This window comes from Anser cygnoides, chromosome 10 (genome assembly GCF_040182565.1).
Source record: "Anser cygnoides isolate HZ-2024a breed goose chromosome 10, Taihu_goose_T2T_genome, whole genome shotgun sequence".
Lineage (NCBI taxonomy): Eukaryota > Metazoa > Chordata > Aves > Anseriformes > Anatidae > Anser > Anser cygnoides.
In genome coordinates this window covers 18,816,708-18,884,074 of record NC_089882.1, presented here as the reverse complement: position 1 = coordinate 18,884,074, position 67,367 = coordinate 18,816,708, and the positions used below count along the sequence as shown (strand labels likewise).

Sequence of the window (67,367 nt, the reverse complement as noted above, 5' to 3'; positions counted from 1 at the left end):
CAGTTTGTCCCGGAGCAGGTTGGAAAGGCTGGGATTGCTGCCTTGGGGTCCAGGCTAAGCTCGCGGGAGCATCTCCTGGCCCAAACCTCCCTGTTCCCATCAGGTCCTCACCTTCTGGGATGCCCGCTTGATTGTGTGCTGTATATCCTCCAGTAAAAATCCCAAAATTCCGTCGTGTAGTGATCCAAGCCGATAAAGGCCATTCGCAAGAGACTATAGAATGGAAAAAAGCAGGATCTCGTTAGGGGTCATAGTTGAAGGGACCGTCCCTGGTGGGATGCTGACGGGAACCCTGGGGGAACTCACCAGGCAAAACGTGTGGGCACAGAGTCCATTCCTTTTGTGTATGGGGCCGCAGATGTTCGGGTCAGCATCTGCCCGGCCACACAGCATGCATGCTGGAGGGGAGAGAGCAAATGGCACAGCCATTGAGCACCTTTGCGGGGCCAGGTGTCCCTGAGGGACTGTCCCCAAGGGCCTGTTCTGTCCCTGCCATGCTGGCTGATGGGCAGGGCCAGAGGCTGTGGAGGGGAAGGAGGCACAGCAGGCACAAGGGTCCCAGCAGGCACCCACAGCCCGACCTGGGCCCCCCCTGCCAAGGAGCAGAGGGGCCCTGCCCCGGGGTGGTTGGGGAGCCCCTGCCTGCCCCTGCCTCCCCTCTCGGCCACAGGCAGCCCTCCCAGCCCCTCCCCGCCCTCCTGTGGGACGGGATACTTTTCTCTCACCTTGCTCCCTCGAGTCGGGAGCCTTCCGCTTCATTTCAGACATGGTGCACTTGGACAGCGAGCACTTGGAGAGTCACTGCCCCAGCGGTGCCGGGGTTTCTCCTCCACACGCTCCTCTGCCGACCCTGAGGGAGAAGCAGGACGAGGGTGAGTCTGCAGCACGGGCCCGAGGTGTGCAACCCCTCCTCCCTCGGCAGCCCCCGGCAGCCCCCTCCTCCCTGCCCTCTCCCCAACTCACCAAATCGCACTGAGGCACGGCCCGAGCCCAGCAGCCTTTTATATGCTCCTCGCCCCCGCGGGTCGCCATGGCCAGCCATTGTGACATCACCACCGCACGCCCCCCGTTTGGGCAGGGACGCCCAAAGCTACCTGGCACCCACTGTGACAGAGCCCCCGCCTCACAGGGGTGGCTGGAGGTGCCACGCTGGGGCCTGGGCCCTCGGCACCCAAGCAAGAGGGTGGCCGCTCTTGCAGCCGGCACAGGCTCAAATGCCGGGTCCCGCGACACGCGGCGGAGAGGAAGGATTGCTTCCCTCGGCCTGCTGGCAACGCTCCCCGTGCCACAGGCAGGAGCGGAGATGTCCCTCGGACAGGGCTGCAGCCCTGGAGTGGCGGCGCCTGCACCGCACCTTTGGGCCAGCATTGCCGCCCTCCGGGAGAGCCGCAGGACACCTGGCGTTTGGGTCACAGCTTGCTCCCTCCTCACGTCCTTCTCCTACAGAGTTTCTCGAGAGCAGGGTGAGACCAGAGCTCGTTGTCTCCCCCAGACATCAGCAAGAGACATTACAAAGCCAGCGGTCTTAATCGTCTTTACTGCAGTTGACAGTCCAGTCTGAGCCCTGACTCCTTTCGCCAGCTCTCACCATCAGGGTTCAAAGCCTCCTAATTAGAATCACAGAATCGTAGAATCATTAAGGGTGGAAACGTCCTTCAAGATCATCTGGTCCAACTATCCCCTACTACCAATGTCACCCACTAAGCCATGTCCCTAAGCACCATGTGCAACCTTTCCTTGAACACCCCCAGGTGACTCCACTACTTCCCTGGGCAACCCGTTCCAATTCCTGACTATTCTTTCTGAGAAGAAATTGTAGTGGGCTTACTTGGCAAGTTCTGGTAGCAGGGGCCCATAGGGGTGGCCTCTGTGAGAAGAATCCAGAAGCTGCCCCATTTTAGATAAGGGCCCTGCTGCTGTCCAGAGCCAAGCCAATAAGCGACGTTGTTTGCGTCTCTGTGAGAGCATATTTAAGAAAGGGAAAAAACTGCTGCGGAACAGCAGCTGGGAGAGAGAGAGGAGTGAGAAACAGCCTTGCAGACCCCAAGGTCAGTGAAGGAGTGGGAGGAGGTGCTCCAGGCACCACAGCAGAAGTTCCCCTGCGGCCTGTGGTGAGGACCATGGTGAAGCAGGTTGTCCCCCTGCAGCCCACGGAGTACCACGGTGGAGCAGGGTTCCACGCTGCAGCCCGTGGAAGAGGCCACGGTGGAGCAGGTGGACCTGCACTGAAGCAGGCTGCAGCCTGTGGAGGACCCCCGCCAGAGCAGATTGCGGGCCGGAGCCGCAGCCCGTGGAGAGGAGCCCACGCAGGAGCAGGTGACCTGGCAGGAGCTGCCGCCCGTGGGGGACCCAGGTTGGAGCAGTGTGCTCCTGATGGATGGACCCCGTGGTACGGACCCGTATCTGGAGCAGTTCTTGAAGAGCTGCTGCCTGTGGGAAGCCCACGCAGGATCACTTTGGGAACGACTGCATCCCACGTTGGAGCAGGGGAAGAGAGTGACCGAGAAGGAACGGCAGGGACAAAGTGCTACAGACTGACCACAACCGCCATTCCCCCATTCCCCTGCTCCGCTTGGTTAAAGAGGTAGAGGAGGGTGGATGGGGGGAAGGTGTTTTGGGTTTCTTTCTTTTATTCCTCACTTCTCTAGCTTGTTAGTAATAGGCAATAATTCTTAATGTCTCCCTTCTCTGAGTCTGTTTAGCCTGTCACAATAATTGTTGAGCGATGTCCCCGTTCTTATCTCAACCCTTGAGCCCTTTGTATCGTTTTTTCTCCCCCTTTCCTATTCAGGAGGGGGAGTGAGAGAGAGGCTGCGGTGGAACTTGGCTGCCCACCCGAGAAAACCACCGCTAATTTCCAAACTAAACCTCTGGCGCAACTTGAGGCCATACTTTCTAGTCCTATCACTAGTTGTCTGTGAGAAGAGGCCGACCCCTAGCTCCCCACGACTTCCTTTAAGGTAGATGTGGAGAGCAGTAAAGTCTCCCCTGTGTTTTCCGTGTTAAGATCCCACTTTCGGATCCAAAGCTGACAAAAGAGCAAACATTAGCGGGGGTGGGTACAGTAAGCCCCCAAGCCACCACGACAACACAACCCTTCCCGTCACCCAACCCCCCTCTAACCCCTCATATTTATAGTACTTAAAATGGGGAGGGAGGGGGCTTTCCTCACAAATAAGGCTTTGCACCTTAAAAATGCAGCTCTGCACCTTACAGTGCACCTGGGGGCCCTAAAAATAAGGCATTGCGCCCTGAAAATGACAGCCTGGGCCGTAAAAGTGAGGGTGTAAGCAATAAGAAGCCAGCTTTGTCTCCAGAGAGCAGTCTCAGGGCCCTGAACAAACGGGCTTGGTCCCTACAAAGGAGCCCCTGGGCCTGCAAACTGCGGGTTTCGGTGACTGTGTTGGGTCTGTCTAGGACGGAGTCACCTTTCCCTGCAGCAGCCCACACAGTGCTGTGCTCTGCGTTCGTAGCTGGAACAGCACTGGTATCACTCCAGCGTTGTGTCTGCTCCCACGCCGTCTTCGGGTCTGCCTCTGGGTATTTGGAGCCTGATGTTGTAATGGGGGGCAGCTTCTTCTCTGGGCTGTCCCCTGCTGGCTGGAGCATCGTCTCCGTTTAGACCCTGGGGATCCACTGGGGGACCCCGATGCCGCCCCCCTGGCAGATCTGGTGCTGCTGCTGCTCCCAGCACCGTTTTGTGGTGCGTGGCTGCTCCTGCGGCGTCTTCGGGGCTGGCTCTGGGCATCTGGGGCTGGACGTTCCAGCGGTGAGCAGCTTCTTGCCCGGGGTCGCCCCCGCTGGCTGGCGGGGAGTCTGCCTTCGGGCACCAAGGAGTGACTGGAGGTTCCTGGTGCCCTCCGACTGGCCAAGCTGGGGGTGCTGCTCCCAGCGCTGGGTTCTGCAGCACGGCTGCTCCTGCGGCGTCTTCTGGGACTGTGCCAGGTGTCTTGGGCCTGATGTAAACGTGGGCGAATTGTCCTCTGCTCTGTCCCCTGCTGCCTGGTGGGGCTGCTGCTCTCAGTCGCCTGGGAACTGTGGGGTGGCCCCGGTGCTGCCTGGCTGCTGGTGCTGCAGCTGCTGCTTTCGGGTGCTGGGGAGCCACAGGAGGGCCCCAGAACCTCCGGACTGGAGGTGCCAGGGCTGGCGAGCCCCAGATTGGCACTGGACGCTGTAATGCAGGAATCGCTGGACGTTCCTGGTGCTGCTTCACTGTCAGAGCTGCCGCTGCTGTCGCTGCTGCTCTGAGCACGGGGGGTTGTAGCACGTCTGCTCCCACACCATCTTCTAGTCTGCCTCTGGGTATTTGGGGCCAAACATTGTAATGGGGAGCGGCTTCTTCTCTGGGCCATCCCCTGCTGGCTGGAGCATCCGAGGCGATCGGCTCCGGGGCAGACGCGTTCTGCAGCGGATCGGGGGATCGAGACAGGCAGGGCTTTTTTTTCGGCATCGAGGCCACCCGAAGCAGCCGAGGGAGCCGCCAGGACCCGGCAGCCCTCACGAGGGAGGCTGACGAGGTGTAGGCAGAGCCAGCAGCGCCGCCTCCCCGGCCGTTCAAAAGCGGCCCGTGGGGAGCGCGAGCGACAGCAGAGTTGAATGTGGGAGATGCAAGCTTGTATCGTACTGATTCTGACCTGAAAACTCATGGGCCTGCGCTAATGAATGCGCAGTTAGAAACAGAGGGGTGTTTTAATGGAGTGAAACTTTGGAATCTCACAGGGAATGTTCATACTACAATTCGTCAAAGACACTTTAATTTCGCGGCTCCTAACTCTACGTGCCATAGTCTACAGGGTGACGGTTGGCTAATAACTGGGACATGTGCAGCCCAAACGACATGTCTGGCTGTGTAGATCGTAACCCCTTTTGCCAATTAAGCCAAACATGGTTACTAAAATGTTGTTGTTTTTCTAATCACAGAATCACAGAATGTGATGGATTGGAAGGGACCTTGGAAGATCATCTAGTCCAATTCCCCTGCTGGAGCAGGAACACCTAAATCACATCACACAGGAACGCGTCCCGGGGGGTTTTGAATGTCTCCAGAGAAGGAGACTCCACGACGCCCTGGGCAGCCTGTTCCAGTGCTCTGTCACCTCACTGTAAAAAAGTTTTGTCTCATTTAAGCGGAACCTCCTATGTCCCAGCTTGCACCCATTGCCCCTTGTCCTATCATTGGGTGTCACAGAGAAGAGCCTGGCTCCATCCTCCTGACACTCCCCCTTTACATATTTATAAACATTAATAAGGTCACCCCTCGGCCTCCTCTTCTGCAAGCTAAAGAGACCCAGCTCCCTCAGCCTTTGCTTGTAAGGGAGATGACCCACTCCCTTAATCATCCTTGGGGCTCTGCATGGGACTCTCTCAAGCAGTTCCCTGTCCTTCTTGAACCAAGGGGCCCAGAACTGGATGCAGTATTCTAGATGTGGTCTCACCTGGGCAGAGTAGAGGGGGAGGAGAACCTCTCTCAACCTACTAAGCACATCTCTTCCAGTACTCCCCAGGATACCATTGGCCTTCTTGGCCATGAGGGCACAGTACTGCCTCATGGTCATCCGGCTGTCCACCAGGACCCCCAGGTCCCTCTCCCTTTCACTGCTCTCCAGCTTATACTGGTGACTGGGGTTGTTCTTGCCCAGATGCAGGACTCTACACTTGCCCTCGTTATATTTCATTAAATTTCTCCCTGTCCAATTCTCCAACTGTCAAGGTCCTGATGGATGGCAGCATGGCCTTCTGGCATGTCAGCCACTCCTCCCAGTTTAGTGTCATCGGCAAACTTGCTGACAGCACACTCCATTCCCTCATCCAAGTCATCGATGAATATATTGAACAACACTGATCCCAGCACCGACCCTTGAGGGACTCCACTAGATACAGGTCTCCAACTCGACTCCATCCCATTAACCACAACCCTCTGGCTTCTTCCCTTCAGCCAGTTTACTGTCCACCTCACTACCCGATTGTCCAGACCACACTTCCTTGTGTAGCTGTGAGGATGCTGTGGAAGACAGTGTCAAAGGCTTTACTGAAATCAAGATAAACCACGTCCACTGCCTTTCCATCATCTATCCACTCGGTTCTATCCTCATAAAAGGCTATCAGGCTGGTCAAGCATGACTTCCCCTTGGTGAAGCCGTATTTACTGCCCCTAATGACCCTTTTATCCTTGATATGACTAGAGACAACGCCAAAAATAAGTTGTTCCATCACCTTACCAAGGATGGAGGTGAGGCTGACTAGTCTATAGTTATCTAGGTCCTCCTTCTTGCTCTTTTTGAAGACCAGAGTGACATTTGCTTTCCTTCAGTGCTCAAGCACCTCTCCCGATGCCCACGACTTACCAAAGATGATGGAGAGTGGGCTAGCAATGACTTCTGCCAGCTCCCTCAGCACCTGCAGGTGCATCCCCTCAGGACCCATGGACTTGTGGATGTCCATCTTGCTTAATTGGTCCTTAACCCAGCCCTCATCAACCAAGGCAAACTCCTCCTTTATTCTGACTTCATCTGGGGCCTCAGGGGTACAGAGCTCCTCAGGAGAGTCACTGGCATTATAGACAGAGACGAAGGCATTCAGTAACTCTGCCTTCTCTTTATCTTCTGTTGCCAGAGCACCCACCTCATTCATTAGTGGGCCTACCTTGCCTCTAGTGTTAGTTTTATCTGCAATGTATTTGAAGAAGCTCTTTCTGTTGTCCTTGACCCTTCTCGCAAGGTTTAATTCTAAGGAGGCCTTAGCTTTCCTAGTTGCCTCCCTAAATCCTCTGACAACAGCCTTATATTCCTCGTAAGTGGCCAGCCCCTCCTTCCATGATCTGTAGACTGTCCTCTTCCACCTGAGTTTGCCCAGCACTTCCCTGTTTAACCATGAAGGTCTCCTGGCTCTCTTTCCTGACTTCTTACCTGTTGGGTTGCTCTGTTCTTGAGCTCGGAAGAAGCAGTCCTTGAATGCTAACCAGCTGTCTTGGGCTCCTTTTCCTTCAAGTACCTTGTCCCATGGAATTTCCCCTAGCAAATGCTTGAAAAGGCCAAAGTCGGCCCTACTGAAGTCCAGGGTTGCGATTCTGCTCGGTACTCTGTTCCTGCCACATGAGATCCCAAACTCCACCGTCTCATGGTCGCTGCAACCAAGGCTGCCCTCAACCTTCACCGTTTCAACCAGACCCTCCTTGTTAGCGAGGACAAGATCCAGCAGCGCTCCTCTCCTAGTTGGCACGTCCACCATTTGCATCAGGAAGTTATCATCAATACAATGAAGGAACCTCCTGGACTGCGGATGGCTGGCTGAGTAGGCCTTCCAGCAAATGTCAGGGTAGTTGAAATCCCCCACAATAACCAGGGCCTGTGATCCTGGTTCCATGGTATTCATTCTACAAACATTGCAAAGATTCTGGGCAGGGCTTGTGGCCTACCATTTCAACGCCGAGGAGGTTCTGGCTTTGCAGCTCTAATGTTTTCAGGAGCTTGTCATTGCAGCTAGGAGGTACGTGTGCCATATCATGTCTCACTGCCTGTGCATTTTGATCTAGAGATTTAGCATTGAACTTCCAACACAACCATTTTCCTGTACATAATAAGTGCAGAATGTCTAACCTGTTCATCGCAAAACCAGCGAAATTTCCTAAGTCGGTACATGTGCTATACCTAAACTCAGGTGTTGCTGAACTATACAGAGCTATTGCTGGCATTTCTGCTGTGCTTGAAATTACCCAGAATGCTACTGTGGGTGCTTTAAAGAGTATACAGTAGACTGATTAATTTGGTCTCACAATTGGCTATCCGATATTGTCTGTCCTTGGACTACATTTTAGCCTCACAAGGAGGTGTTTGCGCATCAATGAATATTACCTGTTGCTTTTTTGCTAACAAATCCAAACAGATCAAACAAGATGTGAATATTTTTCAGTGACAGATCTGTACCTCCCACCAAATAGCCCAAGAACAATGTGTTCTCGAAGGCCTGTCAGCTGACATGGCTGTGGTTTTGGCTACCAGGCCTCCAAACACAGGTGCGACATATCCAAATGATGTTGGTCCTCATTCTGACTGTCAGATTTGTGCTTTTCTGCGTTTTGTTTTGTATCAAATAGCTATTTGTTATCACTCTTATCTGAACTGGTACTGTATACCCATGTCTCAACCAACAAACACTCTCAGGAGTGACACCACTGGACCTAACGGGGACATGCGTCTCCTCCACCTCGCACATTAGGAGGCAAGAGAGATGCACCAGATATGGTGTAGTCTCATAGTGATACACAAGTGGTCACAGGCCAAGGGATGGAGTGATGGGAGCAGCCATAAAGGCAGTCTGGTTATAAAGGGGAAAATACTAACACAAATGGCCCGCTAAAACACTGGCAGAAGATGTCTGAGAACTGCTAGCCTGAGAATCTGGCCCGGGACAAGGCCTGTGAATGAAAAGTGTCCTTGAAAAGCACATCTGGCATCTTTGACGTGCAGTTGGGTACCTAAGAAACAGAGGTGTCCTGAGATACCACTGGTATGCTCAAAACCAAGGAACTGTACCGACAACGTATAGTCCAGAAAAGTGAAAAATAGTCTGGAAAAAGGGGAAAAAGTCCTGAGAAAGTATGGAATTGTCAACTGTTGTTGGCTGTTCTATCTGAATGAAAAGACAGTCTGGGAAAACTATAAGTTGCTCTGAGAGAACGGAAAAAAGTATCATTGTCTATTGGCTGTCCTGGGTGAAAAACAGAAATTACTTAGATCTATTGGCTGCTCCAGATGGTTGTGCACACTGACAAGGGCTAGGAAAAATGGGAAATATGAGTGCCAGGGGACAGGGAGATATCCCTGGGGGAGTACATACCAACACTCCTTCCAGAAGGATAATAAGAAATTGGAAAAATAATTGGCCTTTTGGAAAGGCCCCTGTTGCGTCTCCTGCACCCAAGCTACTCTGACTACTACCTGTTACTGTTACTAAGAGCACAGTCCAAACGCTTCTTAAACTCTGACAGGCTTTGTGTCACGACTACGTCCTTGGGGAGCCTGTTCCAGTGCGCGACAACCCTCTCGGTGAAGAACCTCTTCCTGATATCCAGCATAAACCTCCCCTGCCACAGCTTGACACCGCTCCCTCAGGTCCTGTCGCTGGTCGCTAAAGGGAAGAGATCGGCGCCTGCCCCTCCACTCCCCCTCGTGAGGAAGCTGTAGGCCGCGATGAGGTCTCCCCTCAGCCTTTTCTTTTCCAGGCTGAACAGGTCAAGTGACCTCAGCCGCTCCTCGTACGTCTTCCCCTCTAGGCCCTTCACCATCTTCGTTGTCCTTCTCTGGCCACTCTCCAACAGTTTCACATCCTTTTTGTACTGTGGTGCCCAGAACCGTACACAGTACTCGAGGGGAGGCCGCACCAACACAGAGTAGCGTTGCAGCGCTGTGATCACCCACGTGTGCCACTGGGACGGAGCATGTCCAGAGTGCATTCAGCAGCCTGCTGTTCACTATCCCTTGTGAAAAAGGAGAGAAAAGTAAGCTTCAGGAGTCAGGAGGTAAACTCACACCATTCATTTCAAGTACAAGCAAAAAATTGATAACTACAGGAAAACAACCTTCCAGGTTGCAGATCAGCACGGGGGAAGACAGCTTCAGGAAGCCATTTACCTTCTCACTGTCTTCACTGACGGCCCTAGACACCAGCATTATGGAGCGCATCTCCGCAACAGGGGGCTCCTTCCAGTTTGAGCTGCTCTCCAATGCAAGTGGGAGGCTGTACAGTCGTCCCCTCGCGTGAAACTACGTACTCAGGAACGCTGCTCTGCTACTTCCAGATAAAGTTACTTCAAAAGCTGGATGTGAGGACCCAATTTCATTTCCAAGGGAAATAAAAATAAAAATAATAATACCACCACTGCACTTCCTGATGTCCTGCTTGTACCTGGAACGTTCTCTGTAGCTACTACATCTCTTCACTGTGCTGGAGAAGATGCGGGGACAGAGAGGCTCGCAGACACAGCTCATCTAGGCTAACTCACAGCCTCCTTAAGGCTGTATGCCTCGCAGTAGCTTTCCTTGTGCAAAACAATCCCTGGTGCCCCACAAAGCAGCTTGCCTTACTTGTGGGTGCCACGGAGCCCTCAAATACCAGCCTTGCGGTCTCACAAGCAGGATTGTGCCGGGTTGGCCGGTGCAAGAGCAAACGGACTGCCCAGCAGTATCATCGTTTCCGAGGAAAGCATTAATCCGAGAACCCGAGAGGCCGTCTGCCCTGGAAGAGGAACTCCCAGAGTCCGATGGGACAAAGACAGGCAACACCACGTCCTCCAGCACCACACGGCTGGAGAAAGGGCACCGCGACATGAGTTTCTGGCGGAGTCCTTCGTTCTGCAGGAAAGGCCCTCCCAAAATCTCGCCTCGGCTCAGGGATTCACTCGCTTTCTGCCCCACCACGCCTCTCTCAGCACGGCCACTGCCACTGGAGGCAGTCGATCTCAAGCGAGGCGAGGGGCGCTCACCCCGCTCCACAGCGGTCCTGCTTGTGCGAGGCGTGTACAGCCCGTACCTGCGACCTTGGACTTCTCCGGCTCAGTGCTCAGCCTGTAGTTCTTCCTTGAGAGAGCAGGCCCAGCACCTCGCGACGTCATTCTTCACAGGCACCGGTGCCAGAGCGGGCATAAGACAGGCAGACGCCTCGACCCAAACCTGCTGGGGAGGATGCTGCCGTTAAACTTGTCCCTTTCTTGCAGGCTCACGAGCGTGGCCTGAGCAACCCGGATAAGCCGAAGCCGAGTCCTTGCGCTAACGGCAAGGCCATACAAGAGCCCAAAGCCGGCTGCCAGCCCTGCTCTCACCTGTCCCACCTCTTGCCAGCCCCGACCTCCTCTCCAGCGCTGCAGTGCTGTGATCACCCACGTGTGCCACTGGGAAAGAGCGTGTCCAGAGTGCTCGTCCCCGCTGCCATGGGCTCCCCTGCAAAGCAAGCAGCCTGGGGGAAGATGGGCGAGGGGAGCGGGGAGAGGCTGGCTCAGAACTGTATTGGGCTTGGGGGCTGGGGATTAGGGCCAGCACTTGGGGCTAGCGCATGCCTGGTTCTGCAGCGTGTTCTGGGCTGGCTGTAGGGATTTGGGGCTGGACGTTGTAATCATGATCGGGTTGTCCTCTGCTCTGGTCCAGGGTGGCTGGAGCCGCTGCTGCTCTTGGGCACTATGGAGCTGTGGGGCATCCCCATTCCTGTCAGTCTGAGGGTGCTGGAGCTGCTGCTCTCGGGTACCAGGGAGCCAAGGAGGGCCCCAGTCCTGCCTGGCTGGCGGTGCTGGGGCTGGTGCTGCCCGACGGTGGGGAGCCTCAGGAGGACCCCGGTGCCGCCTGGCTGCTTGCGCTGTTGGTGCTGCATTCGGCAGCTAGGTAACAAATCGTCTTGTTGGTATTGCTTACATCACCCTCGGGGACTAGATGCCCACATCGGTGGCGAGCAGAACCTGTGCTTGAAACATCTTGGTATCTACCTTATTTTGTCATACCACTCCCCATTATTCCAAATTGTCAACAGCAGCCTTGCGAAGCCCATGCATGTGATAAGGCCCCGTGGTGCGTTATGATGCCCAAGTTCAACGTGGGTGGGGACGGCAAGGAATTGTAACTGCGTGCAATTGTGGTTGTGCAACAATCACACCTAAGCATGGTTTTCACTTGGATGTGGGAGATGCAAGCTTGTATCGTACTGATTCTGACCTGAAAACTCATGGGCCTGCGCTAATGAATGCGCAGTTAGAAACAGAGGGGTGTTTTAATGGAGAGAAACAGAGGGGTGTTTTAATGGAGTGCAACTTTGGAATCTCACAGGGAAAGTTCATACTACAATTCGTCAAAGACACTTTAATTTCGTGGCTCCTAACTCTACGTGCCATAGTCTACAGGGTGACGGTTGGCTAATAACTGGGACATGTGCAGCCCAAACGACATGTCTGGCTGTGTAGATCGTAACCCCTTCTGGACAATGTGATTAAGCCAAACGTGCTTACTGGAATTGCGTTGCTTTCCTAATCAATCTAATGGGGGGGAGGGAAGGAAGCAGGGAGACACGGCTTAGTCGTGCGAGTGAGGCTGAAGCCGACGCGCGTGTGATCTCTCAGCACAGATGGGATTGGCAGCAAGCTTTATTGTGATGGCGGCTGGGGACTGGAGCCAGGACGTGGGGCTGGAGCACGGCTGCTCCCGTGGCGTTGTTCAGGCCGGCCGTAGGGATTTGGGGCCCGATGTTGTAACTGGGAGCGGCTTCGCATCCGGACTGGCCCGGCGTGGCTGGAGCGGCTGCTGCGTTCAGGCACCGGGGAATCGCTGGAGGACCCCAATGCCGTTTCGCTTTCAAAGCTGCTGCTGCTGCTGCCCTGAGCACTGGGGGTTGTAGCACGTCTGCTCCCACGCCGTCTTTGGGTCTGCCTCTGGGTATTTGGGGCCTGATGTTGTAACGGGGAGCGGCTTCTTGTCCGGGCCGTCCCCTGCTGGCTGGAGCGTCGTCTCCGCCTAGGCCCTGGGGATCCACTGGGGGACCCCGATGCCGCCCCCCTGGCAGATCTGGTGCTGCTGCTGCTCCCAGCACCGTTTTCTGGTGCGTGGCTGCTCCTGCGGCGTCTTCGGGGCCGGCTCTGGGGATCTGGGGCTGGACGTTCCAGCGGTGAGCGGCTTCTTGTCCGGGGTCGCCCCCGCTGGCCGGTGGGGTGTCTGCCTTCAGGCACCAAGGAGTGACTGGAGGTTCCTGGTGCCCTCTGGCTGGCCAAGCTGGGGGTGCTGCTCCCAGCGCTGGGTTCTGCAGCACGGCTGCTCCTGCGGCGTCTTCTGGGACTGTGCCAGGTGTCTTGGGCCTGATGTACAGGCTGGCAGATTGTCCCCTGTTCTGTCCCTGGCCTTCTCCTCTCAGTCTCCTGGGAACTGTGGGATGGCCCCGGTGCTGCCTGGCTGCTGGTGCTGCTGAGGCTGCTCCTTTCGGGTGCTGGGGAGCCACGGGAGGGCCCCAGAACCTCTGGACTGGAGGTGCTGGGGCCGGCGAGCCCCAGATTGCTACTGGAGGCTGTAAGGGGAGACAGGAAGGTGAGTGGGATGGACTTCCAGACCCACGGCAGTAGAGGCTCTGACCCGTCCAGGGTCAGAGAGACTCTGGCAAGGCTGCCCTGAGCTCCTGCAGCCAGGCCTGGCCTGGCCACAGCCCAGCAGCATGAGGCCTTTGCCACTTACCAGTGCCCACGCCAGCGCAGCTGTCGCACTCCCAGGTGCCTGTGCTGTTGGTCAAGTTGGAGCAGCGCCGGTGGGTGCCTTCGGCAGCACAGGAGCGGCACAGGAGCAGCTGCCAGGGCCTGGGGAAGCAAAGAGTTGTGGGTGTGAGGACAAAGTGTCTGAGCCAGGGAGTGGCTGGCACATCCCTTGTGCTCTGTCCTGGCTCCCCCAGCATGTGCTGAGGCTGAGGACGTGGGCAGAGCCCCAGATGGCTGCTGAGGCAACTCACCCCTGTCCCTCCGCCTGCTCCCTGCCTTGTGGGTAAAGGCATTCACTGACATCACAGCGCTGGTGCCTCTCTTGCAGCGATGCAAAGGCGTTGCCGTCCTCCCAGGTTGGTCCTCTGCAAGAGAAGGGAGGGAAATTGTCCAGTCCCTGGCCATGCGCAGCGCTTGTGCCCTCGTGTCTAGAGAGCAGGGCAGAGGGACACCAACCTGACTGGGACTTGGATCCCCATGATGGACATTTCGGAACGGAACTCCACCTGGTTTCTGCAGATGGGGCACTGGAAGTAGAGAATGCCTGCACTCACAGCTTGTCCCTGCAGAAGAAACACATGCGGTGAGAGGTGAGCGGGCCCTGGTGCTGCTGAGCACCTGCCGTGCGCGCAGGGTGAGGGGAGGGCTCCTACCTGGATGCAGCCCCGGTGGAACCAGGCGTGACTGCAGGCTGGGCACACCATGGTGTGGTAGGACTTGCTGTCCCCCACAGGGTCCATGCAGATGATGCAGATGGTGTCCTGCTCCGGAGCTGCCTGCACTGCCTGCTGAGGGCGGTGCTCCCAGCAGAAGGACCTGGCGGGGAGAGGGAAGGGAAGGGCAAGGTGAGAAGTGCTGGGCCTGCCGCGGTTGTGGCGAGGAGGGCAGAGGAACGTGAAGGAGCCCCAGGCCCATCCAGGCTCTGGCGCTGCCTCCGGCTCTGCCAGGCTGCTGGGAAGCACCAGCGTGGGGTCCTCTCTTGCTTGGCTGCTGCTGGCAGCCCTTACCTGTACTGCCCAAAGAACTGGGTGACGCATTCTCCCTCCGAGGCGCAGGGGAGATGGAAGCTGCGTTCACAGCCTGTCTCCGTGCAGGTGATGGTGGCCCCTCGCTCGCCACAAACGAAGCATTGCTGAAAAGAACACAGCAGCCCCATTAGCACCAGGCTCGATGCCGCCACCGCTGGCCCCACACCCCTGGGCAGGGCAGGGCACAGGGTGCGGGCGCTGCTGGGTCACGCTCTGCAGACCCCCCTGGCGGACAAGGCTCGTCTGCCAGAGCAGCAGTTTGTCCCGGAGCAGGTTGGAAAGGCTGGGATTGCTGCCTTGGGGTCCAGGCTAAGCTCGCGGGAGCATCTCCTGGCCCAAACCTCCCTGTTCCCATCAGGTCCTCACCTTCTGGGATGCCCGCTTGATTGTGTGCTGTATATCCTCCAGTAAAAATCCCAAAATTCCGTCGTGTAGTGATCCAAGCCGATAAAGGCCATTCGCAAGAGACTATAGAATGGAAAAAAGCAGGATCTCGTTAGGGGTCATAGTTGAAGGGACCGTCCCTGGTGGGATGCTGACGGGAACCCTGGGGGAACTCACCAGGCAAAACGTGTGGGCACAGAGTCCATTCCTTTTGTGTATGGGGCCGCAGATGTTCGGGTCAGCATCTGCCCGGCCACACAGCATGCATGCTGGAGGGGAGAGAGCAAATGGCACAGCCATTGAGCACCTTTGCGGGGCCAGGTGTCCCTGAGGGACTGTCCCCAAGGGCCTGTTCTGTCCCTGCCATGCTGGCTGATGGGCAGGGCCAGAGGCTGTGGAGGGGAAGGAGGCACAGCAGGCACAAGGGTCCCAGCAGGCACCCACAGCCCGACCTGGGCCCCCCCTGCCAAGGAGCAGAGGGGCCCTGCCCCGGGGTGGTTGGGGAGCCCCTGCCTGCCCCTGCCTCCCCTCTCGGCCACAGGCAGCCCTCCCAGCCCCTCCCCGCCCTCCTGTGGGACGGGATACTTTTCTCTCACCTTGCTCCCTCGAGTCGGGAGCCTTCCGCTTCATTTCAGACATGGTGCACTTGGACAGCGAGCACTTGGAGAGTCACTGCCCCAGCGGTGCCGGGGTTTCTCCTCCACACGCTCCTCTGCCGACCCTGAGGGAGAAGCAGGACGAGGGTGAGTCTGCAGCACGGGCCCGAGGTGTGCAACCCCTCCTCCCTCGGCAGCCCCCGGCAGCCCCCTCCTCCCTGCCCTCTCCCCAACTCACCAAATCGCACTGAGGCACGGCCCGAGCCCAGCAGCCTTTTATATGCTCCTCGCCCCCGCGGGTCGCCATGGCCAGCCATTGTGACATCACCACCGCACGCCCCCCGTTTGGGCAGGGACGCCCAAAGCTACCTGGCACCCGCTGTGACAGAGCCCCCGCCTCACAGGGGTGGCTGGAGGTGCCACGCTGGGGCCTGGGCCCTCGGCACCCAAGCAAGAGGGTGGCCGCTCTTGCAGCCGGCACAGGCTCAAATGCCGGGTCCCGCGACACGCGGCGGAGAGGAAGGATTGCTTCCCTCGGCCTGCTGGCAACGCTCCCCGTGCCACAGGCAGGAGCGGAGATGTCCCTCGGACAGGGCTGCAGCCCTGGAGTGGCGGCGCCTGCACCGCACCTTTGGGCCAGCATTGCCGCCCTCCGGGAGAGCCGCAGGACACCTGGCGTTTGGGTCACAGCTTGCTCCCTCCTCACGTCCTTCTCCTACAGAGTTTCTCGAGAGCAGGGTGAGACCAGAGCTCGTTGTCTCCCCCAGACATCAGCAAGAGACGTTACAAAGCCAGCGGTCTTAATCGTCTTTACTGCAGTTGACAGTCCAGTCTGAGCCCTGACTCCTTTCGCCAGCTCTCACCATCAGGGTTCAAAGCCTCCTAATTAGAATCACAGAATCGTAGAATCATTAAGGGTGGAAACGTCCTTCAAGATCATCTGGTCCAACTACCCCTACTACCAATGTCACCCACTAAGCCATGTCCCTAAGCACCATGTGCAACCTTTCCTTGAACACCCCCAGGTGACTCCACTACTTCCCTGGGCAACCCGTTCCAATTCCTGACTATTCTTTCTGAGAAGAAATTGTAGTGGGCTTACTTGGCAAGTTCTGGTAGCAGGGGCCCATAGGGGTGGCCTCTGTGAGAAGAATCCAGAAGCTGCCCCATTTTAGATAAGGGCCCTGCTGCTGTCCAGAGCCAAGCCAATAAGCGACGTTGTTTGTGTCTCTGTGAGAGCATATTTAAGAAAGGGAAAAAACTGCTGCGGAACAGCAGCTGGGAGAGAGAGAGGAGTGAGAAACAGCCTTGCAGACCCCAAGGTCAGTGAAGGAGTGGGAGGAGGTGCTCCAGGCACCACAGCAGAAGTTCCCCTGCGGCCTGTGGTGAGGACCATGGTGAAGCAGGTTGTCCCCCTGCAGCCCACGGAGTACCACGGTGGAGCAGGGTTCCACGCTGCAGCCCGTGGAAGAGGCCACGGTGGAGCAGGTGGACCTGCACTGAAGCAGGCTGCAGCCTGTGGAGGACCCCCGCCAGAGCAGATTGCGGGCCGGAGCCGCAGCCCGTGGAGAGGAGCCCACGCAGGAGCAGGTGACCTGGCAGGAGCTGCCGCCCGTGGGGGGCCCAGGTTGGAGCAGTGTGCTCCTGATGGATGGACCCCGTGGTACGGACCCGTATCTGGAGCAGTTCTTGAAGAGCTGCTGCCTGTGGGAAGCCCACGCAGGATCACTTTGGGAACGACTGCATCCCACGTTGGAGCAGGGGAAGAGAGTGACCGAGAAGGAACGGCAGGGACAAAGTGCTACAGACTGACCACAACCGCCATTCCCCCATTCCCCTGCTCCGCTTGGTTAAAGAGGTAGAGGAGGGTGGATGGGGGGAAGGTGTTTTGGGTTTCTTTCTTTTGTTCCTCACTTCTCTAGCTTGTTAGTAATAGGCAATAATTCTTAATGTCTCCCTTCTCTGAGTCTGTTTAGCCTGTCACAATAATTGTTGAGCGATGTCCCCATTCTTATCTCAACCCTTGAGCCCTTTGTATCGTTTTTTCTCCCCCTTTCCTATTCAGGAGGGGGAGTGAGAGAGAGGCTGCGGTGGAACTTGGCTGCCCACCCGAGAAAACCACCGCTAATTTCCAAACTAAACCTCTGGCGCAACTTGAGGCCATACTTTCTAGTCCTATCACTAGTTGTCTGTGAGAAGAGGCCGACCCCTAGCTCCCCATGACTTCCTTTAAGGTAGATGTGGAGAGCAGTAAAGTCTCCCCTGTGTTTTCCGTGTTAAGATCCCACTTTCGGATCCAAAGCTGACAAAAGAGCAAACATTAGCGGGGGTGGGTACAGTAAGCCCCCAAGCCACCACGACAACACAACCCTTCCCGTCACCCAACCCCTCTCTAACCCCTCATATTTATAGTACTTAAAATGGGGAGGGAGGGGGCTTTCCTCACAAATAAGGCTTTGCACCTTAAAAATGCAGCTCTGCACCTTACAGTGCACCTGGGGGCCCTAAAAATAAGGCATTGCGCCCTGAAAATGACAGCCTGGGCCGTAAAAGTGAGGGTGTAAGCAATAAGAAGCCAGCTTTGTCTCCAGAGAGCAGTCTCAGGGCCCTGAACAAACGGGCTTGGTCCCTACAAAGGAGCCCCTGGGCCTGCAAACTGAGGGTTTAGGCGATCAGAAGACGACTTGGGATGCCAAGCGGATGTTCTGGAGCCTGAAAAGAAGGCTTTGGAGCCTAGAGAGGAAACACGGGGGCTTACTAATGCGGCTTTGAAGACTTAAAATGGGGAGGGAGGGGGAGCGTGGGGAGGCCTGGTCGTCAAGGTGAGGCTTTAGACCTGGACCCTGGGCCTTTGGAGTCTCTGGCTCACGGACTGGACCCTACAGTGATGCTTCGGTCCCTCCAGATGGGTGTTTGGACCCTTAAAGGAGGCTTTGGGCCCTCAAATTGAGGCCTTGTCTCCTAGCGTGAGGATTTGGGACCCGAAGAAGCGGGGTGTTTCCTCACAAATAAGGCTTTGTACCCTAGAAGGCAGCTCTGCACCTCACAGTGCTACTAAGGGGCCCTAAAGATAAGGCATTGCGCCCTGAAAATGACAGCCTGGGCCATAAAAGCGAGGGTGTAAGTAATGAGAAGCCAGCTTTGTCTCCAGAGAGCAGTCTCAGGGCCCTGAACAAACGGGCTTGGTCCCTACAAAGGAGCCCCTGGGCCTGCAAACTGCGGGTTTCGGTGACTGTGTTGGGTCTGTCTAGGACGGAGTCACCTTTCCCTGCAGCAGCCCACACAGTGCTGTGCTCTGCGGTCGTAGCTGGAACAGCACTGGTATCACTCCAGCGTTGTGTCTGCTCCCACGCCGTCTTCGGGTCTGCCTCTGGGTATTTGGAGCCTGATGTTGTAATGGGGGGCAGCTTCTTCTCTGGGCTGTCCCCTGCTGGCTGGAGCATCGTCTCCGTTTAGACCCTGGGGATCCACTGGGGGACCCCGATGCCGCCCCCCTGGCAGATCTGGTGCTGCTGCTGCTCCCAGCACCGTTTTGTGGTGCGTGGCTGCTCCTGCGGCGTCTTCGGGGCTGGCTCTGGGCATCTGGGGCTGGACGTTCCAGCGGTGAGCAGCTTCTTGCCCGGGGTCGCCCCCGCTGGCTGGCGGGGAGTCTGCCTTCGGGCACCAAGGAGTGACTGGAGGTTCCTGGTGCCCTCCGACTGGCCAAGCTGGGGGTGCTGCTCCCAGCGCTGGGTTCTGCAGCACGGCTGCTCCTGCGGCGTCTTCTGGGACTGTGCCAGGTGTCTTGGGCCTGATGTAAACGTGGGCGAATTGTCCTCTGCTCTGTCCCCTGCTGCCTGGTGGGGCTGCTGCTCTCAGTCGCCTGGGAACTGTGGGGTGGCCCCGGTGCTGCCTGGCTGCTGGTGCTGCAGCTGCTGCTTTCGGGTGCTGGGGAGCCACAGGAGGGCCCCAGAACCTCCGGACTGGAGGTGCCAGGGCTGGCGAGCCCCAGATTGGCACTGGACGCTGTAATGCAGGAATCGCTGGACGTTCCTGGTGCTGCTTCACTGTCAGAGCTGCCGCTGCTGTCGCTGCTGCTCTGAGCACGGGGGGTTGTAGCACGTCTGCTCCCACACCATCTTCTAGTCTGCCTCTGGGTATTTGGGGCCAAACATTGTAATGGGGAGCGGCTTCTTCTCTGGGCCATCCCCTGCTGGCTGGAGCATCCGAGGCGATCGGCTCCGGGGCAGACGCGTTCTGCAGCGGATCGGGGGATCGAGACAGGCAGGGCTTTTTTTTCGGCATCGAGGCCACCCGAAGCAGCCGAGGGAGCCGCCAGGACCCGGCAGCCCTCACGAGGGAGGCTGACGAGGTGTAGGCAGAGCCAGCAGCGCCGCCTCCCCGGCCGTTCAAAAGCGGCCCGTGGGGAGCGCGAGCGACAGCAGAGTTGAATGTGGGAGATGCAAGCTTGTATCGTACTGATTCTGACCTGAAAACTCATGGGCCTGCGCTAATGAATGCGCAGTTAGAAACAGAGGGGTGTTTTAATGGAGTGAAACTTTGGAATCTCACAGGGAATGTTCATACTACAATTCGTCAAAGACACTTTAATTTCGCGGCTCCTAACTCTACGTGCCATAGTCTACAGGGTGACGGTTGGCTAATAACTGGGACATGTGCAGCCCAAACGACATGTCTGGCTGTGTAGATCGTAACCCCTTTTGCCAATTAAGCCAAACATGGTTACTAAAATGTTGTTGTTTTTCTAATCACAGAATCACAGAATGTGATGGATTGGAAGGGACCTTGGAAGATCATCTAGTCCAATTCCCCTGCTGGAGCAGGAACACCTAAATCACATCACACAGGAACGCGTCCCGGGGGGTTTTGAATGTCTCCAGAGAAGGAGACTCCACGACGCCCTGGGCAGCCTGTTCCAGTGCTCTGTCACCTCACTGTAAAAAAGTTTTGTCTCATTTAAGCGGAACCTCCTATGTCCCAGCTTGCACCCATTGCCCCTTGTCCTATCATTGGGTGTCACAGAGAAGAGCCTGGCTCCATCCTCCTGACACTCCCCCTTTACATATTTATAAACATTAATAAGGTCACCCCTCGGCCTCCTCTTCTGCAAGCTAAAGAGACCCAGCTCCCTCAGCCTTTGCTTGTAAGGGAGATGACCCACTCCCTTAATCATCCTTGGGGCTCTGCACGGGACTCTCTCAAGCAGTTCCCTGTCCTTCTTGAACCAAGGGGCCCAGAACTGGATGCAGTATTCTAGATGTGGTCTCACCTGGGCAGAGTAGAGGGGGAGGAGAACCTCTCTCAACCTACTAAGCACATCTCTTCCAGTACTCCCCAGGATACCATTGGCCTTCTTGGCCATGAGGGCACAGTACTGCCTCATGGTCATCCGGCTGTCCACCAGGACCCCCAGGTCCCTCTCCCTTTCACTGCTCTCCAGCTTATACTGGTGACTGGGGTTGTTCTTGCCCAGATGCAGGACTCTACACTTGCCCTCGTTATATTTCATTAAATTTCTCCCTGTCCAATTCTCCAACTGTCAAGGTCCTGATGGATGGCAGCATGGCCTTCTGGCATGTCAGCCACTCCTCCCAGTTTAGTGTCATCGGCAAACTTGCTGACAGCACACTCCATTCCCTCATCCAAGTCATCGATGAATATATTGAACAACACTGATCCCAGCACCGACCCTTGAGGGACTCCACTAGATACAGGTCTCCAACTCGACTCCATCCCATTAACCACAACCCTCTGGCTTCTTCCCTTCAGCCAGTTTACTGTCCACCTCACTACCCGATTGTCCAGACCACACTTCCTTGTGTAGCTGTGAGGATGCTGTGGAAGACAGTGTCAAAGGCTTTACTGAAATCAAGATAAACCACGTCCACTGCCTTTCCATCATCTATCCACTCGGTTCTATCCTCATAAAAGGCTATCAGGCTGGTCAAGCATGACTTCCCCTTGGTGAAGCCGTATTTACTGCCCCTAATGACCCTTTTATCCTTGATATGACTAGAGACAACGCCAAAAATAAGTTGTTCCATCACCTTACCAAGGATGGAGGTGAGGCTGACTAGTCTATAGTTATCTAGGTCCTCCTTCTTGCTCTTTTTGAAGACCAGAGTGACATTTGCTTTCCTTCAGTGCTCAAGCACCTCTCCCGATGCCCACGACTTACCAAAGATGATGGAGAGTGGGCTAGCAATGACTTCTGCCAGCTCCCTCAGCACCTGCAGGTGCATCCCCTCAGGACCCATGGACTTGTGGATGTCCATCTTGCTTAATTGGTCCTTAACCCAGCCCTCATCAACCAAGGCAAACTCCTCCTTTATTCTGACTTCATCTGGGGCCTCAGGGGTACAGAGCTCCTCAGGAGAGTCACTGGCATTATAGACAGAGACGAAGGCATTCAGTAACTCTGCCTTCTCTTTATCTTCTGTTGCCAGAGCACCCACCTCATTCATTAGTGGGCCTACCTTGCCTCTAGTGTTAGTTTTATCTGCAATGTATTTGAAGAAGCTCTTTCTGTTGTCCTTGACCCTTCTCGCAAGGTTTAATTCTAAGGAGGCCTTAGCTTTCCTAGTTGCCTCCCTAAATCCTCTGACAACAGCCTTATATTCCTCGTAAGTGGCCAGCCCCTCCTTCCATGATCTGTAGACTGTCCTCTTCCACCTGAGTTTGCCCAGCACTTCCCTGTTTAACCATGAAGGTCTCCTGGCTCTCTTTCCTGACTTCTTACCTGTTGGGTTGCTCTGTTCTTGAGCTCGGAAGAAGCAGTCCTTGAATGCTAACCAGCTGTCTTGGGCTCCTTTTCCTTCAAGTACCTTGTCCCATGGAATTTCCCCTAGCAAATGCTTGAAAAGGCCAAAGTCGGCCCTACTGAAGTCCAGGGTTGCGATTCTGCTCGGTACTCTGTTCCTGCCACATGAGATCCCAAACTCCACCGTCTCATGGTCGCTGCAACCAAGGCTGCCCTCAACCTTCACCGTTTCAACCAGACCCTCCTTGTTAGCGAGGACAAGATCCAGCAGCGCTCCTCTCCTAGTTGGCACGTCCACCATTTGCATCAGGAAGTTATCATCAATACAATGAAGGAACCTCCTGGACTGCGGATGGCTGGCTGAGTAGGCCTTCCAGCAAATGTCAGGGTAGTTGAAATCCCCCACAATAACCAGGGCCTGTGATCCTGGTTCCATGGTATTCATTCTACAAACATTGCAAAGATTCTGGGCAGGGCTTGTGGCCTACCATTTCAACGCCGAGGAGGTTCTGGCTTTGCAGCTCTAATGTTTTCAGGAGCTTGTCATTGCAGCTAGGAGGTACGTGTGCCATATCATGTCTCACTGCCTGTGCATTTTGATCTAGAGATTTAGCATTGAACTTCCAACACAACCATTTTCCTGTACATAATAAGTGCAGAATGTCTAACCTGTTCATCGCAAAACCAGCGAAATTTCCTAAGTCGGTACATGTGCTATACCTAAACTCAGGTGTTGCTGAACTATACAGAGCTATTGCTGGCATTTCTGCTGTGCTTGAAATTACCCAGAATGCTACTGTGGGTGCTTTAAAGAGTATACAGTAGACTGATTAATTTGGTCTCACAATTGGCTATCCGATATTGTCTGTCCTTGGACTACATTTTAGCCTCACAAGGAGGTGTTTGCGCATCAATGAATATTACCTGTTGCTTTTTTGCTAACAAATCCAAACAGATCAAACAAGATGTGAATATTTTTCAGTGACAGATCTGTACCTCCCACCAAATAGCCCAAGAACAATGTGTTCTCGAAGGCCTGTCAGCTGACATGGCTGTGGTTTTGGCTACCAGGCCTCCAAACACAGGTGCGACATATCCAAATGATGTTGGTCCTCATTCTGACTGTCAGATTTGTGCTTTTCTGCGTTTTGTTTTGTATCAAATAGCTATTTGTTATCACTCTTATCTGAACTGGTACTGTATACCCATGTCTCAACCAACAAACACTCTCAGGAGTGACACCACTGGACCTAACGGGGACATGCGTCTCCTCCACCTCGCACATTAGGAGGCAAGAGAGATGCACCAGATATGGTGTAGTCTCATAGTGATACACAAGTGGTCACAGGCCAAGGGATGGAGTGATGGGAGCAGCCATAAAGGCAGTCTGGTTATAAAGGGGAAAATACTAACACAAATGGCCCGCTAAAACACTGGCAGAAGATGTCTGAGAACTGCTAGCCTGAGAATCTGGCCCGGGACAAGGCCTGTGAATGAAAAGTGTCCTTGAAAAGCACATCTGGCATCTTTGACGTGCAGTTGGGTACCTAAGAAACAGAGGTGTCCTGAGATACCACTGGTATGCTCAAAACCAAGGAACTGTACCGACAACGTATAGTCCAGAAAAGTGAAAAATAGTCTGGAAAAAGGGGAAAAAGTCCTGAGAAAGTATGGAATTGTCAACTGTTGTTGGCTGTTCTATCTGAATGAAAAGACAGTCTGGGAAAACTATAAGTTGCTCTGAGAGAACGGAAAAAAGTATCATTGTCTATTGGCTGTCCTGGGTGAAAAACAGAAATTACTTAGATCTATTGGCTGCTCCAGATGGTTGTGCACACTGACAAGGGCTAGGAAAAATGGGAAATATGAGTGCCAGGGGACAGGGAGATATCCCTGGGGGAGTACATACCAACACTCCTTCCAGAAGGATAATAAGAAATTGGAAAAATAATTGGCCTTTTGGAAAGGCCCCTTTTGCGTCTCCTGCACCCAAGCTACTCTGACTACTACCTGTTACTGTTACTAAGAGCACAGTCCAAACGCTTCTTAAACTCTGACAGGCTTTGTGTCACGACTACGTCCTTGGGGAGCCTGTTCCAGTGCGCGACAACCCTCTCGGTGAAGAACCTCTTCCTGATATCCAGCATAAACCTCCCCTGCCACAGCTTGACACCGCTCCCTCAGGTCCTGTCGCTGGTCGCTAAAGGGAAGAGATCGGCGCCTGCCCCTCCACTCCCCCTCGTGAGGAAGCTGTAGGCCGCGATGAGGTCTCCCCTCAGCCTTTTCTTTTCCAGGCTGAACAGGTCAAGTGACCTCAGCCGCTCCTCGTACGTCTTCCCCTCTAGGCCCTTCACCATCTTCGTTGTCCTTCTCTGGCCACTCTCCAACAGTTTCACATCCTTTTTGTACTGTGGTGCCCAGAACCGTACACAGTACTCGAGGGGAGGCCGCACCAACACAGAGTAGCGTTGCAGCGCTGTGATCACCCACGTGTGCCACTGGGACGGAGCATGTCCAGAGTGCATTCAGCAGCCTGCTGTTCACTATCCCTTGTGAAAAAGGAGAGAAAAGTAAGCTTCAGGAGTCAGGAGGTAAACTCACACCATTCATTTCAAGTACAAGCAAAAAATTGATAACTACAGGAAAACAACCTTCCAGGTTGCAGATCAGCACGGGGGAAGACAGCTTCAGGAAGCCATTTACCTTCTCACTGTCTTCACTGACGGCCCTAGACACCAGCATTATGGAGCGCATCTCCGCAACAGGGGGCTCCTTCCAGTTTGAGCTGCTCTCCAATGCAAGTGGGAGGCTGTACAGTCGTCCCCTCGCGTGAAACTACGTACTCAGGAACGCTGCTCTGCTACTTCCAGATAAAGTTACTTCAAAAGCTGGATGTGAGGACCCAATTTCATTTCCAAGGGAAATAAAAATAAAAATAATAATGCCACCACTGCACTTCCTGATGTCCTGCTTGTACCTGGAACGTTCTCTGTAGCTACTACATCTCTTCACTGTGCTGGAGAAGATGCGGGGACAGAGAGGCTCGCAGACACAGCTCATCTAGGCTAACTCACAGCCTCCTTAAGGCTGTATGCCTCGCAGTAGCTTTCCTTGTGCAAAACAATCCCTGGTGCCCCACAAAGCAGCTTGCCTTACTTGTGGGTGCCACGGAGCCCTCAAATACCAGCCTTGCGGTCTCACAAGCAGGATTGTGCCGGGTTGGCCGGTGCAAGAGCAAACGGACTGCCCAGCAGTATCATCGTTTCCGAGGAAAGCATTAATCCGAGAACCCGACAGGCCGTCTGCCCTGGAAGAGGAACTCCCAGAGTCCGATGGGACAAAGACAGGCAACACCACGTCCTCCAGCACCACACGGCTGGAGAAAGGGCACCGCGACATGAGTTTCTGGCGGAGTCCTTCGTTCTGCAGGAAAGGCCCTCCCAAAATCTCGCCTCGGCTCAGGGATTCACTCGCTTTCTGCCCCACCACGCCTCTCTCAGCACGGCCACTGCCACTGGAGGCAGTCGATCTCAAGCGAGGCGAGGGGCGCTCACCCCGCTCCACAGCGGTCCTGCTTGTGCGAGGCGTGTACAGCCCGTACCTGCGACCTTGGACTTCTCCGGCTCAGTGCTCAGCCTGTAGTTCTTCCTTGAGAGAGCAGGCCCAGCACCTCGCGACGTCATTCTTCACAGGCACCGGTGCCAGAGCGGGCATAAGACAGGCAGACGCCTCGACCCAAACCTGCTGGGGAGGATGCTGCCGTTAAACTTGTCCCTTTCTTGCAGGCTCACGAGCGTGGCCTGAGCAACCCGGATAAGCCGAAGCCGAGTCCTTGCGCTAACGGCAAGGCCATACAAGAGCCCAAAGCCGGCTGCCAGCCCTGCTCTCACCTGTCCCACCTCTTGCCAGCCCCGACCTCCTCTCCAGCGCTGCAGTGCTGTGATCACCCACGTGTGCCACTGGGAAAGAGCGTGTCCAGAGTGCTCGTCCCCGCTGCCATGGGCTCCCCTGCAAAGCAAGCAGCCTGGGGGAAGATGGGCGAGGGGAGCGGGGAGAGGCTGGCTCAGAACTGTATTGGGCTTGGGGGCTGGGGATTAGGGCCAGCACTTGGGGCTAGCGCATGCCTGGTTCTGCAGCGTGTTCTGGGCTGGCTGTAGGGATTTGGGGCTGGACGTTGTAATCATGATCGGGTTGTCCTCTGCTCTGGTCCAGGGTGGCTGGAGCCGCTGCTGCTCTTGGGCACTATGGAGCTGTGGGGCATCCCCATTCCTGTCAGTCTGAGGGTGCTGGAGCTGCTGCTCTCGGGTACCAGGGAGCCAAGGAGGGCCCCAGTCCTGCCTGGCTGGCGGTGCTGGGGCTGGTGCTGCCCGACGGTGGGGAGCCTCAGGAGGACCCCGGTGCCGCCTGGCTGCTTGCGCTGTTGGTGCTGCATTCGGCAGCTAGGTAACAAATCGTCTTGTTGGTATTGCTTACATCACCCTCGGGGACTAGATGCCCACATCGGTGGCGAGCAGAACCTGTGCTTGAAACATCTTGGTATCTACCTTATTTTGTCATACCACTCCCCATTATTCCAAATTGTCAACAGCAGCCTTGCGAAGCCCATGCATGTGATAAGGCCCCGTGGTGCGTTATGATGCCCAAGTTCAACGTGGGTGGGGACGGCAAGGAATTGTAACTGCGTGCAATTGTGGTTGTGCAACAATCACACCTAAGCATGGTTTTCACTTGGATGTGGGAGATGCAAGCTTGTATCGTACTGATTCTGACCTGAAAACTCATGGGCCTGCGCTAATGAATGCGCAGTTAGAAACAGAGGGGTGTTTTAATGGAGAGAAACAGAGGGGTGTTTTAATGGAGTGCAACTTTGGAATCTCACAGGGAAAGTTCATACTACAATTCGTCAAAGACACTTTAATTTCGTGGCTCCTAACTCTACGTGCCATAGTCTACAGGGTGACGGTTGGCTAATAACTGGGACATGTGCAGCCCAAACGACATGTCTGGCTGTGTAGATCGTAACCCCTTCTGGACAATGTGATTAAGCCAAACGTGCTTACTGGAATTGCGTTGCTTTCCTAATCAATCTAATGGGGGGGAGGGAAGGAAGCAGGGAGACACGGCTTAGTCGTGCGAGTGAGGCTGAAGCCGACGCGCGTGTGATCTCTCAGCACAGATGGGATTGGCAGCAAGCTTTATTGTGATGGCGGCTGGGGACTGGAGCCAGGACGTGGGGCTGGAGCACGGCTGCTCCCGTGGCGTTGTTCAGGCCGGCCGTAGGGATTTGGGGCCCGATGTTGTAACAGGGAGCGGCTTCGCATCCGGACTGGCCCGGCGTGGCTGGAGCGGCTGCTGCGTTCAGGCACCGGGGAATCGCTGGAGGACCCCAATGCCGTTTCGCTTTCAAAGCTGCTGCTGCTGCTGCCCTGAGCACTGGGGGTTGTAGCACGTCTGCTCCCACGCCGTCTTTGGGTCTGCCTCTGGGTATTTGGGGCCTGATGTTGTAACGGGGAGCGGCTTCTTGTCCGGGCCGTCCCCTGCTGGCTGGAGCGTCGTCTCCGCCTAGGCCCTGGGGATCCACTGGGGGACCCCGATGCCGCCCCCCTGGCAGATCTGGTGCTGCTGCTGCTCCCAGCACCGTTTTCTGGTGCGTGGCTGCTCCTGCGGCGTCTTCGGGGCCGGCTCTGGGGATCTGGGGCTGGACGTTCCAGCGGTGAGCGGCTTCTTGTCCGGGGTCGCCCCCGCTGGCCGGTGGGGTGTCTGCCTTCAGGCACCAAGGAGTGACTGGAGGTTCCTGGTGCCCTCTGGCTGGCCAAGCTGGGGGTGCTGCTCCCAGCGCTGGGTTCTGCAGCACGGCTGCTCCTGCGGCGTCTTCTGGGACTGTGCCAGGTGTCTTGGGCCTGATGTACAGGCTGGCAGATTGTCCCCTGTTCTGTCCCTGGCCTTCTCCTCTCAGTCTCCTGGGAACTGTGGGATGGCCCCGGTGCTGCCTGGCTGCTGGTGCTGCTGAGGCTGCTCCTTTCGGGTGCTGGGGAGCCACGGGAGGGCCCCAGAACCTCTGGACTGGAGGTGCTGGGGCCGGCGAGCCCCAGATTGCTACTGGAGGCTGTAAGGGGAGACAGGAAGGTGAGTGGGATGGACTTCCAGACCCACGGCAGTAGAGGCTCTGACCCGTCCAGGGTCAGAGAGACTCTGGCAAGGCTGCCCTGAGCTCCTGCAGCCAGGCCTGGCCTGGCCACAGCCCAGCAGCATGAGGCCTTTGCCACTTACCAGTGCCCACGCCAGCGCAGCTGTCGCACTCCCAGGTGCCTGTGCTGTTGGTCAAGTTGGAGCAGCGCCGGTGGGTGCCTTCGGCAGCACAGGAGCGGCACAGGAGCAGCTGCCAGGGCCTGGGGAAGCAAAGAGTTGTGGGTGTGAGGACAAAGTGTCTGAGCCAGGGAGTGGCTGGCACATCCCTTGTGCTCTGTCCTGGCTCCCCCAGCATGTGCTGAGGCTGAGGACGTGGGCAGAGCCCCAGATGGCTGCTGAGGCAACTCACCCCTGTCCCTCCGCCTGCTCCCTGCCTTGTGGGTAAAGGCATTCACTGACATCACAGCGCTGGTGCCTCTCTTGCAGCGATGCAAAGGCGTTGCCGTCCTCCCAGGTTGGTCCTCTGCAAGAGAAGGGAGGGAAATTGTCCAGTCCCTGGCCATGCGCAGCGCTTGTGCCCTCGTGTCTAGAGAGCAGGGCAGAGGGACACCAACCTGACTGGGACTTGGATCCCCATGATGGACATTTCGGAACGGAACTCCACCTGGTTTCTGCAGATGGGGCACTGGAAGTAGAGAATGCCTGCACTCACAGCTTGTCCCTGCAGAAGAAACACATGCGGTGAGAGGTGAGCGGGCCCTGGTGCTGCTGAGCACCTGCCGTGCGCGCAGGGTGAGGGGAGGGCTCCTACCTGGATGCAGCCCCGGTGGAACCAGGCGTGACTGCAGGCTGGGCACACCATGGTGTGGTAGGACTTGCTGTCCCCCACAGGGTCCATGCAGATGATGCAGATGGTGTCCTGCTCCGGAGCTGCCTGCACTGCCTGCTGAGGGCGGTGCTCCCAGCAGAAGGACCTGGCGGGGAGAGGGAAGGGAAGGGCAAGGTGAGAAGTGCTGGGCCTGCCGCGGTTGTGGCGAGGAGGGCAGAGGAACGTGAAGGAGCCCCAGGCCCATCCAGGCTCTGGCGCTGCCTCCGGCTCTGCCAGGCTGCTGGGAAGCACCAGCGTGGGGTCCTCTCTTGCTTGGCTGCTGCTGGCAGCCCTTACCTGTACTGCCCAAAGAACTGGGTGACGCATTCTCCCTCCGAGGCGCAGGGGAGATGGAAGCTGCGTTCACAGCCTGTCTCCGTGCAGGTGATGGTGGCCCCTCGCTCGCCACAAACGAAGCATTGCTGAAAAGAACACAGCAGCCCCATTAGCACCAGGCTCGATGCCGCCACCGCTGGCCCCACACCCCTGGGCAGGGCAGGGCACAGGGTGCGGGCGCTGCTGGGTCACGCTCTGCAGACCCCCCTGGCGGACAAGGCTCGTCTGCCAGAGCAGCAGTTTGTCCCGGAGCAGGTTGGAAAGGCTGGCATTGCTGCCTTGGGGTCCAGGCTAAGCTCGCGGGAGCATCTCCTGGCCCAAACCTCCCTGTTCCCATCAGGTCCTCACCTTCTGGGATGCCCGCTTGATTGTGTGCTGTATATCCTCCAGTAAAAATCCCAAAATTCCGTCGTGTAGTGATCCAAGCCGATAAAGGCCATTCGCAAGAGACTATAGAATGGAAAAAAGCAGGATCTCGTTAGGGGTCATAGTTGAAGGGACCGTCCCTGGTGGGATGCTGACGGGAACCCTGGGGGAACTCACCAGGCAAAACGTGTGGGCACAGAGTCCATTCCTTTTGTGTATGGGGCCGCAGATGTTCGGGTCAGCATCTGCCCGGCCACACAGCATGCATGCTGGAGGGGAGAGAGCAAATGGCACAGCCATTGAGCACCTTTGCGGGGCCAGGTGTCCCTGAGGGACTGTCCCCAAGGGCCTGTTCTGTCCCTGCCATGCTGGCTGATGGGCAGGGCCAGAGGCTGTGGAGGGGAAGGAGGCACAGCAGGCACAAGGGTCCCAGCAGGCACCCACAGCCCGACCTGGGCCCCCCCTGCCAAGGAGCAGAGGGGCCCTGCCCCGGGGTGGTTGGGGAGCCCCTGCCTGCCCCTGCCTCCCCTCTCGGCCACAGGCAGCCCTCCCAGCCCCTCCCCGCCCTCCTGTGGGACGGGATACTTTTCTCTCACCTTGCTCCCTCGAGTCGGGAGCCTTCCGCTTCATTTCAGACATGGTGCACTTGGACAGCGAGCACTTGGAGAGTCACTGCCCCAGCGGTGCCGGGGTTTCTCCTCCACACGCTCCTCTGCCGACCCTGAGGGAGAAGCAGGACGAGGGTGAGTCTGCAGCACGGGCCCGAGGTGTGCAACCCCTCCTCCCTCGGCAGCCCCCGGCAGCCCCCTCCTCCCTGCCCTCTCCCCAACTCACCAAATCGCACTGAGGCACGGCCCGAGCCCAGCAGCCTTTTATATGCTCCTCGCCCCCGCGGGTCGCCATGGCCAGCCATTGTGACATCACCACCGCACGCCCCCCATTTGGGCAGGGACGCCCAAAGCTACCTGGCACCCACTGTGACAGAGCCCCCGCCTCACAGGGGTGGCTGGAGGTGCCACGCTGGGGCCTGGGCCCTCGGCACCCAAGCAAGAGGGTGGCCGCTCTTGCAGCCGGCACAGGCTCAAATGCCGGGTCCCGCGACACGCGGCGGAGAGGAAGGATTGCTTCCCTCGGCCTGCTGGCAACGCTCCCCGTGCCACAGGCAGGAGCGGAGATGTCCCTCGGACAGGGCTGCAGCCCTGGAGTGGCGGCGCCTGCACCGCACCTTTGGGCCAGCATTGCCGCCCTCCGGGAGAGCCGCAGGACACCTGGCGTTTGGGTCACAGCTTGCTCCCTCCTCACGTCCTTCTCCTACAGAGTTTCTCGAGAGCAGGGTGAGACCAGAGCTCGTTGTCTCCCCCAGACATCAGCAAGAGACGTTACAAAGCCAGCGGTCTTAATCGTCTTTACTGCAGTTGACAGTCCAGTCTGAGCCCTGACTCCTTTCGCCAGCTCTCACCATCAGGGTTCAAAGCCTCCTAATTAGAATCACAGAATCGTAGAATCATTAAGGGTGGAAACGTCCTTCAAGATCATCTGGTCCAACTATCCCCTACTACCAATGTCACCCACTAAGCCATGTCCCTAAGCACCATGTGCAACCTTTCCTTGAACACCCCCAGGTGACTCCACTACTTCCCTGGGCAACCCGTTCCAATTCCTGACTATTCTTTCTGAGAAGAAATTGTAGTGGGCTTACTTGGCAAGTTCTGGTAGCAGGGGCCCATAGGGGTGGCCTCTGTGAGAAGAATCCAGAAGCTGCCCCATTTTAGATAAGGGCCCTGCTGCTGTCCAGAGCCAAGCCAATAAGCGACGTTGTTTGCGTCTCTGTGAGAGCATATTTAAGAAAGGGAAAAAACTGCTGCGGAACAGCAGCTGGGAGAGAGAGAGGAGTGAGAAACAGCCTTGCAGACCCCAAGGTCAGTGAAGGAGTGGGAGGAGGTGCTCCAGGCACCACAGCAGAAGTTCCCCTGCGGCCTGTGGTGAGGACCATGGTGAAGCAGGTTGTCCCCCTGCAGCCCACGGAGTACCACGGTGGAGCAGGGTTCCACGCTGCAGCCCGTGGAAGAGGCCACGGTGGAGCAGGTGGACCTGCACTGAAGCAGGCTGCAGCCTGTGGAGGACCCCCGCCAGAGCAGATTGCGGGCCGGAGCCGCAGCCCGTGGAGAGGAGCCCACGCAGGAGCAGGTGACCTGGCAGGAGCTGCCGCCCGTGGGGGGCCCAGGTTGGAGCAGTGTGCTCCTGATGGATGGACCCCGTGGTACGGACCCGTATCTGGAGCAGTTCTTGAAGAGCTGCTGCCTGTGGGAAGCCCACGCAGGATCACTTTGGGAACGACTGCATCCCACGTTGGAGCAGGGGAAGAGAGTGACCGAGAAGGAACGGCAGGGACAAAGTGCTACAGACTGACCACAACCGCCATTCCCCCATTCCCCTGCTCCGCTTGGTTAAAGAGGTAGAGGAGGGTGGATGGGGGGAAGGTGTTTTGGGTTTCTTTCTTTTATTCCTCACTTCTCTAGCTTGTTAGTAATAGGCAATAATTCTTAATGTCTCCCTTCTCTGAGTCTGTTTAGCCTGTCACAATAATTGTTGAGCGATGTCCCCGTTCTTATCTCAACCCTTGAGCCCTTTGTATCGTTTTTTCTCCCCCTTTCCTATTCAGGAGGGGGAGTGAGAGAGAGGCTGCGGTGGAACTTGGCTGCCCACCCAAGAAAACCACCGCTAATTTCCAAACTAAACCTCTGGCGCAACTTGAGGCCATACTTTCTAGTCCTATCACTAGTTGTCTGTGAGAAGAGGCCGACCCCTAGCTCCCCACGACTTCCTTTAAGGTAGATGTGGAGAGCAGTAAAGTCTCCCCTGTGTTTTCCGTGTTAAGATCCCACTTTCGGATCCAAAGCTGACAAAAGAGCAAACATTAGCGGGGGTGGGTACAGTAAGCCCCCAAGCCACCACGACAACACAACCCTTCCCGTCACCCAACCCCCCTCTAACCCCTCATATTTATAGTACTTAAAATGGGGAGGGAGGGGGCTTTCCTCACAAATAAGGCTTTGCACCTTAAAAATGCAGCTCTGCACCTTACAGTGCACCTGGGGGCCCTAAAAATAAGGCATTGCGCCCTGAAAATGACAGCCTGGGCCGTAAAAGTGAGGGTGTAAGCAATAAGAAGCCAGCTTTGTCTCCAGAGAGCAGTCTCAGGGCCCTGAACAAACGGGCTTGGTCCCTACAAAGGAGCCCCTGGGCCTGCAAACTGCGGGTTTCGGTGACTGTGTTGGGTCTGTCTAGGACGGAGTCACCTTTCCCTGCAGCAGCCCACACAGTGCTGTGCTCTGCGGTCGTAGCTGGAACAGCACTGGTATCACTCCAGCGTTGTGTCTGCTCCCACGCCGTCTTCGGGTCTGCCTCTGGGTATTTGGAGCCTGATGTTGTAATGGGGGGCAGCTTCTTCTCTGGGCTGTCCCCTGCTGGCTGGAGCATCGTCTCCGTTTAGACCCTGGGGATCCACTGGGGGACCCCGATGCCGCCCCCCTGGCAGATCTGGTGCTGCTGCTGCTCCCAGCACCGTTTTGTGGTGCGTGGCTGCTCCTGCGGCGTCTTCGGGGCTGGCTCTGGGCATCTGGGGCTGGACGTTCCAGCGGTGAGCAGCTTCTTGCCCGGGGTCGCCCCCGCTGGCTGGCGGGGAGTCTGCCTTCGGGCACCAAGGAGTGACTGGAGGTTCCTGGTGCCCTCCGACTGGCCAAGCTGGGGGTGCTGCTCCCAGCGCTGGGTTCTGCAGCACGGCTGCTCCTGCGGCGTCTTCTGGGACTGTGCCAGGTGTCTTGGGCCTGATGTAAACGTGGGCGAATTGTCCTCTGCTCTGTCCCCTGCTGCCTGGTGGGGCTGCTGCTCTCAGTCGCCTGGGAACTGTGGGGTGGCCCCGGTGCTGCCTGGCTGCTGGTGCTGCAGCTGCTGCTTTCGGGTGCTGGGGAGCCACAGGAGGGCCCCAGAACCTCCGGACTGGAGGTGCCAGGGCTGGCGAGCCCCAGATTGGCACTGGACGCTGTAATGCAGGAATCGCTGGACGTTCCTGGTGCTGCTTCACTGTCAGAGCTGCCGCTGCTGTCGCTGCTGCTCTGAGCACGGGGGGTTGTAGCACGTCTGCTCCCACACCATCTTCTAGTCTGCCTCTGGGTATTTGGGGCCAAACATTGTAATGGGGAGCGGCTTCTTCTCTGGGCCATCCCCTGCTGGCTGGAGCATCCGAGGCGATCGGCTCCGGGGCAGACGCGTTCTGCAGCGGATCGGGGGATCGAGACAGGCAGGGCTTTTTTTTCGGCATCGAGGCCACCCGAAGCAGCCGAGGGAGCCGCCAGGACCCGGCAGCCCTCACGAGGGAGGCTGACGAGGTGTAGGCAGAGCCAGCAGCGCCGCCTCCCCGGCCGTTCAAAAGCGGCCCGTGGGGAGCGCGAGCGACAGCAGAGTTGAATGTGGGAGATGCAAGCTTGTATCGTACTGATTCTGACCTGAAAACTCATGGGCCTGCGCTAATGAATGCGCAGTTAGAAACAGAGGGGTGTTTTAATGGAGTGAAACTTTGGAATCTCACAGGGAATGTTCATACTACAATTCGTCAAAGACACTTTAATTTCGCGGCTCCTAACTCTACGTGCCATAGTCTACAGGGTGACGGTTGGCTAATAACTGGGACATGTGCAGCCCAAACGACATGTCTGGCTGTGTAGATCGTAACCCCTTTTGCCAATTAAGCCAAACATGGTTACTAAAATGTTGTTGTTTTTCTAATCACAGAATCACAGAATGTGATGGATTGGAAGGGACCTTGGAAGATCATCTAGTCCAATTCCCCTGCTGGAGCAGGAACACCTAAATCACATCACACAGGAACGCGTCCCGGGGGGTTTTGAATGTCTCCAGAGAAGGAGACTCCACGACGCCCTGGGCAGCCTGTTCCAGTGCTCTGTCACCTCACTGTAAAAAAGTTTTGTCTCATTTAAGCGGAACCTCCTATGTCCCAGCTTGCACCCATTGCCCCTTGTCCTATCATTGGGTGTCACAGAGAAGAGCCTGGCTCCATCCTCCTGACACTCCCCCTTTACATATTTATAAACATTAATAAGGTCACCCCTCGGCCTCCTCTTCTGCAAGCTAAAGAGACCCAGCTCCCTCAGCCTTTGCTTGTAAGGGAGATGACCCACTCCCTTAATCATCCTTGGGGCTCTGCATGGGACTCTCTCAAGCAGTTCCCTGTCCTTCTTGAACCAAGGGGCCCAGAACTGGATGCAGTATTCTAGATGTGGTCTCACCTGGGCAGAGTAGAGGGGGAGGAGAACCTCTCTCAACCTACTAAGCACATCTCTTCCAGTACTCCCCAGGATACCATTGGCCTTCTTGGCCATGAGGGCACAGTACTGCCTCATGGTCATCCGGCTGTCCACCAGGACCCCCAGGTCCCTCTCCCTTTCACTGCTCTCCAGCTTATACTGGTGACTGGGGTTGTTCTTGCCCAGATGCAGGACTCTACACTTGCCCTCGTTATATTTCATTAAATTTCTCCCTGTCCAATTCTCCAACTGTCAAGGTCCTGATGGATGGCAGCATGGCCTTCTGGCATGTCAGCCACTCCTCCCAGTTTAGTGTCATCGGCAAACTTGCTGACAGCACACTCCATTCCCTCATCCAAGTCATCGATGAATATATTGAACAACACTGATCCCAGCACCGACCCTTGAGGGACTCCACTAGATACAGGTCTCCAACTCGACTCCATCCCATTAACCACAACCCTCTGGCTTCTTCCCTTCAGCCAGTTTACTGTCCACCTCACTACCCGATTGTCCAGACCACACTTCCTTGTGTAGCTGTGAGGATGCTGTGGAAGACAGTGTCAAAGGCTTTACTGAAATCAAGATAAACCACGTCCACTGCCTTTCCATCATCTATCCACTCGGTTCTATCCTCATAAAAGGCTATCAGGCTGGTCAAGCATGACTTCCCCTTGGTGAAGCCGTATTTACTGCCCCTAATGACCCTTTTATCCTTGATATGACTAGAGACAACGCCAAAAATAAGTTGTTCCATCACCTTACCAAGGATGGAGGTGAGGCTGACTAGTCTATAGTTATCTAGGTCCTCCTTCTTGCTCTTTTTGAAGACCAGAGTGACATTTGCTTTCCTTCAGTGCTCAAGCACCTCTCCCGATGCCCACGACTTACCAAAGATGATGGAGAGTGGGCTAGCAATGACTTCTGCCAGCTCCCTCAGCACCTGCAGGTGCATCCCCTCAGGACCCATGGACTTGTGGATGTCCATCTTGCTTAATTGGTCCTTAACCCAGCCCTCATCAACCAAGGCAAACTCCTCCTTTATTCTGACTTCATCTGGGGCCTCAGGGGTACAGAGCTCCTCAGGAGAGTCACTGGCATTATAGACAGAGACGAAGGCATTCAGTAACTCTGCCTTCTCTTTATCTTCTGTTGCCAGAGCACCCACCTCATTCATTAGTGGGCCTACCTTGCCTCTAGTGTTAGTTTTATCTGCAATGTATTTGAAGAAGCTCTTTCTGTTGTCCTTGACCCTTCTCGCAAGGTTTAATTCTAAGGAGGCCTTAGCTTTCCTAGTTGCCTCCCTAAATCCTCTGACAACAGCCTTATATTCCTCGTAAGTGGCCAGCCCCTCCTTCCATGATCTGTAGACTGTCCTCTTCCACCTGAGTTTGCCCAGCACTTCCCTGTTTAACCATGAAGGTCTCCTGGCTCTCTTTCCTGACTTCTTACCTGTTGGGTTGCTCTGTTCTTGAGCTCGGAAGAAGCAGTCCTTGAATGCTAACCAGCTGTCTTGGGCTCCTTTTCCTTCAAGTACCTTGTCCCATGGAATTTCCCCTAGCAAATGCTTGAAAAGGCCAAAGTCGGCCCTACTGAAGTCCAGGGTTGCGATTCTGCTCGGTACTCTGTTCCTGCCACATGAGATCCCAAACTCCACCGTCTCATGGTCGCTGCAACCAAGGCTGCCCTCAACCTTCACCGTTTCAACCAGACCCTCCTTGTTAGCGAGGACAAGATCCAGCAGCGCTCCTCTCCTAGTTGGCACGTCCACCATTTGCATCAGGAAGTTATCATCAATACAATGAAGGAACCTCCTGGACTGCGGATGGCTGGCTGAGTAGGCCTTCCAGCAAATGTCAGGGTAGTTGAAATCCCCCACAATAACCAGGGCCTGTGATCCTGGTTCCATGGTATTCATTCTACAAACATTGCAAAGATTCTGGGCAGGGCTTGTGGCCTACCATTTCAACGCCGAGGAGGTTCTGGCTTTGCAGCTCTAATGTTTTCAGGAGCTTGTCATTGCAGCTAGGAGGTACGTGTGCCATATCATGTCTCACTGCCTGTGCATTTTGATCTAGAGATTTAGCATTGAACTTCCAACACAACCATTTTCCTGTACATAATAAGTGCAGAATGTCTAACCTGTTCATCGCAAAACCAGCGAAATTTCCTAAGTCGGTACATGTGCTATACCTAAACTCAGGTGTTGCTGAACTATACAGAGCTATTGCTGGCATTTCTGCTGTGCTTGAAATTACCCAGAATGCTACTGTGGGTGCTTTAAAGAGTATACAGTAGACTGATTAATTTGGTCTCACAATTGGCTATCCGATATTGTCTGTCCTTGGACTACATTTTAGCCTCACAAGGAGGTGTTTGCGCATCAATGAATATTACCTGTTGCTTTTTTGCTAACAAATCCAAACAGATCAAACAAGATGTGAATATTTTTCAGTGACAGATCTGTACCTCCCACCAAATAGCCCAAGAACAATGTGTTCTCGAAGGCCTGTCAGCTGACATGGCTGTGGTTTTGGCTACCAGGCCTCCAAACACAGGTGCGACATATCCAAATGATGTTGGTCCTCATTCTGACTGTCAGATTTGTGCTTTTCTGCGTTTTGTTTTGTATCAAATAGCTATTTGTTATCACTCTTATCTGAACTGGTACTGTATACCCATGTCTCAACCAACAAACACTCTCAGGAGTGACACCACTGGACCTAACGGGGACATGCGTCTCCTCCACCTCGCACATTAGGAGGCAAGAGAGATGCACCAGATATGGTGTAGTCTCATAGTGATACACAAGTGGTCACAGGCCAAGGGATGGAGTGATGGGAGCAGCCATAAAGGCAGTCTGGTTATAAAGGGGAAAATACTAACACAAATGGCCCGCTAAAACACTGGCAGAAGATGTCTGAGAACTGCTAGCCTGAGAATCTGGCCCGGGACAAGGCCTGTGAATGAAAAGTGTCCTTGAAAAGCACATCTGGCATCTTTGACGTGCAGTTGGGTACCTAAGAAACAGAGGTGTCCTGAGATACCACTGGTATGCTCAAAACCAAGGAACTGTACCGACAACGTATAGTCCAGAAAAGTGAAAAATAGTCTGGAAAAAGGGGAAAAAGTCCTGAGAAAGTATGGAATTGTCAACTGTTGTTGGCTGTTCTATCTGAATGAAAAGACAGTCTGGGAAAACTATAAGTTGCTCTGAGAGAACGGAAAAAAGTATCATTGTCTATTGGCTGTCCTGGGTGAAAAACAGAAATTACTTAGATCTATTGGCTGCTCCAGATGGTTGTGCACACTGACAAGGGCTAGGAAAAATGGGAAATATGAGTGCCAGGGGACAGGGAGATATCCCTGGGGGAGTACATACCAACACTCCTTCCAGAAGGATAATAAGAAATTGGAAAAATAATTGGCCTTTTGGAAAGGCCCCTTTTGCGTCTCCTGCACCCAAGCTACTCTGACTACTACCTGTTACTGTTACTAAGAGCACAGTCCAAACGCTTCTTAAACTCTGACAGGCTTTGTGTCACGACTACGTCCTTGGGGAGCCTGTTCCAGTGCGCGACAACCCTCTCGGTGAAGAACCTCTTCCTGATATCCAGCATAAACCTCCCCTGCCACAGCTTGACACCGCTCCCTCAGGTCCTGTCGCTGGTCGCTAAAGGGAAGAGATCGGCGCCTGCCCCTCCACTCCCCCTCGTGAGGAAGCTGTAGGCCGCGATGAGGTCTCCCCTCAGCCTTTTCTTTTCCAGGCTGAACAGGTCAAGTGACCTCAGCCGCTCCTCGTACGTCTTCCCCTCTAGGCCCTTCACCATCTTCGTTGTCCTTCTCTGGCCACTCTCCAACAGTTTCACATCCTTTTTGTACTGTGGTGCCCAGAACCGTACACAGTACTCGAGGGGAGGCCGCACCAACACAGAGTAGCGTTGCAGCGCTGTGATCACCCACGTGTGCCACTGGGACGGAGCATGTCCAGAGTGCATTCAGCAGCCTGCTGTTCACTATCCCTTGTGAAAAAGGAGAGAAAAGTAAGCTTCAGGAGTCAGGAGGTAAACTCACACCATTCATTTCAAGTACAAGCAAAAAATTGATAACTACAGGAAAACAACCTTCCAGGTTGCAGATCAGCACGGGGGAAGACAGCTTCAGGAAGCCATTTACCTTCTCACTGTCTTCACTGACGGCCCTAGACACCAGCATTATGGAGCGCATCTCCGCAACAGGGGGCTCCTTCCAGTTTGAGCTGCTCTCCAATGCAAGTGGGAGGCTGTACAGTCGTCCCCTCGCGTGAAACTACGTACTCAGGAACGCTGCTCTGCTACTTCCAGATAAAGTTACTTCAAAAGCTGGATGTGAGGACCCAATTTCATTTCCAAGGGAAATAAAAATAAAAATAATAATACCACCACTGCACTTCCTGATGTCCTGCTTGTACCTGGAACGTTCTCTGTAGCTACTACATCTCTTCACTGTGCTGGAGAAGATGCGGGGACAGAGAGGCTCGCAGACACAGCTCATCTAGGCTAACTCACAGCCTCCTTAAGGCTGTATGCCTCGCAGTAGCTTTCCTTGTGCAAAACAATCCCTGGTGCCCCACAAAGCAGCTTGCCTTACTTGTGGGTGCCACGGAGCCCTCAAATACCAGCCTTGCGGTCTCACAAGCAGGATTGTGCCGGGTTGGCCGGTGCAAGAGCAAACGGACTGCCCAGCAGTATCATCGTTTCCGAGGAAAGCATTAATCCGAGAACCCGAGAGGCCGTCTGCCCTGGAAGGAGGAACTCCCAGAGTCCGATGGGACAAAGACAGGCAACACCACGTCCTCCAGCACCACACGGCTGGAGAAAGGGCACCGCGACATGAGTTTCTGGCGGAGTCCTTCGTTCTGCAGGAAAGGCCCTCCCAAAATCTCGCCTCGGCTCAGGGATTCACTCGCTTTCTGCCCCACCACGCCTCTCTCAGCACGGCCACTGCCACTGGAGGCAGTCGATCTCAAGCGAGGCGAGGGGCGCTCACCCCGCTCCACAGCAGTCCTGCTTGTGCGAGGCGTGTACAGCCCGTACCTGCGACCTTGGACTTCTCCGGCTCAGTGCTCAGCCTGTAGTTCTTCCTTGAGAGAGCAGGCCCAGCACCTCGCGACGTCATTCTTCACAGGCACCGGTGCCAGAGCGGGCATAAGACAGGCAGACGCCTCGACCCAAACCTGCTGGGGAGGATGCTGCCGTTAAACTTGTCCCTTTCTTGCAGGCTCACGAGCGTGGCCTGAGCAACCCGGATAAGCCGAAGCCGAGTCCTTGCGCTAACGGCAAGGCCATACAAGAGCCCAAAGCCGGCTGCCAGCCCTGCTCTCACCTGTCCCACCTCTTGCCAGCCCCGACCTCCTCTCCAGCGCTGCAGTGCTGTGATCACCCACGTGTGCCACTGGGAAAGAGCGTGTCCAGAGTGCTCGTCCCCGCTGCCATGGGCTCCCCTGCAAAGCAAGCAGCCTGGGGGAAGATGGGCGAGGGGAGCGGGGAGAGGCTGGCTCAGAACTGTATTGGGCTTGGGGGCTGGGGATTAGGGCCAGCACTTGGGGCTAGCGCATGCCTGGTTCTGCAGCGTGTTCTGGGCTGGCTGTAGGGATTTGGGGCTGGACGTTGTAATCATGATCGGGTTGTCCTCTGCTCTGGTCCAGGGTGGCTGGAGCCGCTGCTGCTCTTGGGCACTATGGAGCTGTGGGGCATCCCCATTCCTGTCAGTCTGAGGGTGCTGGAGCTGCTGCTCTCGGGTACCAGGGAGCCAAGGAGGGCCCCAGTCCTGCCTGGCTGGCGGTGCTGGGGCTGGTGCTGCCCGACGGTGGGGAGCCTCAGGAGGACCCCGGTGCCGCCTGGCTGCTTGCGCTGTTGGTGCTGCATTCGGCAGCTAGGTAACAAATCGTCTTGTTGGTATTGCTTACATCACCCTCGGGGACTAGATGCCCACATCGGTGGCGAGCAGAACCTGTGCTTGAAACATCTTGGTATCTACCTTATTTTGTCATACCACTCCCCATTATTCCAAATTGTCAACAGCAGCCTTGCGAAGCCCATGCATGTGATAAGGCCCCGTGGTGCGTTATGATGCCCAAGTTCAACGTGGGTGGGGACGGCAAGGAATTGTAACTGCGTGCAATTGTGGTTGTGCAACAATCACACCTAAGCATGGTTTTCACTTGGATGTGGGAGATGCAAGCTTGTATCGTACTGATTCTGACCTGAAAACTCATGGGCCTGCGCTAATGAATGCGCAGTTAGAAACAGAGGGGTGTTTTAATGGAGAGAAACAGAGGGGTGTTTTAATGGAGTGCAACTTTGGAATCTCACAGGGAAAGTTCATACTACAATTCGTCAAAGACACTTTAATTTCGTGGCTCCTAACTCTACGTGCCATAGTCTACAGGGTGACGGTTGGCTAATAACTGGGACATGTGCAGCCCAAACGACATGTCTGGCTGTGTAGATCGTAACCCCTTCTGGACAATGTGATTAAGCCAAACGTGCTTACTGGAATTGCGTTGCTTTCCTAATCAATCTAATGGGGGGGAGGGAAGGAAGCAGGGAGACACGGCTTAGTCGTGCGAGTGAGGCTGAAGCCGACGCGCGTGTGATCTCTCAGCACAGATGGGATTGGCAGCAAGCTTTATTGTGATGGCGGCTGGGGACTGGAGCCAGGACGTGGGGCTGGAGCACGGCTGCTCCCGTGGCGTTGTTCAGGCCGGCCGTAGGGATTTGGGGCCCGATGTTGTAACTGGGAGCGGCTTCGCATCCGGACTGGCCCGGCGTGGCTGGAGCGGCTGCTGCGTTCAGGCACCGGGGAATCGCTGGAGGACCCCAATGCCGTTTCGCTTTCAAAGCTGCTGCTGCTGCTGCCCTGAGCACTGGGGGTTGTAGCACGTCTGCTCCCACGCCGTCTTTGGGTCTGCCTCTGGGTATTTGGGGCCTGATGTTGTAACGGGGAGCGGCTTCTTGTCCGGGCCGTCCCCTGCTGGCTGGAGCGTCGTCTCCGCCTAGGCCCTGGGGATCCACTGGGGGACCCCGATGCCGCCCCCCTGGCAGATCTGGTGCTGCTGCTGCTCCCAGCACCGTTTTCTGGTGCGTGGCTGCTCCTGCGGCGTCTTCGGGGCCGGCTCTGGGCATCTGGGGCTGGACGTTCCAGCGGTGAGCGGCTTCTTGTCCGGGGTCGCCCCCGCTGGCCGGTGGGGTGTCTGCCTTCAGGCACCAAGGAGTGACTGGAGGTTCCTGGTGCCCTCTGGCTGGCCAAGCTGGGGGTGCTGCTCCCAGCGCTGGGTTCTGCAGCACGGCTGCTCCTGCGGCGTCTTCTGGGACTGTGCCAGGTGTCTTGGGCCTGATGTACAGGCTGGCAGATTGTCCCCTGTTCTGTCCCTGGCCTTCTCCTCTCAGTCTCCTGGGAACTGTGGGATGGCCCCGGTGCTGCCTGGCTGCTGGTGCTGCTGAGGCTGCTCCTTTCGGGTGCTGGGGAGCCACGGGAGGGCCCCAGAACCTCTGGACTGGAGGTGCTGGGGCCGGCGAGCCCCAGATTGCTACTGGAGGCTGTAAGGGGAGACAGGAAGGTGAGTGGGATGGACTTCCAGACCCACGGCAGTAGAGGCTCTGACCCGTCCAGGGTCAGAGAGACTCTGGCAAGGCTGCCCTGAGCTCCTGCAGCCAGGCCTGGCCTGGCCACAGCCCAGCAGCATGAGGCCTTTGCCACTTACCAGTGCCCACGCCAGCGCAGCTGTCGCACTCCCAGGTGCCTGTGCTGTTGGTCAAGTTGGAGCAGCGCCGGTGGGTGCCTTCGGCAGCACAGGAGCGGCACAGGAGCAGCTGCCAGGGCCTGGGGAAGCAAAGAGTTGTGGGTGTGAGGACAAAGTGTCTGAGCCAGGGAGTGGCTGGCACATCCCTTGTGCTCTGTCCTGGCTCCCCCAGCATGTGCTGAGGCTGAGGACGTGGGCAGAGCCCCAGATGGCTGCTGAGGCAACTCACCCCTGTCCCTCCGCCTGCTCCCTGCCTTGTGGGTAAAGGCATTCACTGACATCACAGCGCTGGTGCCTCTCTTGCAGCGATGCAAAGGCGTTGCCGTCCTCCCAGGTTGGTCCTCTGCAAGAGAAGGGAGGGAAATTGTCCAGTCCCTGGCCATGCGCAGCGCTTGTGCCCTCGTGTCTAGAGAGCAGGGCAGAGGGACACCAACCTGACTGGGACTTGGATCCCCATGATGGACATTTCGGAACGGAACTCCACCTGGTTTCTGCAGATGGGGCACTGGAAGTAGAGAATGCCTGCACTCACAGCTTGTCCCTGCAGAAGAAACACATGCGGTGAGAGGTGAGCGGGCCCTGGTGCTGCTGAGCACCTGCCGTGCGCGCAGGGTGAGGGGAGGGCTCCTACCTGGATGCAGCCCCGGTGGAACCAGGCGTGACTGCAGGCTGGGCACACCATGGTGTGGTAGGACTTGCTGTCCCCCACAGGGTCCATGCAGATGATGCAGATGGTGTCCTGCTCCGGAGCTGCCTGCACTGCCTGCTGAGGGCGGTGCTCCCAGCAGAAGGACCTGGCGGGGAGAGGGAAGGGAAGGGCAAGGTGAGAAGTGCTGGGCCTGCCGCGGTTGTGGCGAGGAGGGCAGAGGAACGTGAAGGAGCCCCAGGCCCATCCAGGCTCTGGCGCTGCCTCCGGCTCTGCCAGGCTGCTGGGAAGCACCAGCGTGGGGTCCTCTCTTGCTTGGCTGCTGCTGGCAGCCCTTACCTGTACTGCCCAAAGAACTGGGTGACGCATTCTCCCTCCGAGGCGCAGGGGAGATGGAAGCTGCGTTCACAGCCTGTCTCCGTGCAGGTGATGGTGGCCCCTCGCTCGCCACAAACGAAGCATTGCTGAAAAGAACACAGCAGCCCCATTAGCACCAGGCTCGATGCCGCCACCGCTGGCCCCACACCCCTGGGCAGGGCAGGGCACAGGGTGCGGGCGCTGCTGGGTCACGCTCTGCAGACCCCCCTGGCGGACAAGGCTCGTCTGCCAGAGCAGCAGTTTGTCCCGGAGCAGGTTGGAAAGGCTGGCATTGCTGCCTTGGGGTCCAGGCTAAGCTCGCGGGAGCATCTCCTGGCCCAAACCTCCCTGTTCCCATCAGGTCCTCACCTTCTGGGATGCCCGCTTGATTGTGTGCTGTATATCCTCCAGTAAAAATCCCAAAATTCCGTCGTGTAGTGATCCAAGCCGATAAAGGCCATTCGCAAGAGACTATAGAATGGAAAAAAGCAGGATCTCGTTAGGGGTCATAGTTGAAGGGACCGTCCCTGGTGGGATGCTGACGGGAACCCTGGGGGAACTCACCAGGCAAAACGTGTGGGCACAGAGTCCATTCCTTTTGTGTATGGGGCCGCAGATGTTCGGGTCAGCATCTGCCCGGCCACACAGCATGCATGCTGGAGGGGAGAGAGCAAATGGCACAGCCATTGAGCACCTTTGCGGGGCCAGGTGTCCCTGAGGGACTGTCCCCAAGGGCCTGTTCTGTCCCTGCCATGCTGGCTGATGGGCAGGGCCAGAGGCTGTGGAGGGGAAGGAGGCACAGCAGGCACAAGGGTCCCAGCAGGCACCCACAGCCCGACCTGGGCCCCCCCTGCCAAGGAGCAGAGGGGCCCTGCCCCGGGGTGGTTGGGGAGCCCCTGCCTGCCCCTGCCTCCCCTCTCGGCCACAGGCAGCCCTCCCAGCCCCTCCCCGCCCTCCTGTGGGACGGGATACTTTTCTCTCACCTTGCTCCCTCGAGTCGGGAGCCTTCCGCTTCATTTCAGACATGGTGCACTTGGACAGCGAGCACTTGGAGAGTCACTGCCCCAGCGGTGCCGGGGTTTCTCCTCCACACGCTCCTCTGCCGACCCTGAGGGAGAAGCAGGACGAGGGTGAGTCTGCAGCACGGGCCCGAGGTGTGCAACCCCTCCTCCCTCGGCAGCCCCCGGCAGCCCCCTCCTCCCTGCCCTCTCCCCAACTCACCAAATCGCACTGAGGCACGGCCCGAGCCCAGCAGCCTTTTATATGCTCCTCGCCCCCGCGGGTCGCCATGGCCAGCCATTGTGACATCACCACCGCACGCCCCCCGTTTGGGCAGGGACGCCCAAAGCTACCTGGCACCCGCTGTGACAGAGCCCCCGCCTCACAGGGGTGGCTGGAGGTGCCACGCTGGGGCCTGGGCCCTCGGCACCCAAGCAAGAGGGTGGCCGCTCTTGCAGCCGGCACAGGCTCAAATGCCGGGTCCCGCGACACGCGGCGGAGAGGAAGGATTGCTTCCCTCGGCCTGCTGGCAACGCTCCCCGTGCCACAGGCAGGAGCGGAGATGTCCCTCGGACAGGGCTGCAGCCCTGGAGTGGCGGCGCCTGCACCGCACCTTTGGGCCAGCATTGCCGCCCTCCGGGAGAGCCGCAGGACACCTGGCGTTTGGGTCACAGCTTGCTCCCTCCTCACGTCCTTCTCCTACAGAGTTTCTCGAGAGCAGGGTGAGACCAGAGCTCGTTGTCTCCCCCAGACATCAGCAAGAGACGTTACAAAGCCAGCGGTCTTAATCGTCTTTACTGCAGTTGACAGTCCAGTCTGAGCCCTGACTCCTTTCGCCAGCTCTCACCATCAGGGTTCAAAGCCTCCTAATTAGAATCACAGAATCGTAGAATCATTAAGGGTGGAAACGTCCTTCAAGATCATCTGGTCCAACTACCCCTACTACCAATGTCACCCACTAAGCCATGTCCCTAAGCACCATGTGCAACCTTTCCTTGAACACCCCCAGGTGACTCCACTACTTCCCTGGGCAACCCGTTCCAATTCCTGACTATTCTTTCTGAGAAGAAATTGTAGTGGGCTTACTTGGCAAGTTCTGGTAGCAGGGGCCCATAGGGGTGGCCTCTGTGAGAAGAATCCAGAAGCTGCCCCATTTTAGATAAGGGCCCTGCTGCTGTCCAGAGCCAAGCCAATAAGCGACGTTGTTTGTGTCTCTGTGAGAGCATATTTAAGAAAGGGAAAAAACTGCTGCGGAACAGCAGCTGGGAGAGAGAGAGGAGTGAGAAACAGCCTTGCAGACCCCAAGGTCAGTGAAGGAGTGGGAGGAGGTGCTCCAGGCACCACAGCAGAAGTTCCCCTGCGGCCTGTGGTGAGGACCATGGTGAAGCAGGTTGTCCCCCTGCAGCCCACGGAGTACCACGGTGGAGCAGGGTTCCACGCTGCAGCCCGTGGAAGAGGCCACGGTGGAGCAGGTGGACCTGCACTGAAGCAGGCTGCAGCCTGTGGAGGACCCCCGCCAGAGCAGATTGCGGGCCGGAGCCGCAGCCCGTGGAGAGGAGCCCACGCAGGAGCAGGTGACCTGGCAGGAGCTGCCGCCCGTGGGGGGCCCAGGTTGGAGCAGTGTGCTCCTGATGGATGGACCCCGTGGTACGGACCCGTATCTGGAGCAGTTCTTGAAGAGCTGCTGCCTGTGGGAAGCCCACGCAGGATCACTTTGGGAACGACTGCATCCCACGTTGGAGCAGGGGAAGAGAGTGACCGAGAAGGAACGGCAGGGACAAAGTGCTACAGACTGACCACAACCGCCATTCCCCCATTCCCCTGCTCCGCTTGGTTAAAGAGGTAGAGGAGGGTGGATGGGGGGAAGGTGTTTTGGGTTTCTTTCTTTTGTTCCTCACTTCTCTAGCTTGTTAGTAATAGGCAATAATTCTTAATGTCTCCCTTCTCTGAGTCTGTTTAGCCTGTCACAATAATTGTTGAGCGATGTCCCCATTCTTATCTCAACCCTTGAGCCCTTTGTATCGTTTTTTCTCCCCCTTTCCTATTCAGGAGGGGGAGTGAGAGAGAGGCTGCGGTGGAACTTGGCTGCCCACCCGAGAAAACCACCGCTAATTTCCAAACTAAACCTCTGGCGCAACTTGAGGCCATACTTTCTAGTCCTATCACTAGTTGTCTGTGAGAAGAGGCCGACCCCTAGCTCCCCATGACTTCCTTTAAGGTAGATGTGGAGAGCAGTAAAGTCTCCCCTGTGTTTTCCGTGTTAAGATCCCACTTTCGGATCCAAAGCTGACAAAAGAGCAAACATTAGCGGGGGTGGGTACAGTAAGCCCCCAAGCCACCACGACAACACAACCCTTCCCGTCACCCAACCCCTCTCTAACCCCTCATATTTATAGTACTTAAAATGGGGAGGGAGGGGGCTTTCCTCACAAATAAGGCTTTGCACCTTAAAAATGCAGCTCTGCACCTTACAGTGCACCTGGGGGCCCTAAAAATAAGGCATTGCGCCCTGAAAATGACAGCCTGGGCCGTAAAAGTGAGGGTGTAAGCAATAAGAAGCCAGCTTTGTCTCCAGAGAGCAGTCTCAGGGCCCTGAACAAACGGGCTTGGTCCCTACAAAGGAGCCCCTGGGCCTGCAAACTGAGGGTTTAGGCGATCAGAAGACGACTTGGGATGCCAAGCGGATGTTCTGGAGCCTGAAAAGAAGGCTTTGGAGCCTAGAGAGGAAACACGGGGGCTTACTAATGCGGCTTTGAAGACTTAAAATGGGGAGGGAGGGGGAGCGTGGGGAGGCCTGGTCGTCAAGGTGAGGCTTTAGACCTGGACCCTGGGCCTTTGGAGTCTCTGGCTCACGGACTGGACCCTACAGTGATGCTTCGGTCCCTCCAGATGGGTGTTTGGACCCTTAAAGGAGGCTTTGGGCCCTCAAATTGAGGCCTTGTCTCCTAGCGTGAGGATTTGGGACCCGAAGAAGCGGGGTGTTTCCTCACAAATAAGGCTTTGTACCCTAGAAGGCAGCTCTGCACCTCACAGTGCTACTAAGGGGCCCTAAAGATAAGGCATTGCGCCCTGAAAATGACAGCCTGGGCCATAAAAGCGAGGGTGTAAGTAATGAGAAGCCAGCTTTGTCTCCAGAGAGCAGTCTCAGGGCCCTGAACAAACGGGCTTGGTCCCTACAAAGGAGCCCCTGGGCCTGCAAACTGCGGGTTTCGGTGACTGTGTTGGGTCTGTCTAGGACGGAGTCACCTTTCCCTGCAGCAGCCCACACAGTGCTGTGCTCTGCGGTCGTAGCTGGAACAGCACTGGTATCACTCCAGCGTTGTGTCTGCTCCCACGCCGTCTTCGGGTCTGCCTCTGGGTATTTGGAGCCTGATGTTGTAATGGGGGGCAGCTTCTTCTCTGGGCTGTCCCCTGCTGGCTGGAGCATCGTCTCCGTTTAGACCCTGGGGATCCACTGGGGGACCCCGATGCCGCCCCCCTGGCAGATCTGGTGCTGCTGCTGCTCCCAGCACCGTTTTGTGGTGCGTGGCTGCTCCTGCGGCGTCTTCGGGGCTGGCTCTGGGCATCTGGGGCTGGACGTTCCAGCGGTGAGCAGCTTCTTGCCCGGGGTCGCCCCCGCTGGCTGGCGGGGAGTCTGCCTTCGGGCACCAAGGAGTGACTGGAGGTTCCTGGTGCCCTCCGACTGGCCAAGCTGGGGGTGCTGCTCCCAGCGCTGGGTTCTGCAGCACGGCTGCTCCTGCGGCGTCTTCTGGGACTGTGCCAGGTGTCTTGGGCCTGATGTAAACGTGGGCGAATTGTCCTCTGCTCTGTCCCCTGCTGCCTGGTGGGGCTGCTGCTCTCAGTCGCCTGGGAACTGTGGGGTGGCCCCGGTGCTGCCTGGCTGCTGGTGCTGCAGCTGCTGCTTTCGGGTGCTGGGGAGCCACAGGAGGGCCCCAGAACCTCCGGACTGGAGGTGCCAGGGCTGGCGAGCCCCAGATTGGCACTGGACGCTGTAATGCAGGAATCGCTGGACGTTCCTGGTGCTGCTTCACTGTCAGAGCTGCCGCTGCTGTCGCTGCTGCTCTGAGCACGGGGGGTTGTAGCACGTCTGCTCCCACACCATCTTCTAGTCTGCCTCTGGGTATTTGGGGCCAAACATTGTAATGGGGAGCGGCTTCTTCTCTGGGCCATCCCCTGCTGGCTGGAGCATCCGAGGCGATCGGCTCCGGGGCAGACGCGTTCTGCAGCGGATCGGGGGATCGAGACAGGCAGGGCTTTTTTTTCGGCATCGAGGCCACCCGAAGCAGCCGAGGGAGCCGCCAGGACCCGGCAGCCCTCACGAGGGAGGCTGACGAGGTGTAGGCAGAGCCAGCAGCGCCGCCTCCCCGGCCGTTCAAAAGCGGCCCGTGGGGAGCGCGAGCGACAGCAGAGTTGAATGTGGGAGATGCAAGCTTGTATCGTACTGATTCTGACCTGAAAACTCATGGGCCTGCGCTAATGAATGCGCAGTTAGAAACAGAGGGGTGTTTTAATGGAGTGAAACTTTGGAATCTCACAGGGAATGTTCATACTACAATTCGTCAAAGACACTTTAATTTCGCGGCTCCTAACTCTACGTGCCATAGTCTACAGGGTGACGGTTGGCTAATAACTGGGACATGTGCAGCCCAAACGACATGTCTGGCTGTGTAGATCGTAACCCCTTTTGCCAATTAAGCCAAACATGGTTACTAAAATGTTGTTGTTTTTCTAATCACAGAATCACAGAATGTGATGGATTGGAAGGGACCTTGGAAGATCATCTAGTCCAATTCCCCTGCTGGAGCAGGAACACCTAAATCACATCACACAGGAACGCGTCCCGGGGGGTTTTGAATGTCTCCAGAGAAGGAGACTCCACGACGCCCTGGGCAGCCTGTTCCAGTGCTCTGTCACCTCACTGTAAAAAAGTTTTGTCTCATTTAAGCGGAACCTCCTATGTCCCAGCTTGCACCCATTGCCCCTTGTCCTATCATTGGGTGTCACAGAGAAGAGCCTGGCTCCATCCTCCTGACACTCCCCCTTTACATATTTATAAACATTAATAAGGTCACCCCTCGGCCTCCTCTTCTGCAAGCTAAAGAGACCCAGCTCCCTCAGCCTTTGCTTGTAAGGGAGATGACCCACTCCCTTAATCATCCTTGGGGCTCTGCACGGGACTCTCTCAAGCAGTTCCCTGTCCTTCTTGAACCAAGGGGCCCAGAACTGGATGCAGTATTCTAGATGTGGTCTCACCTGGGCAGAGTAGAGGGGGAGGAGAACCTCTCTCAACCTACTAAGCACATCTCTTCCAGTACTCCCCAGGATACCATTGGCCTTCTTGGCCATGAGGGCACAGTACTGCCTCATGGTCATCCGGCTGTCCACCAGGACCCCCAGGTCCCTCTCCCTTTCACTGCTCTCCAGCTTATACTGGTGACTGGGGTTGTTCTTGCCCAGATGCAGGACTCTACACTTGCCCTCGTTATATTTCATTAAATTTCTCCCTGTCCAATTCTCCAACTGTCAAGGTCCTGATGGATGGCAGCATGGCCTTCTGGCATGTCAGCCACTCCTCCCAGTTTAGTGTCATCGGCAAACTTGCTGACAGCACACTCCATTCCCTCATCCAAGTCATCGATGAATATATTGAACAACACTGATCCCAGCACCGACCCTTGAGGGACTCCACTAGATACAGGTCTCCAACTCGACTCCATCCCATTAACCACAACCCTCTGGCTTCTTCCCTTCAGCCAGTTTACTGTCCACCTCACTACCCGATTGTCCAGACCACACTTCCTTGTGTAGCTGTGAGGATGCTGTGGAAGACAGTGTCAAAGGCTTTACTGAAATCAAGATAAACCACGTCCACTGCCTTTCCATCATCTATCCACTCGGTTCTATCCTCATAAAAGGCTATCAGGCTGGTCAAGCATGACTTCCCCTTGGTGAAGCCGTATTTACTGCCCCTAATGACCCTTTTATCCTTGATATGACTAGAGACAACGCCAAAAATAAGTTGTTCCATCACCTTACCAAGGATGGAGGTGAGGCTGACTAGTCTATAGTTATCTAGGTCCTCCTTCTTGCTCTTTTTGAAGACCAGAGTGACATTTGCTTTCCTTCAGTGCTCAAGCACCTCTCCCGATGCCCACGACTTACCAAAGATGATGGAGAGTGGGCTAGCAATGACTTCTGCCAGCTCCCTCAGCACCTGCAGGTGCATCCCCTCAGGACCCATGGACTTGTGGATGTCCATCTTGCTTAATTGGTCCTTAACCCAGCCCTCATCAACCAAGGCAAACTCCTCCTTTATTCTGACTTCATCTGGGGCCTCAGGGGTACAGAGCTCCTCAGGAGAGTCACTGGCATTATAGACAGAGACGAAGGCATTCAGTAACTCTGCCTTCTCTTTATCTTCTGTTGCCAGAGCACCCACCTCATTCATTAGTGGGCCTACCTTGCCTCTAGTGTTAGTTTTATCTGCAATGTATTTGAAGAAGCTCTTTCTGTTGTCCTTGACCCTTCTCGCAAGGTTTAATTCTAAGGAGGCCTTAGCTTTCCTAGTTGCCTCCCTAAATCCTCTGACAACAGCCTTATATTCCTCGTAAGTGGCCAGCCCCTCCTTCCATGATCTGTAGACTGTCCTCTTCCACCTGAGTTTGCCCAGCACTTCCCTGTTTAACCATGAAGGTCTCCTGGCTCTCTTTCCTGACTTCTTACCTGTTGGGTTGCTCTGTTCTTGAGCTCGGAAGAAGCAGTCCTTGAATGCTAACCAGCTGTCTTGGGCTCCTTTTCCTTCAAGTACCTTGTCCCATGGAATTTCCCCTAGCAAATGGTTGAAAAGGCCAAAGTCGGCCCTACTGAAGTCCAGGGTTGCGATTCTGCTCGGTACTCTGTTCCTGCCACATGAGATCCCAAACTCCACCGTCTCATGGTCGCTGCAACCAAGGCTGCCCTCAACCTTCACCGTTTCAACCAGACCCTCCTTGTTAGCGAGGACAAGATCCAGCAGCGCTCCTCTCCTAGTTGGCACGTCCACCATTTGCATCAGGAAGTTATCATCAATACAATGAAGGAACCTCCTGGACTGCGGATGGCTGGCTGAGTAGGCCTTCCAGCAAATGTCAGGGTAGTTGAAATCCCCCACAATAACCAGGGCCTGTGATCCTGGTTCCATGGTATTCATTCTACAAACATTGCAAAGATTCTGGGCAGGGCTTGTGGCCTACCATTTCAACGCCGAGGAGGTTCTGGCTTTGCAGCTCTAATGTTTTCAGGAGCTTGTCATTGCAGCTAGGAGGTACGTGTGCCATATCATGTCTCACTGCCTGTGCATTTTGATCTAGAGATTTAGCATTGAACTTCCAACACAACCATTTTCCTGTACATAATAAGTGCAGAATGTCTAACCTGTTCATCGCAAAACCAGCGAAATTTCCTAAGTCGGTACATGTGCTATACCTAAACTCAGGTGTTGCTGAACTATACAGAGCTATTGCTGGCATTTCTGCTGTGCTTGAAATTACCCAGAATGCTACTGTGGGTGCTTTAAAGAGTATACAGTAGACTGATTAATTTGGTCTCACAATTGGCTATCCGATATTGTCTGTCCTTGGACTACATTTTAGCCTCACAAGGAGGTGTTTGCGCATCAATGAATATTACCTGTTGCTTTTTTGCTAACAAATCCAAACAGATCAAACAAGATGTGAATATTTTTCAGTGACAGATCTGTACCTCCCACCAAATAGCCCAAGAACAATGTGTTCTCGAAGGCCTGTCAGCTGACATGGCTGTGGTTTTGGCTACCAGGCCTCCAAACACAGGTGCGACATATCCAAATGATGTTGGTCCTCATTCTGACTGTCAGATTTGTGCTTTTCTGCGTTTTGTTTTGTATCAAATAGCTATTTGTTATCACTCTTATCTGAACTGGTACTGTATACCCATGTCTCAACCAACAAACACTCTCAGGAGTGACACCACTGGACCTAACGGGGACATGCGTCTCCTCCACCTCGCACATTAGGAGGCAAGAGAGATGCACCAGATATGGTGTAGTCTCATAGTGATACACAAGTGGTCACAGGCCAAGGGATGGAGTGATGGGAGCAGCCATAAAGGCAGTCTGGTTATAAAGGGGAAAATACTAACACAAATGGCCCGCTAAAACACTGGCAGAAGATGTCTGAGAACTGCTAGCCTGAGAATCTGGCCCGGGACAAGGCCTGTGAATGAAAAGTGTCCTTGAAAAGCACATCTGGCATCTTTGACGTGCAGTTGGGTACCTAAGAAACAGAGGTGTCCTGAGATACCACTGGTATGCTCAAAACCAAGGAACTGTACCGACAACGTATAGTCCAGAAAAGTGAAAAATAGTCTGGAAAAAGGGGAAAAAGTCCTGAGAAAGTATGGAATTGTCAACTGTTGTTGGCTGTTCTATCTGAATGAAAAGACAGTCTGGGAAAACTATAAGTTGCTCTGAGAGAACGGAAAAAAGTATCATTGTCTATTGGCTGTCCTGGGTGAAAAACAGAAATTACTTAGATCTATTGGCTGCTCCAGATGGTTGTGCACACTGACAAGGGCTAGGAAAAATGGGAAATATGAGTGCCAGGGGACAGGGAGATATCCCTGGGGGAGTACATACCAACACTCCTTCCAGAAGGATAATAAGAAATTGGAAAAATAATTGGCCTTTTGGAAAGGCCCCTTTTGCGTCTCCTGCACCCAAGCTACTCTGACTACTACCTGTTACTGTTACTAAGAGCACAGTCCAAACGCTTCTTAAACTCTGACAGGCTTTGTGTCACGACTACGTCCTTGGGGAGCCTGTTCCAGTGCGCGACAACCCTCTCGGTGAAGAACCTCTTCCTGATATCCAGCATAAACCTCCCCTGCCACAGCTTGACACCGCTCCCTCAGGTCCTGTCGCTGGTCGCTAAAGGGAAGAGATCGGCGCCTGCCCCTCCACTCCCCCTCGTGAGGAAGCTGTAGGCCGCGATGAGGTCTCCCCTCAGCCTTTTCTTTTCCAGGCTGAACAGGTCAAGTGACCTCAGCCGCTCCTCGTACGTCTTCCCCTCTAGGCCCTTCACCATCTTCGTTGTCCTTCTCTGGCCACTCTCCAACAGTTTCACATCCTTTTTGTACTGTGGTGCCCAGAACCGTACACAGTACTCGAGGGGAGGCCGCACCAACACAGAGTAGCGTTGCAGCGCTGTGATCACCCACGTGTGCCACTGGGACGGAGCATGTCCAGAGTGCATTCAGCAGCCTGCTGTTCACTATCCCTTGTGAAAAAGGAGAGAAAAGTAAGCTTCAGGAGTCAGGAGGTAAACTCACACCATTCATTTCAAGTACAAGCAAAAAATTGATAACTACAGGAAAACAACCTTCCAGGTTGCAGATCAGCACGGGGGAAGACAGCTTCAGGAAGCCATTTACCTTCTCACTGTCTTCACTGACGGCCCTAGACACCAGCATTATGGAGCGCATCTCCGCAACAGGGGGCTCCTTCCAGTTTGAGCTGCTCTCCAATGCAAGTGGGAGGCTGTACAGTCGTCCCCTCGCGTGAAACTACGTACTCAGGAACGCTGCTCTGCTACTTCCAGATAAAGTTACTTCAAAAGCTGGATGTGAGGACCCAATTTCATTTCCAAGGGAAATAAAAATAAAAATAATAATACCACCACTGCACTTCCTGATGTCCTGCTTGTACCTGGAACGTTCTCTGTAGCTACTACATCTCTTCACTGTGCTGGAGAAGATGCGGGGACAGAGAGGCTCGCAGACACAGCTCATCTAGGCTAACTCACAGCCTCCTTAAGGCTGTATGCCTCGCAGTAGCTTTCCTTGTGCAAAACAATCCCTGGTGCCCCACAAAGCAGCTTGCCTTACTTGTGGGTGCCACGGAGCCCTCAAATACCAGCCTTGCGGTCTCACAAGCAGGATTGTGCCGGGTTGGCCGGTGCAAGAGCAAACGGACTGCCCAGCAGTATCATCGTTTCCGAGGAAAGCATTAATCCGAGAACCCGAGAGGCCGTCTGCCCTGGAAGAGGAACTCCCAGAGTCCGATGGGACAAAGACAGGCAACACCACGTCCTCCAGCACCACACGGCTGGAGAAAGGGCACCGCGACATGAGTTTCTGGCGGAGTCCTTCGTTCTGCAGGAAAGGCCCTCCCAAAATCTCGCCTCGGCTCAGGGATTCACTCGCTTTCTGCCCCACCACGCCTCTCTCAGCACGGCCACTGCCACTGGAGGCAGTCGATCTCAAGCGAGGCGAGGGGCGCTCACCCCGCTCCACAGCGGTCCTGCTTGTGCGAGGCGTGTACAGCCCGTACCTGCGACCTTGGACTTCTCCGGCTCAGTGCTCAGCCTGTAGTTCTTCCTTGAGAGAGCAGGCCCAGCACCTCGCGACGTCATTCTTCACAGGCACCGGTGCCAGAGCGGGCATAAGACAGGCAGACGCCTCGACCCAAACCTGCTGGGGAGGATGCTGCCGTTAAACTTGTCCCTTTCTTGCAGGCTCACGAGCGTGGCCTGAGCAACCCGGATAAGCCGAAGCCGAGTCCTTGCGCTAACGGCAAGGCCATACAAGAGCCCAAAGCCGGCTGCCAGCCCTGCTCTCACCTGTCCCACCTCTTGCCAGCCCCGACCTCCTCTCCAGCGCTGCAGTGCTGTGATCACCCACGTGTGCCACTGGGAAAGAGCGTGTCCAGAGTGCTCGTCCCCGCTGCCATGGGCTCCCCTGCAAAGCAAGCAGCCTGGGGGAAGATGGGCGAGGGGAGCGGGGAGAGGCTGGCTCAGAACTGTATTGGGCTTGGGGGCTGGGGATTAGGGCCAGCACTTGGGGCTAGCGCATGCCTGGTTCTGCAGCGTGTTCTGGGCTGGCTGTAGGGATTTGGGGCTGGACGCCTGTTTCCTAATCAATTTAATGGGGGGGAGGGAAGGAAGCAGGGAGACACGGCTTAGTCGTGCGAGTGAGGCTGAAGCCGACGCGCGTGTGATCTCTCAGCACAGATGGGATTGGCAGCAAGCTTTATTGTGATGGCGGCTGGGGACTGGAGCCAGGACGTGGGGCTGGAGCACGGCTGCTCCCGTGGCGTTGTTCAGGCCGGCCGTAGGGATTTGGGGCCCGATGTTGTAACCGGGAGCGGCTTCGCATCCGGACTGGCCCGGCGTGGCTGGAGCGGCTGCTGCGTTCAGGCACCAGGGAATCGCTGGAGGACCCCGGTGCCGTTTCGCTTTCAAAGCTGCTGCTGCTGCTGCCCTGAGCACTGGGGGTTGTAGCACGTCTGCTCCCACGCCGTCTTTGGGTCTGCCTCTGGGTATTTGGGGCCTGATGTTGTAACGGGGAGCGGCTTCTTGTCCGGGCCGTCCCCTGCTGGCTGGAGCGTCGTCTCCGCCTAGGCCCTGGGGATCCACTGGGGGACCCCGATGCCGCCCCCCTGGCAGATCTGGTGCTGCTGCTGCTCCCAGCACCGTTTTCTGGTGCGTGGCTGCTCCTGCGGCGTCTTCGGGGCCGGCTCTGGGGATCTGGGGCTGGACGTTCCAGCGGTGAGCGGCTTCTTGTCCGGGGTCGCCCCCGCTGGCCGGTGGGGTGTCTGCCTTCAGGCACCAAGGAGTGACTGGAGGTTCCTGGTGCCCTCTGGCTGGCCAAGCTGGGGGTGCTGCTCCCAGCGCTGGGTTCTGCAGCACGGCTGCTCCTGCGGCGTCTTCTGGGACTGTGCCAGGTGTCTTGGGCCTGATGTACAGGCTGGCAGATTGTCCCCTGTTCTGTCCCTGGCCTTCTCCTCTCAGTCTCCTGGGAACTGTGGGATGGCCCCGGTGCTGCCTGGCTGCTGGTGCTGCTGAGGCTGCTCCTTTCGGGTGCTGGGGAGCCACGGGAGGGCCCCAGAACCTCTGGACTGGAGGTGCTGGGGCCGGCGAGCCCCAGATTGCTACTGGAGGCTGTAAGGGGAGACAGGAAGGTGAGTGGGATGGACTTCCAGACCCACGGCAGTAGAGGCTCTGACCCGTCCAGGGTCAGAGAGACTCTGGCAAGGCTGCCCTGAGCTCCTGCAGCCAGGCCTGGCCTGGCCACAGCCCAGCAGCATGAGGCCTTTGCCACTTACCAGTGCCCACGCCAGCGCAGCTGTCGCACTCCCAGGTGCCTGTGCTGTTGGTCAAGTTGGAGCAGCGCCGGTGGGTGCCTTCGGCAGCACAGGAGCGGCACAGGAGCAGCTGCCAGGGCCTGGGGAAGCAAAGAGTTGTGGGTGTGAGGACAAAGTGTCTGAGCCAGGGAGTGGCTGGCACATCCCTTGTGCTCTGTCCTGGCTCCCCCAGCATGTGCTGAGGCTGAGGACGTGGGCAGAGCCCCAGATGGCTGCTGAGGCAACTCACCCCTGTCCCTCCGCCTGCTCCCTGCCTTGTGGGTAAAGGCATTCACTGACATCACAGCGCTGGTGCCTCTCTTGCAGCGATGCAAAGGCGTTGCCGTCCTCCCAGGTTGGTCCTCTGCAAGAGAAGGGAGGGAAATTGTCCAGTCCCTGGCCATGCGCAGCGCTTGTGCCCTCGTGTCTAGAGAGCAGGGCAGAGGGACACCAACCTGACTGGGACTTGGATCCCCATGATGGACATTTCGGAACGGAACTCCACCTGGTTTCTGCAGATGGGGCACTGGAAGTAGAGAATGCCTGCACTCACAGCTTGTCCCTGCAGAAGAAACACATGCGGTGAGAGGTGAGCGGGCCCTGGTGCTGCTGAGCACCTGCCGTGCGCGCAGGGTGAGGGGAGGGCTCCTACCTGGATGCAGCCCCGGTGGAACCAGGCGTGACTGCAGGCTGGGCACACCATGGTGTGGTAGGACTTGCTGTCCCCCACAGGGTCCATGCAGATGATGCAGATGGTGTCCTGCTCCGGAGCTGCCTGCACTGCCTGCTGAGGGCGGTGCTCCCAGCAGAAGGACCTGGCGGGGAGAGGGAAGGGAAGGGCAAGGTGAGAAGTGCTGGGCCTGCCGCGGTTGTGGCGAGGAGGGCAGAGGAACGTGAAGGAGCCCCAGGCCCATCCAGGCTCTGGCGCTGCCTCCGGCTCTGCCAGGCTGCTGGGAAGCACCAGCGTGGGGTCCTCTCTTGCTTGGCTGCTGCTGGCAGCCCTTACCTGTACTGCCCAAAGAACTGGGTGACGCATTCTCCCTCCGAGGCGCAGGGGAGATGGAAGCTGCGTTCACAGCCTGTCTCCGTGCAGGTGATGGTGGCCCCTCGCTCGCCACAAACGAAGCATTGCTGAAAAGAACACAGCAGCCCCATTAGCACCAGGCTCGATGCCGCCACCGCTGGCCCCACACCCCTGGGCAGGGCAGGGCACAGGGTGCGGGCGCTGCTGGGTCACGCTCTGCAGACCCCCCTGGCGGACAAGGCTCGTCTGCCAGAGCAGCAGTTTGTCCCGGAGCAGGTTGGAAAGGCTGGCATTGCTGCCTTGGGGTCCAGGCTAAGCTCGCGGGAGCATCTCCTGGCCCAAACCTCCCTGTTCCCATCAGGTCCTCACCTTCTGGGATGCCCGCTTGATTGTGTGCTGTATATCCTCCAGTAAAAATCCCAAAATTCCGTCGTGTAGTGATCCAAGCCGATAAAGGCCATTCGCAAGAGACTATAGAATGGAAAAAAGCAGGATCTCGTTAGGGGTCATAGTTGAAGGGACCGTCCCTGGTGGGATGCTGACGGGAACCCTGGGGGAACTCACCAGGCAAAACGTGTGGGCACAGAGTCCATTCCTTTTGTGTATGGGGCCGCAGATGTTCGGGTCAGCATCTGCCCGGCCACACAGCATGCATGCTGGAGGGGAGAGAGCAAATGGCACAGCCATTGAGCACCTTTGCGGGGCCAGGTGTCCCTGAGGGACTGTCCCCAAGGGCCTGTTCTGTCCCTGCCATGCTGGCTGATGGGCAGGGCCAGAGGCTGTGGAGGGGAAGGAGGCACAGCAGGCACAAGGGTCCCAGCAGGCACCCACAGCCCGACCTGGGCCCCCCCTGCCAAGGAGCAGAGGGGCCCTGCCCCGGGGTGGTTGGGGAGCCCCTGCCTGCCCCTGCCTCCCCTCTCGGCCACAGGCAGCCCTCCCAGCCCCTCCCCGCCCTCCTGTGGGACGGGATACTTTTCTCTCACCTTGCTCCCTCGAGTCGGGAGCCTTCCGCTTCATTTCAGACATGGTGCACTTGGACAGCGAGCACTTGGAGAGTCACTGCCCCAGCGGTGCCGGGGTTTCTCCTCCACACGCTCCTCTGCCGACCCTGAGGGAGAAGCAGGACGAGGGTGAGTCTGCAGCACGGGCCCGAGGTGTGCAACCCCTCCTCCCTCGGCAGCCCCCGGCAGCCCCCTCCTCCCTGCCCTCTCCCCAACTCACCAAATCGCACTGAGGCACGGCCCGAGCCCAGCAGCCTTTTATATGCTCCTCGCCCCCGCGGGTCGCCATGGCCAGCCATTGTGACATCACCACCGCACGCCCCCCGTTTGGGCAGGGACGCCCAAAGCTACCTGGCACCCGCTGTGACAGAGCCCCCGCCTCACAGGGGTGGCTGGAGGTGCCACGCTGGGGCCTGGGCCCTCGGCACCCAAGCAAGAGGGTGGCCGCTCTTGCAGCCGGCACAGGCTCAAATGCCGGGTCCCGCGACACGCGGCGGAGAGGAAGGATTGCTTCCCTCGGCCTGCTGGCAACGCTCCCCGTGCCACAGGCAGGAGCGGAGATGTCCCTCGGACAGGGCTGCAGCCCTGGAGTGGCGGCGCCTGCACCGCACCTTTGGGCCAGCATTGCCGCCCTCCGGGAGAGCCGCAGGACACCTGGCGTTTGGGTCACAGCTTGCTCCCTCCTCACGTCCTTCTCCTACAGAGTTTCTCGAGAGCAGGGTGAGACCAGAGCTCGTTGTCTCCCCCAGACATCAGCAAGAGACGTTACAAAGCCAGCGGTCTTAATCGTCTTTACTGCAGTTGACAGTCCAGTCTGAGCCCTGACTCCTTTCGCCAGCTCTCACCATCAGGGTTCAAAGCCTCCTAATTAGAATCACAGAATCGTAGAATCATTAAGGGTGGAAACGTCCTTCAAGATCATCTGGTCCAACTACCCCTACTACCAATGTCACCCACTAAGCCATGTCCCTAAGCACCATGTGCAACCTTTCCTTGAACACCCCCAGGTGACTCCACTACTTCCCTGGGCAACCCGTTCCAATTCCTGACTATTCTTTCTGAGAAGAAATTGTAGTGGGCTTACTTGGCAAGTTCTGGTAGCAGGGGCCCATAGGGGTGGCCTCTGTGAGAAGAATCCAGAAGCTGCCCCATTTTAGATAAGGGCCCTGCTGCTGTCCAGAGCCAAGCCAATAAGCGACGTTGTTTGTGTCTCTGTGAGAGCATATTTAAGAAAGGGAAAAAACTGCTGCGGAACAGCAGCTGGGAGAGAGAGAGGAGTGAGAAACAGCCTTGCAGACCCCAAGGTCAGTGAAGGAGTGGGAGGAGGTGCTCCAGGCACCACAGCAGAAGTTCCCCTGCGGCCTGTGGTGAGGACCATGGTGAAGCAGGTTGTCCCCCTGCAGCCCACGGAGTACCACGGTGGAGCAGGGTTCCACGCTGCAGCCCGTGGAAGAGGCCACGGTGGAGCAGGTGGACCTGCACTGAAGCAGGCTGCAGCCTGTGGAGGACCCCCGCCAGAGCAGATTGCGGGCCGGAGCCGCAGCCCGTGGAGAGGAGCCCACGCAGGAGCAGGTGACCTGGCAGGAGCTGCCGCCCGTGGGGGGCCCAGGTTGGAGCAGTGTGCTCCTGATGGATGGACCCCGTGGTACGGACCCGTATCTGGAGCAGTTCTTGAAGAGCTGCTGCCTGTGGGAAGCCCACGCAGGATCACTTTGGGAACGACTGCATCCCACGTTGGAGCAGGGGAAGAGAGTGACCGAGAAGGAACGGCAGGGACAAAGTGCTACAGACTGACCACAACCGCCATTCCCCCATTCCCCTGCTCCGCTTGGTTAAAGAGGTAGAGGAGGGTGGATGGGGGGAAGGTGTTTTGGGTTTCTTTCTTTTGTTCCTCACTTCTCTAGCTTGTTAGTAATAGGCAATAATTCTTAATGTCTCCCTTCTCTGAGTCTGTTTAGCCTGTCACAATAATTGTTGAGCGATGTCCCCATTCTTATCTCAACCCTTGAGCCCTTTGTATCGTTTTTTCTCCCCCTTTCCTATTCAGGAGGGGGAGTGAGAGAGAGGCTGCGGTGGAACTTGGCTGCCCACCCGAGAAAACCACCGCTAATTTCCAAACTAAACCTCTGGCGCAACTTGAGGCCATACTTTCTAGTCCTATCACTAGTTGTCTGTGAGAAGAGGCCGACCCCTAGCTCCCCATGACTTCCTTTAAGGTAGATGTGGAGAGCAGTAAAGTCTCCCCTGTGTTTTCCGTGTTAAGATCCCACTTTCGGATCCAAAGCTGACAAAAGAGCAAACATTAGCGGGGGTGGGTACAGTAAGCCCCCAAGCCACCACGACAACACAACCCTTCCCGTCACCCAACCCCTCTCTAACCCCTCATATTTATAGTACTTAAAATGGGGAGGGAGGGGGCTTTCCTCACAAATAAGGCTTTGCACCTTAAAAATGCAGCTCTGCACCTTACAGTGCACCTGGGGGCCCTAAAAATAAGGCATTGCGCCCTGAAAATGACAGCCTGGGCCGTAAAAGTGAGGGTGTAAGCAATAAGAAGCCAGCTTTGTCTCCAGAGAGCAGTCTCAGGGCCCTGAACAAACGGGCTTGGTCCCTACAAAGGAGCCCCTGGGCCTGCAAACTGAGGGTTTAGGCGATCAGAAGACGACTTGGGATGCCAAGCGGATGTTCTGGAGCCTGAAAAGAAGGCTTTGGAGCCTAGAGAGGAAACACGGGGGCTTACTAATGCGGCTTTGAAGACTTAAAATGGGGAGGGAGGGGGAGCGTGGGGAGGCCTGGTCGTCAAGGTGAGGCTTTAGACCTGGACCCTGGGCCTTTGGAGTCTCTGGCTCACGGACTGGACCCTACAGTGATGCTTCGGTCCCTCCAGATGGGTGTTTGGACCCTTAAAGGAGGCTTTGGGCCCTCAAATTGAGGCCTTGTCTCCTAGCGTGAGGATTTGGGACCCGAAGAAGCGGGGTGTTTCCTCACAAATAAGGCTTTGTACCCTAGAAGGCAGCTCTGCACCTCACAGTGCTACTAAGGGGCCCTAAAGATAAGGCATTGCGCCCTGAAAATGACAGCCTGGGCCATAAAAGCGAGGGTGTAAGTAATGAGAAGCCAGCTTTGTCTCCAGAGAGCAGTCTCAGGGCCCTGAACAAACGGGCTTGGTCCCTACAAAGGAGCCCCTGGGCCTGCAAACTGCGGGTTTCGGTGACTGTGTTGGGTCTGTCTAGGACGGAGTCACCTTTCCCTGCAGCAGCCCACACAGTGCTGTGCTCTGCGGTCGTAGCTGGAACAGCACTGGTATCACTCCAGCGTTGTGTCTGCTCCCACGCCGTCTTCGGGTCTGCCTCTGGGTATTTGGAGCCTGATGTTGTAATGGGGGGCAGCTTCTTCTCTGGGCTGTCCCCTGCTGGCTGGAGCATCGTCTCCGTTTAGACCCTGGGGATCCACTGGGGGACCCCGATGCCGCCCCCCTGGCAGATCTGGTGCTGCTGCTGCTCCCAGCACCGTTTTGTGGTGCGTGGCTGCTCCTGCGGCGTCTTCGGGGCTGGCTCTGGGCATCTGGGGCTGGACGTTCCAGCGGTGAGCAGCTTCTTGCCCGGGGTCGCCCCCGCTGGCTGGCGGGGAGTCTGCCTTCGGGCACCAAGGAGTGACTGGAGGTTCCTGGTGCCCTCCGACTGGCCAAGCTGGGGGTGCTGCTCCCAGCGCTGGGTTCTGCAGCACGGCTGCTCCTGCGGCGTCTTCTGGGACTGTGCCAGGTGTCTTGGGCCTGATGTAAACGTGGGCGAATTGTCCTCTGCTCTGTCCCCTGCTGCCTGGTGGGGCTGCTGCTCTCAGTCGCCTGGGAACTGTGGGGTGGCCCCGGTGCTGCCTGGCTGCTGGTGCTGCAGCTGCTGCTTTCGGGTGCTGGGGAGCCACAGGAGGGCCCCAGAACCTCCGGACTGGAGGTGCCAGGGCTGGCGAGCCCCAGATTGGCACTGGACGCTGTAATGCAGGAATCGCTGGACGTTCCTGGTGCTGCTTCACTGTCAGAGCTGCCGCTGCTGTCGCTGCTGCTCTGAGCACGGGGGGTTGTAGCACGTCTGCTCCCACACCATCTTCTAGTCTGCCTCTGGGTATTTGGGGCCAAACATTGTAATGGGGAGCGGCTTCTTCTCTGGGCCATCCCCTGCTGGCTGGAGCATCCGAGGCGATCGGCTCCGGGGCAGACGCGTTCTGCAGCGGATCGGGGGATCGAGACAGGCAGGGCTTTTTTTTCGGCATCGAGGCCACCCGAAGCAGCCGAGGGAGCCGCCAGGACCCGGCAGCCCTCACGAGGGAGGCTGACGAGGTGTAGGCAGAGCCAGCAGCGCCGCCTCCCCGGCCGTTCAAAAGCGGCCCGTGGGGAGCGCGAGCGACAGCAGAGTTGAATGTGGGAGATGCAAGCTTGTATCGTACTGATTCTGACCTGAAAACTCATGGGCCTGCGCTAATGAATGCGCAGTTAGAAACAGAGGGGTGTTTTAATGGAGTGAAACTTTGGAATCTCACAGGGAATGTTCATACTACAATTCGTCAAAGACACTTTAATTTCGCGGCTCCTAACTCTACGTGCCATAGTCTACAGGGTGACGGTTGGCTAATAACTGGGACATGTGCAGCCCAAACGACATGTCTGGCTGTGTAGATCGTAACCCCTTTTGCCAATTAAGCCAAACATGGTTACTAAAATGTTGTTGTTTTTCTAATCACAGAATCACAGAATGTGATGGATTGGAAGGGACCTTGGAAGATCATCTAGTCCAATTCCCCTGCTGGAGCAGGAACACCTAAATCACATCACACAGGAACGCGTCCCGGGGGGTTTTGAATGTCTCCAGAGAAGGAGACTCCACGACGCCCTGGGCAGCCTGTTCCAGTGCTCTGTCACCTCACTGTAAAAAAGTTTTGTCTCATTTAAGCGGAACCTCCTATGTCCCAGCTTGCACCCATTGCCCCTTGTCCTATCATTGGGTGTCACAGAGAAGAGCCTGGCTCCATCCTCCTGACACTCCCCCTTTACATATTTATAAACATTAATAAGGTCACCCCTCGGCCTCCTCTTCTGCAAGCTAAAGAGACCCAGCTCCCTCAGCCTTTGCTTGTAAGGGAGATGACCCACTCCCTTAATCATCCTTGGGGCTCTGCACGGGACTCTCTCAAGCAGTTCCCTGTCCTTCTTGAACCAAGGGGCCCAGAACTGGATGCAGTATTCTAGATGTGGTCTCACCTGGGCAGAGTAGAGGGGGAGGAGAACCTCTCTCAACCTACTAAGCACATCTCTTCCAGTACTCCCCAGGATACCATTGGCCTTCTTGGCCATGAGGGCACAGTACTGCCTCATGGTCATCCGGCTGTCCACCAGGACCCCCAGGTCCCTCTCCCTTTCACTGCTCTCCAGCTTATACTGGTGACTGGGGTTGTTCTTGCCCAGATGCAGGACTCTACACTTGCCCTCGTTATATTTCATTAAATTTCTCCCTGTCCAATTCTCCAACTGTCAAGGTCCTGATGGATGGCAGCATGGCCTTCTGGCATGTCAGCCACTCCTCCCAGTTTAGTGTCATCGGCAAACTTGCTGACAGCACACTCCATTCCCTCATCCAAGTCATCGATGAATATATTGAACAACACTGATCCCAGCACCGACCCTTGAGGGACTCCACTAGATACAGGTCTCCAACTCGACTCCATCCCATTAACCACAACCCTCTGGCTTCTTCCCTTCAGCCAGTTTACTGTCCACCTCACTACCCGATTGTCCAGACCACACTTCCTTGTGTAGCTGTGAGGATGCTGTGGAAGACAGTGTCAAAGGCTTTACTGAAATCAAGATAAACCACGTCCACTGCCTTTCCATCATCTATCCACTCGGTTCTATCCTCATAAAAGGCTATCAGGCTGGTCAAGCATGACTTCCCCTTGGTGAAGCCGTATTTACTGCCCCTAATGACCCTTTTATCCTTGATATGACTAGAGACAACGCCAAAAATAAGTTGTTCCATCACCTTACCAAGGATGGAGGTGAGGCTGACTAGTCTATAGTTATCTAGGTCCTCCTTCTTGCTCTTTTTGAAGACCAGAGTGACATTTGCTTTCCTTCAGTGCTCAAGCACCTCTCCCGATGCCCACGACTTACCAAAGATGATGGAGAGTGGGCTAGCAATGACTTCTGCCAGCTCCCTCAGCACCTGCAGGTGCATCCCCTCAGGACCCATGGACTTGTGGATGTCCATCTTGCTTAATTGGTCCTTAACCCAGCCCTCATCAACCAAGGCAAACTCCTCCTTTATTCTGACTTCATCTGGGGCCTCAGGGGTACAGAGCTCCTCAGGAGAGTCACTGGCATTATAGACAGAGACGAAGGCATTCAGTAACTCTGCCTTCTCTTTATCTTCTGTTGCCAGAGCACCCACCTCATTCATTAGTGGGCCTACCTTGCCTCTAGTGTTAGTTTTATCTGCAATGTATTTGAAGAAGCTCTTTCTGTTGTCCTTGACCCTTCTCGCAAGGTTTAATTCTAAGGAGGCCTTAGCTTTCCTAGTTGCCTCCCTAAATCCTCTGACAACAGCCTTATATTCCTCGTAAGTGGCCAGCCCCTCCTTCCATGATCTGTAGACTGTCCTCTTCCACCTGAGTTTGCCCAGCACTTCCCTGTTTAACCATGAAGGTCTCCTGGCTCTCTTTCCTGACTTCTTACCTGTTGGGTTGCTCTGTTCTTGAGCTCGGAAGAAGCAGTCCTTGAATGCTAACCAGCTGTCTTGGGCTCCTTTTCCTTCAAGTACCTTGTCCCATGGAATTTCCCCTAGCAAATGCTTGAAAAGGCCAAAGTCGGCCCTACTGAAGTCCAGGGTTGCGATTCTGCTCGGTACTCTGTTCCTGCCACATGAGATCCCAAACTCCACCGTCTCATGGTCGCTGCAACCAAGGCTGCCCTCAACCTTCACCGTTTCAACCAGACCCTCCTTGTTAGCGAGGACAAGATCCAGCAGCGCTCCTCTCCTAGTTGGCACGTCCACCATTTGCATCAGGAAGTTATCATCAATACAATGAAGGAACCTCCTGGACTGCGGATGGCTGGCTGAGTAGGCCTTCCAGCAAATGTCAGGGTAGTTGAAATCCCCCACAATAACCAGGGCCTGTGATCCTGGTTCCATGGTATTCATTCTACAAACATTGCAAAGATTCTGGGCAGGGCTTGTGGCCTACCATTTCAACGCCGAGGAGGTTCTGGCTTTGCAGCTCTAATGTTTTCAGGAGCTTGTCATTGCAGCTAGGAGGTACGTGTGCCATATCATGTCTCACTGCCTGTGCATTTTGATCTAGAGATTTAGCATTGAACTTCCAACACAACCATTTTCCTGTACATAATAAGTGCAGAATGTCTAACCTGTTCATCGCAAAACCAGCGAAATTTCCTAAGTCGGTACATGTGCTATACCTAAACTCAGGTGTTGCTGAACTATACAGAGCTATTGCTGGCATTTCTGCTGTGCTTGAAATTACCCAGAATGCTACTGTGGGTGCTTTAAAGAGTATACAGTAGACTGATTAATTTGGTCTCACAATTGGCTATCCGATATTGTCTGTCCTTGGACTACATTTTAGCCTCACAAGGAGGTGTTTGCGCATCAATGAATATTACCTGTTGCTTTTTTGCTAACAAATCCAAACAGATCAAACAAGATGTGAATATTTTTCAGTGACAGATCTGTACCTCCCACCAAATAGCCCAAGAACAATGTGTTCTCGAAGGCCTGTCAGCTGACATGGCTGTGGTTTTGGCTACCAGGCCTCCAAACACAGGTGCGACATATCCAAATGATGTTGGTCCTCATTCTGACTGTCAGATTTGTGCTTTTCTGCGTTTTGTTTTGTATCAAATAGCTATTTGTTATCACTCTTATCTGAACTGGTACTGTATACCCATGTCTCAACCAACAAACACTCTCAGGAGTGACACCACTGGACCTAACGGGGACATGCGTCTCCTCCACCTCGCACATTAGGAGGCAAGAGAGATGCACCAGATATGGTGTAGTCTCATAGTGATACACAAGTGGTCACAGGCCAAGGGATGGAGTGATGGGAGCAGCCATAAAGGCAGTCTGGTTATAAAGGGGAAAATACTAACACAAATGGCCCGCTAAAACACTGGCAGAAGATGTCTGAGAACTGCTAGCCTGAGAATCTGGCCCGGGACAAGGCCTGTGAATGAAAAGTGTCCTTGAAAAGCACATCTGGCATCTTTGACGTGCAGTTGGGTACCTAAGAAACAGAGGTGTCCTGAGATACCACTGGTATGCTCAAAACCAAGGAACTGTACCGACAACGTATAGTCCAGAAAAGTGAAAAATAGTCTGGAAAAAGGGGAAAAAGTCCTGAGAAAGTATGGA

At 55.9% G+C, this 67,367-nt stretch overlaps 5 protein-coding genes across 5 annotated transcripts in view; all 5 read right to left on the bottom strand.

Moving 5' to 3' along the window:
- The window catches only part of LOC136791649 (PHD finger protein 7-like), a 2,776-nt gene extending 2,008 nt beyond the window's left edge, over positions 1-768 (bottom strand). Inside the window, exons 1-3 of the mRNA XM_067003392.1 lie at positions 726-768; positions 307-398; positions 112-213 (exon numbers count right to left, since the gene is read on the bottom strand). Coding sequence (XP_066859493.1) covers positions 112-213; positions 307-398; positions 726-768 — 237 coding nt within the window. The remainder of the gene's footprint in view (positions 1-111; positions 214-306; positions 399-725) is intronic.
- An 11,720-nt stretch (positions 769-12,488) lies between these two features.
- LOC136791648 (PHD finger protein 7-like) lies at positions 12,489-15,264 on the bottom strand. Its single transcript, XM_067003391.1, has 9 exons — positions 15,222-15,264; positions 14,803-14,894; positions 14,608-14,709; positions 14,221-14,345; positions 13,867-14,029; positions 13,670-13,776; positions 13,465-13,578; positions 13,197-13,315; positions 12,489-12,670 (listed from the first exon to the last, which is right to left on the bottom strand). The coding sequence occupies exons 1-9, from the start codon at positions 15,262-15,264 to the stop codon at positions 12,489-12,491; spliced, it is 1,047 nt and encodes a 348-aa protein (XP_066859492.1).
- Positions 15,265-27,543: 12,279 nt separating this feature from the next.
- On the bottom strand, positions 27,544-30,319 carry LOC136791647 (PHD finger protein 7-like). The gene is made up of 9 exons (XM_067003390.1): positions 30,277-30,319; positions 29,858-29,949; positions 29,663-29,764; positions 29,276-29,400; positions 28,922-29,084; positions 28,725-28,831; positions 28,520-28,633; positions 28,252-28,370; positions 27,544-27,725 (listed from the first exon to the last, which is right to left on the bottom strand). Exons 1-9 carry the CDS (start codon positions 30,317-30,319, stop codon positions 27,544-27,546), a joined length of 1,047 nt encoding a protein of 348 aa, XP_066859491.1.
- An 11,721-nt stretch (positions 30,320-42,040) lies between these two features.
- Positions 42,041-44,816, bottom strand: LOC136791646 (PHD finger protein 7-like). Its single transcript, XM_067003389.1, has 9 exons — positions 44,774-44,816; positions 44,355-44,446; positions 44,160-44,261; positions 43,773-43,897; positions 43,419-43,581; positions 43,222-43,328; positions 43,017-43,130; positions 42,749-42,867; positions 42,041-42,222 (listed from the first exon to the last, which is right to left on the bottom strand). The coding sequence occupies exons 1-9, from the start codon at positions 44,814-44,816 to the stop codon at positions 42,041-42,043; spliced, it is 1,047 nt and encodes a 348-aa protein (XP_066859490.1).
- Positions 44,817-56,199: 11,383 nt separating this feature from the next.
- Positions 56,200-58,975, bottom strand: LOC136791645 (PHD finger protein 7-like). Its single transcript, XM_067003388.1, has 9 exons — positions 58,933-58,975; positions 58,514-58,605; positions 58,319-58,420; positions 57,932-58,056; positions 57,578-57,740; positions 57,381-57,487; positions 57,176-57,289; positions 56,908-57,026; positions 56,200-56,381 (listed from the first exon to the last, which is right to left on the bottom strand). The coding sequence occupies exons 1-9, from the start codon at positions 58,973-58,975 to the stop codon at positions 56,200-56,202; spliced, it is 1,047 nt and encodes a 348-aa protein (XP_066859489.1).
- Between the last annotated feature and the right edge of the window lie 8,392 nt (positions 58,976-67,367).

Bases quoted from the DNA above. Each gene is read 5' to 3' on its own strand.
- LOC136791647 (XM_067003390.1), bottom strand. From the start codon at position 30,319: ATGTCTGAAATGAAGCGGAAGGCTCCCGACTCGAGGGAGCAAG. The intron at 29,950-30,276 runs GTGAGAGAAAAG...TCTCCCCTCCAG, and splicing joins TCCCGACTCGAGGGAGCAAG to CATGCATGCTGTGTGGCCGG. The intron at 27,726-28,251 runs GTAAGTGGCAAA...CCCACCGGCCAG, and splicing joins CTGCGCTGGCGTGGGCACTG to CGGGGGCGACCCCGGACAAG.
- LOC136791646 (XM_067003389.1), bottom strand. From the start codon at position 44,816: ATGTCTGAAATGAAGCGGAAGGCTCCCGACTCGAGGGAGCAAG. The intron at 44,447-44,773 runs GTGAGAGAAAAG...TCTCCCCTCCAG, and splicing joins TCCCGACTCGAGGGAGCAAG to CATGCATGCTGTGTGGCCGG. The intron at 42,223-42,748 runs GTAAGTGGCAAA...CCCACCGGCCAG, and splicing joins CTGCGCTGGCGTGGGCACTG to CGGGGGCGACCCCGGACAAG.
- LOC136791645 (XM_067003388.1), bottom strand. From the start codon at position 58,975: ATGTCTGAAATGAAGCGGAAGGCTCCCGACTCGAGGGAGCAAG. The intron at 58,421-58,513 runs GTGAGTTCCCCC...TCCATTCTATAG, and splicing joins GTGCCCACACGTTTTGCCTG to TCTCTTGCGAATGGCCTTTA. The intron at 56,382-56,907 runs GTAAGTGGCAAA...CCCACCGGCCAG, and splicing joins CTGCGCTGGCGTGGGCACTG to CGGGGGCGACCCCGGACAAG.
- LOC136791648 (XM_067003391.1), bottom strand. From the start codon at position 15,264: ATGTCTGAAATGAAGCGGAAGGCTCCCGACTCGAGGGAGCAAG. The intron at 14,895-15,221 runs GTGAGAGAAAAG...TCTCCCCTCCAG, and splicing joins TCCCGACTCGAGGGAGCAAG to CATGCATGCTGTGTGGCCGG. The intron at 14,346-14,607 runs GTGAGGACCTGA...TGTTCTTTTCAG, and splicing joins TCAAGCGGGCATCCCAGAAG to CAATGCTTCGTTTGTGGCGA.